Here is a 71,843-nt window from a genome sequence, read left to right as displayed (position 1 = left end):
ACAGCTCAGCAAGACCCTGTCTCAAAATAAAAAAGGTTGGGGGTGTGACTCAGTGGTAGTGACCATCAACAACAAAAAAATTTCCTTGCATAAGAAGGAAATACTTTTAGCCAGGTTTGGTGGCATACCCCTGTAGTCTCATCTACTCAGGAGGCTGAAGCAGGATGATTACTTGAACCCACAAGTTCAAGACCAGCCTGGGCAACAGAGACTCAATCTCAAAAAGAAAAAAAAAATGTAATAACCATTTTAAAATGTGCAGTATTTACAATATAGAGGATCCCCCCCCCTCCACCATTGGCAAATGTAATGTTGAAATGCATGTGATAAGGCAAAGAGTCTTATGATGGGGTAAGCACGTGTGTTTCCTCTTCAGGGATGGCCCTCCAATCCAGTTAATAACCCCTCCAGCCAAGGATCATGACCATGAACAAAGGAATCTGATAAAAAAATGTTCAACAAGAGTCTCTGGGAAGAGCCAAACCAAAGACATACAGGTGCGCTCAGGTGGTCTCTTTGGGAAGAGCAATGCTCCATTAGTACCTGGGAATATGGGTGGAATGCCTACAACCTTGTCTTTCCAAATTCCTGGGTGAACTCTTAGTATTTCGGAATGTGACCTTGTTTGGAAACAAGGTCTTTGCAGATATAATCAGGGTGAGAGTGACTGGATTAAGTTGGTTCCTAATCTGATGACTGCATCTGTTTTTGTCTTTTCTTTTCCCAGTTCTGGAGATTAAATTCAGGGAAATGCTACTTTCTACTGAGCTTCCTGGCCAGGCCTTTCTTTTTTGAGATATTGTCGTGCTAAATTGCTGAGGCTGGCCTCGAATTTGTAATCCTCTTGCTTTAGCCTCCTGAGTTGCTAGGATTATAGTTGTGTGCCACCATACCTGGCTGACTTGGTTCTTATAAGAAATTTGAGGGTTGGAGTGCAGCTCAGAGGTAGAGCACTTGCCCAGCATGCGTGAGGCCCTCAGTTCGATCCAGGAGGTATGTTAGAGTAATATCCAAGCAGAGGCATAAAGCTTCAGTCCCAGGAGAGAAATGAAAATGAGGAACCAAGCCAAGCCCTAGAGAATTTCAGGCAAATTCAGTGAAGTTAAAACCATAGCTTAGGGGCTTCCCCAGAACTAACTTCCTTGGGAAGTAGCCCAGTGACTGGGTCAGATTGATACATGCGTTAAAAAAAAAGTCCCCAAGAACCTATGACCCAGGGGATGTATGTGAAGTAGTTTTATGGAATAATGTTTGGAATTTGGGCTCAAAATGAAGGGAACATTCATTTTTTCTTTATAAAATGCCATAGGAAATTTTGGAAAACAGGAAAAGGAAGGAAAAACTCCCCACAATCCTCTAATTTGCATATTGACTTTGAAAGAAAGAACGTAGGGTACAAACGCTTTCCCATTTTGCTATGTGATTTCTCATAAGTAAGTTTTTCTTTCTTTTTCTTTTTTTCTTTGTGGTGCTGGGGACCTAACCCAGGGCCTTGTGTAGGGTGGGCAAGTGCTCCACCCCCGAACTATGCTCTAGTCCAAACCTAATGTCTAGTGGTCCAGTCCACAGAGGGTGACCTGTAATGAGCTGTTCTACTGCTGGAGGGTCCCATTATGCCTGGGTTCTTCCTATCAAAATTCTCTTTAATATATCTTCCCAGCGTAAGATTTTATGATTTTTTCTTTGGCAGAAAGCATTGCAAACCATTTCGCAAATTATCTTCTTTCTCTGTCTAAATCCTCTTAAGAAGGACCTTGTGCTATTTTTAGTCAGATGTCTGTTTATTTCCTCCATTAAAACCACCAATATGATTTTAAGAAAGTTCTAGCTGGCCTGGTGTGGTGGTGCACACCTGTAATCCCAGCAGCCCTGGAGGCTGAGGCAGGATGGTCGGGAGTTCAAGACCAGCCTCAGCAACTTAGTGAGGTCCTCAGCAACCCAGTGAGACCCCCGTCTCTAAATAAAAAATAAAAAGGGCTGAGGATGTGGCACAGTGATCAAGTTCCTCTGGGTTCAATCCCTGGTAGAAAAAATTTAAAAATAAATAAATAAAATAAAGTTCTATCTAGTTGTCTGTCTTTGGTAGGTTTTCTTTTCAGTTGTACAAAAAAAAAAAAATAGCAAAATCAGTATGAATAATTCCTATGTACCCTTCACTCAGATTCCCCCCAAAGCTAACAGAGTAATGATCTCAGTGCAATGATCTCAGCATAATGATCAAAACTGGGAAATTAAGCTTGATACAGTACTCTTATCAGATTATAGACCTGATTTGGATTTCTCCGATTGTTCATTTTCCCGGTTCTTTTTAGATATACATGACAGCAGAGTATATTTTGACATATTTGTACAAACATGGAGTGTATCTTATTCTAATTAGGACCTAGCCTCGTGGTTGTACATGATGCTCTAGAATTTAATGAAGGAATCACAGTCAGATTCTCTGTCCTTATTCTCCTTTAATCTAGTACAGGTACTCAATCTGTCTTTGTTTCTTACAACCTCGACACTTTGGAAACGTATAGGTCAATTATTTTATAAAGTGGCCTTCAACTTGGGTTGTCTCCTATTTTCTCATGGATTTTTTTTTATGCCCTCACAGTGAGGTTGGATCTCTCCCAGAGCATCTGTATCAGGCAGTATGTGATATAAGATACATCTCATTACAAGTAATGTTTATTTTTATTTATTATTTTATTTTATTATTTATTTACTTATTTTTGGTACAGTATTGAACCCAGGGGCACTTAACTACTGAGCCACATCCCTAGCCCTTTTTATATCTTTATTTTGTGATAGGGTCTCACTTAGTTGCTTAGGGCCTTACTATGTTGCTGAGGCTGGCTTTGAATTTGCTGTCCTCATGTCTCAGCCTCCCAAGCTTCTGGGATTACAGGAGTGCACCACTGTGCCCAGTTTAATGTTAATTTTTAATCATCTGGTTAAGTCCTTATCTTTCAGGTTTCTGGACTGTAAAGCTACTATTGTTTCCTTAGTAAGTATTATAGGACCCTTTTTTGTAACTATGTGCAAATCTTGTTTTTTATCATTATTTCTCTCTCTTCTTCTCCCCACACCTGCTGTTAGGGGATCTTGTGGTTTCCTAGGCTGGTCTTAAACTTTTGAGCAACTGAACCTTGTGCCTCAGCTGCCCAAGAAGCTAAAACTACAGGTACATGCCATTGGGCCCCACTGACTTCTCATCACATTTGCACTAATTTTTGCTTTCATCAGTGAATCTTCCCTGGATCAATTATTACAGTGATTTCTGGGTGGTGGTTTTCTAATTTCACTGTTCTATGTTTAGTAGGGGTACTATATCTTGAAAAGAAAAGAATATTAGTCTACTGTTCATTCTGTGTTGTTCCTGTTATCAAAACACATAGGGACCCTCAAAAGTGAGATGTCCAGACACAATGCATCCAGGGAGTCTGGATTAACTTCCAGATGAAGTTAATGAAGGAGTCTCTGATTAACTTCTCTTGCAGTGCTGGACATCAAATCTAGGGCCTTATACATACTAGACAAGACTCCGCCACTGAGTTATACCCCCAGCTCTTTGCCTTACTTTTCTTTTGCAGTACTGGGAGTGAATCCAGGTTTTCACATGGTGGGTAGCATTCTACCACTAAGCTACCTCACTAGCCCTTTTTATTTTCTAAATTTTGAGATAGGGTCTCACTTAAGCTGGTCTTAAACTTCTGATCCTCCTGCCTTAGCCTCCTAAATAGCTGAGATTGCAGGCCTGTGCCACTTCATCTGGGTCTCTGTATTAACTCTTAATGTTCTGAGTCTTCCTGAGCAATTATAGATAGTTCTGCCAAAGAATCAGAGGTTCTTCTTAAATATATCATTTATCCTTAATCATCACTGTAAAGCAATATGGAGGGTTAGGGTGTAGTGTACTTGCTTATAGCTTGTGCAAGGCCCTGGATTATATCCCCAGCCTGGAAAAAAAAATGATATGGAAATAGTCATGCCACTTCCTCTCTACAGATGAATATACACTGTCCCAGGTCAGAACAGGCACAGCTGGGGCTAATTTTCAATGCCCAAAGATTTTAGTTCCTATCTGGGACTTCTCTAAAAATTACATTACATTAACATGATATGTAAAAAGATGTTTTTATTGATTGATTGATCGATCGATCGATCGTGGTGCTGGGGATCTGGCCACACAAGGATTCTTCCATTGAGCTATATCCTCAGCCCCAAACGAAGCTTCTTGCAGATTTAAATTATGAAAAGCATTTCTATCTCAGGTTAAGCCAGGCACAGGGGAACATGCCTGTAATCCTAGTGACTCAGGAGGCTGAGATAGGAGGATCACCAGTTCAAAATCAGCCCTTGCAACTTAGTGAGACCCTCTCTCAAAATAAAAAATAAAAAGGGCTGGGGACATGTAGCTCAGTGGTTAAGTGTCTCATGGGTTCAATTCCTGGTACAAAAATAAAAAAAAAAAACAAATCTCAGGCTAAAGTTTTCTTTTGAATGGGGATTGAACCCAGGGGTCACTTAACCACTGAGCCACATCCCTAGCCCTTTTTTTGTATTTTATTTAGAGATAGGATCTCACTGATTTGCTTAGAGCCTTGCTAAATTGCTGAGGCTGGCTTGAAACTTCTGATCTTCCTGCCTCAGCCTCCTGAGCCATTGGGATTTCAGCGTGTGCCACCACATCTTGGCTTGACAAATCTTATTTTTTTTTTTTAAAGAGAGAGTGAGAGAGGAGAGAGAGAGAGAGAGAGAGAGAGAGAGAGAGAGAGAGAGAGAGAGAATTTTATTTATTTTTTAGTTCTCGGCGGACACAACATCTTTGTTGGTATGTGGTGCTGAGGATCGAACCCGGGTCGCACGCATGCCAGGCGAGCGCGCTACCGCTTGAGCCACATCCCCAGCCCGACAAATCTTAAATATGAAATCTTGCATTCCTCTGGAATGGTTATGAGCTTCTGGTTAATTGAAGGTTGTCATATATAATAGGATCACAACTCTTCACAGAATCTAAACACAAAACTGAAGGAGAAGCATTTACTTCATTAAAATTGGACAGTATCTTACATCAGTATGAACAGCAACTATCATTGCACAGTCCCATTAAAAGAGATGCAAATTAGCTGAGCTTTGTAAATTCATCTTTTATGTTTCTTCGTTTTCTTGTCATTTATCCCCTTCTCCCTAAAATAGCATGGAGGAGAAAAAAATTTGGAATCTTGGATTTTAAAAAGCTACTATTAGACCCATTGTTAAATGAGCTCCTTTTCCTTAGCATAACAGCCCAATGGGGACAGCAGGCTTTCACACCCAGGCACACAATTCAGACTCATTTTGAACTCTGTTCTCTGTGCAACACCCCTTCCTGGTTGTTGTTGTTTTGCTTTTAAGTCTTTTGCTCCCAGTATGTGTCCCAGGCCTGGCACCAAGTAGGCGCGGGATAAATATTTGCCGACTGATCCACAGACCCACTGATAGCCAGACTGACTTCACACCCAAAATGAGGACCCAGCCTGGGCTGTCCTCAATTCCTGGAAGTGTTTTTCTCATTTCAAAAAATAGTATCTGCTTGTAAAACAAACTCTGGCTGGGGATGTGGCTCAGTGGTAGAGGGCCTGCCTAGCATGCATGATGCCCTGGCTTTGATACCCATCAATGAAAACAACAAACCTCAAACAAAAACAAAAACAAACCAGAAAATCGGTAGGAATGATGGTAGAATGAAGTGGACATTATTACCCTAGGCACGTATATGAGTTCATGACCTGTGTAACTCTCATCATATACAACAGACGAATAAGAAGTTATACTCCATTTATGTATGATGCGTCAAAATGCATTTTACTGTTGTGTGTAACTAATTAAAACAATTTTTTTTAAAAAACCAGAAAAATCACATATAAAAAAACAAAACACAAGACAAGCATTTCCCTGTTCACTAAATATTCTTCAAAACTATGCTTTTAATATCAATAGAATGATGTTCTATGAATTTGCTATATATAACCATTCCCATGTTGTGGAATATGTAAATTCTTTCTGATTTGTTATCACTAAAATCAGATTGTAACATTACACAAAAACACTCTGTTAAAGCTGATTATCAAGTTACTTTGCAAAAAGGTGATATCCATTCAAGTACACTTTCTAGTGGCCCATGGATTGCACATGTTGACAGTTGAGAAATGAGGCTTTAGAAACACTCCCTTCTATTTAAGCAGCCTCTAGTATGATAAGAGTGAACTAACCTTTTCCTCCAGACTTAACTCTGGGTGCTTGTGCAGGGAAGGGTAAATCACAGGTGAGTAGATCATTCAGAAAGATTACCTTGAAACCTCAACCTAAATTTAGACCAGAGCATTAGCCAAGAAAGCATTCACAATGAAACCTACCATTCTGTATGAATAATGTGCACCAATTAAAAAAAAATTGGACTTTAGCTTCAAGTCACCTAGAGCAATCTTTCAGTTATCAATGAAATAACAAATTTGAAATATAAAAAGCTCATGAGATAAAGCCAAGAACCTTTGCCAAACTAGACCTCTAGAACTTCATAGACCTAAGAACAGATTCCCCAAATTGAACTATTAATAACACAAACAAGTAATATCATTATAAGCAGGTTGGTGTCACTTAGTGTATGACTCCACATTAAAACCTATTTTCTCATAAAACAAAACAAAAAACCTATTTTTTTCTTCCAGTGCCATGGTGCACACCTGTAATCCTGGCAATTCAGGAGGCTGAGGCAGGAGGTTCACAAAGTTGAGGCCAGCCTGGGCAATTTAGCAAGATCCTGTCTCAAAATGACTCAAAATGAAAATAAATTTAAAGGGCTGGGGATGTACTTTGTGGTAAAATGCCCCTAGGTTCAATCCTCAGTGAGAGAGACAGAGAGGGTGGGGGGAGGAAGGAAAATTCTAGTCTGGTACTTGTCTTTTCCTGCCAATATATATTCTGCTACAGAGCCTGACAAACTATAGATGTCAGAACGGAAGCTTCATTAGATTCTATTGCAGGTGCTCTGCTTCACCTGAGCCCTAAACACAGCAGATACACATCTCCTTATTTAGTCAGCATTTAAAATGACTGCAAGCCTTTACAAATTTCTGAAGTGGTATTATTGCAGTAGACTAGCTTAACTATTTGAAATTTAACTATTAATAGGACAATTTTTTTCTAGGCTTTTAGTTGAGCAAAGAGCTAGCTGTATTACTTGGCACCCTGGGGAAAGATAGAACCCTGGGCTCTGAGCCAGTCCCTCAGTGGGAAACCACATTAGAAAGTGGGACTTGGGGAGGATGGGATGAGTGAGATGGAAAGCTGCCTTCACAGGGGACAATTTTGCTGAGAAGCCTGAGTAATTGGCCCTTTCTTTATTTTACTTTTGTGTTGTCATTGATTGTCAGGCATCCAACTCCAGCATATTTTCTAATCACAAGGCCATTTATTATGTCTTACAGATTAATGGCTGGTGAGTGAACACTGTAACCACCATAAGTTAAAAAGAGAAGGAAGGGCTGGGGGTGTAGCTCAGTGGGCAAACTTTTGCCTAGCATATGTGATGACATGAGTTTGAACCTTAGTGCAGAGAGAGAGAGAGAGAGAGAGAGAGAGAGAGAGAGAGAGAGAGAGAGAGAAGAAAACACTCTAGAGAGTTAGGCAAACTTACTTTTATTAATGTGAGAGTAGTCATAGTCAGGAAAGCAATGTTGATTTCACTTTCTTTATACATTTCTTTGATAGTTTTATGGTTAACTTTGCTAAAAAAATTTTAAAAAGTAAAAAGTTTGTGTATGGTACTGGGGATTGAACTCAGAGTTACTTTTTTCCTGCTCTTTTTATTTGGTTTTGGGACAGGGTCTCAGTAAATTGCTGAGGCTGGCCTTGAACTTGTGATCCTCTTGCTTCATCCTCCCCAGTCACTGGGATTACATGTGTGTGCCACTATACCTGACTAACCTGGCAAGTTCTTGATGAAAATTAACTGAAAAGACATCATTAACAAGTGGGTTCAAAAGCCACCATGGTTTCCTCCCAAAGCATGCTGGGAAGTCAATGGGCACCAAAGCTCCTTTCACAGGGAACAAAGAATAAGTCATGCTTCCCGTGCTCTTCTACAAGGAAGTGGAGCTGAGAAGAAGGTAGAAGACTTCTAAATGACCCAGGAAAAGAGACATGCTTCTATTGACATTTTCCTTTTAGTGGCAGATCCTGAAATTCTCAGCTGTACTGCAAATTTATGTGGTTGGGATTTGAGACAAGGAGTGGGGTGTTTATGGTCGGGGACTCCTAGGGGATAAGGATAGAGTGTACTCTTGGGTTGGGTGAGCAGAAGTAGAATCTTTCCATTTCTTCTTCTCCTCTCCAATACTGTGTGCTGCTCCTGCTAATCTAGTTTTCTTAACTTTGCCAAACAATACCTTTTTGCATGGTCAAGGCTGGAGACAACCAGGAAAGCTGGTTTGGTGGACCTTGTTGGTTATCTATTGTTCCCCTTCAGCCATCTTGATGAACCAACATTTTAATTTTAGTTTACTTCATTGCCCATGTATTTTTCTGAAGGAGATCTCAACCTGACCTCAAACCAGTCAGCCCATTCCATTTCTGAGTTAAGGTCATTGGCTCAAGGGTGGACATACAACTTACAAGGTCTAGTCAAGGTGAATCTCAGAATTCCTCCTTGGGGTCCTAGGACCAAGGTTTTTCCCTCTTCTCCTCTGGATACCAGGATGTGCGGGAATAATCATGATCCTTTTGCTACCGAGGAAAAGCAACCTGAAGAGGAAGTCAGAATATGGGAGAAGCACATGTTTAGATGGGGCAGAGATGGGAACAGGTGCTCTTAGAGAAGCTGACGTAAGGCTATGCCATTCTGAACTGCCAGTCACAAGAATGTCCACATGAATGTCCTTATTGTTTAACCTAACTAGAGAGAATTTTCTCTGTCTTGGAACCAAAAAAATATCCTGACCTTTAACAGAAGATTGGAAGTGTCTTCCCACATCCGTCCCTGGGGGCTATGTCTTCCTTCAGACACCATGTTATGAATGGGAGTCAAGGGTGCACATTCATCTAGAATGCAGATTAAACAGGACAGACACACTTGCGGTGGATGATAGTAGGAAACAATACTGTTCAGGCATAGAAGACTGTAGAGGGAGGGCAGGAAGGACAGTATTTGGGGATCTAACCATCATTTATCCCTTTCTGTCTTTGGGAAAATCTGTTTCACATAAGCAACTTACTGGTGCTGGGGATTGAACTCAGAGTTGCTTTTTTCCTGCTCATAAGCAACTTAGAATGAACTTTTGGGGATTCTCTGGAAAGAAGTGAGAGACTATTCTTGACATTGTGGAACAGAAGTACAGGTGAGCTCAGGTGGGTCTGGGCCCATGCTAGGTCCCTATCTGGAGTGCATCTTGGTAGGTTGAATATTTTGTTCTGACAATTGAAGAAAAAGAACTCTGTAGTTAAGAAATTTTGCCCACACCATTCTTACAGTGTTGTACATTTCACCTTGTAGAAGAGTGTGTTTGTCTGGCCCTCTTTGCCCTGTATTTGGGTGTGGATGATTTTCCTCATATAGGTCACCTGTTCTCAGACTGCACACTTCCCCTACAAATGAGGAGAAATCTGGATTGCCTTGAACAAAACAATGGAAAATGTGATAGGTTTGTTTGTTTTTTTTTGGCTGCAATGCTGTGGAGAGACCCAGTGTTGGGCATGCTAAGCTAGTACTTTTCACTGAGCTATAATACCCTCAGTCCTTCTTTTATTTATTTTTAGCTTTAGTTTTTTGGTACTTGGGATTGAACTCTGGGGCACTAGACCTCTGAGCCACATCCCCAGCCCTATTTTGTATTCTATTTAGAGACAGGGTCTCAGTGATTTGCTTAGCGCTTTGCTTTTGCTGAGGCTGGCTTTGAATTGGAGATCCTCCTGCCTCAGCCTCCCCAGCTGCTGGGATTATAGGAGTGTGCCACTGCATAGGCTCTTTTATTTTGACACAAGGTCTCATTAAGTTGCCCAGGCTGGTCTCAAACTCCAGAATCTCCTTCCGGTCTCAGCCTCCTGACTTGTTGAGATTACAGATGTGTGCCACTGCTCCCAGACTTAGTGACCATATTCTATTTATTTAATTTTTTATTCGTACTAGGAATTGAATCCATGGGTGCTCTTCCATTGAGCTGTATCTCCAGCCCTTTTTATTTTTATTTTTATTTTGAGACAGTCACTAAGTTGCTGACCTCATACTTATGCTCCTGCCTCAGCCTCCTGAGTTGCTGGGATTACAGGCATGCCCCACTGCACCCAGCTGAGTGATGGCATTCTTAAACTGAGTTCAGCAGAAACGAAAGAAGTTTGACTTTTCACTTGAATGAGCCCTTCAGAGCAACCCTTGATTTTCTTGTACTTTTCCTTCTTTTGGTGTCACCTCATCCTTTTTCATTTTTTGGTAGGTACCAGCAATAATCCGATTTTTTATGCTATAACTAATGGTCAAAAGGAAGTCACTCTTTTTTTTTTTTTAAAGAGAGAGTGAGAGAGGAGAGAGAGAATTTTTTTAATATCTATTTTTTAGTTCTCAGCGGACACAACATCTTTGTTGGTATGTGGTGCTGAGGATCGAACCCGGGCCGCACGCATGCCAGGCGAGCAAGCTACCGCTTGAGCCACATCCCCAGCCCCAGGAAGTCACTCTTGAGACTGAAAATTGCTCCTTAATATTAGGATAAGAGCAAATGAGGAGTGTGTGGAGCACTGAAAACAGATGTTATCTCTGTGCTGCATGTACATGGTGCTGGCGATATTTTTGATGATTAAATTCTTACTCCTTGGTCCTATTCGTCCTTAATTCTTCTTTTAAAGTGCTCATTCTAATAGGCTTACTAAATGATTGAGTAACACAAAATGCTCAATACAGACAATGTAATATTAAAAAATGGCTGAATTAAGGAGAGAAATATGTGCAGCATATATTCTTTTTTAAAAATTTTATTCTGATTTGTTATACATGATGGCAGAATTCAATTCCTTTTTTTATAAAGAGAGAGTGAGAGAGGAGAGAGAGAGAGAGAGAGAATTTTAATATTTATTTTTTAGTTCTCGGCGGACACAACATCTTTGTTGTTATGTGGTGCTGAGGATCGAACCCGGGCTGCACGCATGCCAGGCAAGCGCGCTACCGCTTGAGCCACATCCCCAGCCCCAATTCCTTTTATATTACACATATAGAGCACAATTTTTCAAGACACTGATTGTACACAAACTATTTTCACACCATTCGTGTTTTCATACATGTACTTAGGGTAATGATGTCTAACTCATTCCACCATCATTCCTACCCCTTTTCCCCCCCCCTTCCCCTCCCTCCCCTCTGCCCTATTTAGACTTTGTCTAATCCTCCCATGCTCCCCCTTCCAACCTCACTGTGAAATAGCCTCCTTATATCAGAAATATTCGGCATTTGGTTTTTTGGGATTGGCTAACTTCACTTAATATGATTTCTCCAACTCCATTTACCTGCAAATGCCATGATTTTATTCTCTTTTATTGCTGAGAATATTCCATTGTATATATATGCCACATATCCCTTATCCATTCATCTACTGAAGGGCATCTAGGTTGGTTCCACAGTTTAGCTATTGTGAATTGTGCTGCTATAAACATTGATTTGGCTGTGTCCCCGTAGTATGCTGGTTTTAAATCCTCTGGGTATAAACTGAGGAGTGGGATAGCTGGGTCAAAGGATGGTTCCATTCCCAGTTTTCCAAGGAATCTCCATACTGCTTTCCATATTGGCTGTACCAATTTGCAGTCCTTCTAGCAATGTTTGAGTGTGTCTTTTCCCCCACATCTTCACCAACACTTGTTGTTTGTATTCTTAATAGCTGTCATTCTGACTGGAGTGAGATAATATCTTTTTGAGTAGTTTTGATTTGCATTTCTCTAAATGTTAGAGATATTGAAAATTTTTTCATATGTTTGTTTTTTATTGTATATCCTCTCTGAGAAGTGTCTGTTCAGTTCTTTGGCCCGTTTATTGATTGGGTTATTTGTTTTCTTGCTGCTAAGGTTTTTGAGTTCTTTATATATCCTAGAGATCAATGCTCTATCTGATGTGCTTGTGTAGGCTCTCTATTCACTTCACTGATTGTTTCTTTTGCTGAGAAGAAACTTTTTAGTTTGAATCCATCCCATTTATTGATTCTTGGTTTTAATTCTTGCACTACAGGTGTTTTATTAAGAAAGTTGGGGCCTAATCTGACATGATGGAGATTTGGGCCTACTTTTTCTTCCATTAGGTGCAAGGTCTCTGGTTTAATTCGTAAGTCCTTAATCCACTTTGAGTTGAGTTTTGTGCATGGTGACAGATAGAGGTTTAATTTCATTTTGTTACACATGGATTTCCAGTTTTCCCAGCACCATTTGTTGAAGAAGCTATCTTTTCTCCAATATATGTTTTTGGCGCCTTTGTCTAATATAAGATAACTGAAGTTATGTGGGTTAGAATCTGTGTCCTCTATTCTGTACCATTGGTCTACAGGTCTATTTTGGTGCCAATACCATGCTGTTTTAGTTACTATTGCTCTGTAGTATAGTTCTAGGTCTGGAATAGTAATGCCACCAGTTTCATTCTTCTTGCTAAGGATTGCTTTAGCTATTCTGGGTCTCTTATTTCTCCAGATGAATTTCATGATTGCTTTTTCTATTTCTATGTGGAATGTCATTGGGATCTTGATTGAGATTGCAATGAATCTGTATAATGCTTTTGGTAGTATGGTCATTTTGACAATGTTAATTCTGCCCATCCAAGAACAAGGTAGATCTTTCCACCTTCTAAGGTCTTCTTTGATTTCTTTCTTTAGCATGTTGTAGCTTTCATTATGGAGGTCTTTTTTTTTTTGATGTTTATTTTTCAGTTTTTGGCGGATACAACATCTTTGTTTGTATGTGGTGCTGAGGATCGAACCTGGGCCGCACGCATGCCAGGTGAGCGCGCTACTGCTTGAGCCACATTCCCAGCCCATTGTGGTCTTTGACCTCTTTTGTTAAATATATTCCCAGGTATTTTATTTTATTTTTTGAGGATATTATAAATGGGATGGTTTTCCTAGTTTCACTTTCAGCAGCTTTGTCACTGATGTACAGAAATGCCTTTGATTTATGGGTGTTGATTTTATATCCAACTACTTTGTGAATTCATTTAGCTTGTCTTGCATGCACAAGGCCATGGGTATGATCCCTAGCACACACACACACACACACAAAAAAAAGTGGAAGCCTGAGGAATAAAGGAAAATCCCTTCTGCAATAATAGCTCCTTTAAAGATCCATCATACAGTGCCTGAAATTTCCACAGATAATTTTGTCTGCACTAGTATTATTAAATCTGAAAACGACATGTAAGAGAGCGTTTGATAATAAGCTCTACTCACTATGAATTCCTTCCAAGAGCCGATGTCCAAACTTTCCACTTTAGGATTTTATTTGGGAGGATGAGGAAGAAGGAAGTTGAAACTTAAAGAGATCATTGTCAGTTGGGTGCTGTGGCCTACGCCTGTAATCCCAGTGACTTCAGGAAGTTGAGGCAAGAGGATCACAAGTTCAAGGCTAGCCACACAACTTAGGTCCTCAGCACCTTAGTGAGATCCTGTCTCAAAAACTAAAAAACAAGCTGGGGATGTAGCTAAATGGTAGAGCACCCTTGGGTTCAACACCTAAATGCAGCACTAGGAAGAGAGAGAGAGGAGAGAGAGAGAGAGAGAGAAAGAGAGAGAGAGAGAGAGAGATATCATTGACTTTAGTATGGAATGGTACATTATGGATAACTCCAGAATTTAGGCTTTGGACTTGAAGCATTATCTGAAACTGTTAACATTAAGATGGTCAACAATTTATTCCATTGGCATTTAGTGAATTCCATGTGCAAACACTGTGTCAGTGGGAATGCAAAGATGAATGAGATTTGCTGGGCGCCCCTCAGATCTCACACACTTGGGTAGCAAATGGACATATTTGCCCATGTTTATTATTGGTTTTAGGCAGTTGGTAGTTTCCTACTTCTGCATCCTCGTCCCTGAGATGGAGACGGAGGTGTGGTGGTGCAGGTTTGTAATCCTAGCTGCTCAGGAGGTTATAGTCAAGAGGCTTACAAGTTTGAGGCCAGTGACACCTTGTCTGAAACTAAAGGTTTGGAGATGTACCTTAGTGATAGAGTGCTTGCCTAGCATATGTGAGGCCCTGAGTCGGGGGGAGCATACCTTCTTCTACTCCCACTCTCTGCTCTGTTACTGCTTATTGTATGGTCATTGACAAGTAAGGTTTTTTTTTTTTTTTTTTTTTTTTTTTTTTTTGCCAGGCAAGGGGGGACTGAGTATTGAACCCAGAGGAACTTTACCACTAAGTTATATCCCCAGTCTTTTTTGAGACAGGATCTTGCTAAAATGCTGAGGCTGGCCTTGAACTTGCAATCTTCCTGCTTCCCTAGTTGCTGGGAATGCAGGCATGACCGATCATGCCCAGCAACAAGTACCCAGTACTGCAATGAAGAAAGATGTAAATGGCTGGGTGTGGTGGTGGACGCCTCTAATTCGAGCAATGCCAAGCAATGCCGGAGGCTGAGGCAGGAGGATCACAAGTTGAAGGCCAGCCTCAGCACACACCAAAAAAAGTAAATAAAAGAAAGTAGAGAGAGAAAATGGCAAAGGGATTAACCTCAGGCTAGTCAGGAAGAGACCTGAGTTAGATGACTGAGGTGACTTGCTCTCTGGCCAAGCTGATGACTTCTTCAGGCTTCGATTTCTTCCTTGGACCCTCAGGATAACAGTAGTACCTACCTTAGATTACATTAGGAGAATGACATTGAAATAATCCATGTGAAGAGCCTGGCTCATAGAAAACACCTGGGAAATTTTAGCTGCTGTCACTACTACTATTAGTATTACTATCTCTTAAGTATTCAGAAAAAAAAATCCCACATTTGAAATAATTGGCACACTTGCCATTGTGAGGACAGCACATTGGAAGGAAGATAAAATGTTTTCATTTTCGAATCAGGTCAGGCATCATGGAGTTATTGTCTAATGCAGATCCAGCTCTGCAGTGAGCATCCATTATTTAAAGATGGCAAAGAGACTCTCTCTATATATATTTGTGATCCTCATTCTTTGAGTTCTATATTTGCAAATTCTCCTACGTGCCAAAATTTATCAGTAATCTGCAATCAAAACTTAGGTGCTTTCATGGTCATTCTTAGATGTGCACAGAGCAGTAAAAATTTGAGTTGACCAAGAAGCTTGTTGCCGCCAGGACTCTCTCTGCCTTCTCCTTTCATCTCTCCTACTGTGAACAGGTGTGGTTTTTCAAAGTCTCTGTAGTGCCATACTCCTTGCATTTTTTTTTGTTCTTTTTTGTTGTGATTTTGCTGTTTGAAATGGCCCCTGAGTATAGTATGGAAGTGCTGTCTAGCTTTCCAAAATGCAAGAAACCTGGGATATGCCTTATGGAGAAAATTCAAGCATTCGTGAAGCTTCATGCAGGAATGATTTCAGGGCTGGGGGTGTGGCTCAGTGGTAGAGCACTTGACTAGCATGCACAGCAGGCATGAGGCCTGGCTTGAATCCCCAGCACCTAAAAAAAAAAAAAAAAAAAAAAGGAATACATTACAGGGTTTTTTGTTTGTTTGTTTTTTTGGCTATGTGTCCAAAACGAAGCAAGGTTGATGAAAATGTAGTGACAGAGGCTTGAAGAATTAACTCTGTACTTTCCTTAGACACAATGTCTCAGTATTGACTGAGTCAGTGGGGTGCAGGGAACCAGGGATTCTATGTAGGAGTGGCAAGAGTACTACTCTCTGGCGTGTCTGGGAGGGAGGTGTTGAGTTCTGGATGGATGGACAGAGAGAGACCCCCAAAGACCACAGTAATGTCATCCCCATTATCAAAAACACATTAAATGCTCACATGTACAGGATGTACAGGACCTTGTGCTAGCTGCTGCCCACCAGACCCCCTGAGCTGCCTATCTGGGAGAAAACAAAGAAATCAACGTATCGATTACTGCTGGCTGTTGGGTTAGCAAGAGGGAAATGATCAGAGACATGCACATATAGAGGCTTCAAAAATATTGATAATGTTTTATTTCTTAAATTGGATAATGGTTACACTTTGTTTCAGTATTATAGACCACACATCATAGTCAGATAGACTCATATATATTCATATTTATTAATATAGTTTCAGGCTGTTACATGAGACAGAAATGACTTCCAACTTGTTTTGGTGACAATTATTTTGATCTGAGACCAAGTGATCCTCTTCTAAAGCTCCATGGTCTCTGAGACCGAAACTCTCTATTCTGCTGTCATTTGATGCAACATGTGGCTGCTGTCCCCTCGTAGTACATGACTGCTTCAGTACCTGCCATCGCATCTAAATTCTATCCCACAGTTTGAGAAACAAGAGTCAGGCATGGTGGTGCACGCCTGTAATCTCAGCAGCTCAGGAGGCTTAGGTAGGAGGATTGTAAGTTGGAGGCCAGCTTCAGCAACTCCACTCAGTGAGAATCTGTCTCAAAATAAAATAAGGAAAAAAAAAAAAAAAGAAAGAAAGAAAGAAAGAAAAGAAGGGCCCAGAAGGTAGCTCAGTGGTTGAGCATTTGCTTAACATGTGCTGGGTCCTGGGTTGAAATCTCAGCACCCTCACCCCCTACATGAAAAAAAAAAAAAAAGAATGAACAAATTAATGAGCAGGTGGGACAGTGAGGAGGATTGGGGTGAGACTCAGGCCTCAGGAGACAGAGAAAAGGACTTCCAAAGTAGAGGTGACGACTCATCAGTCATGTCTGAAATGCCAGGTAGATTTACTTGCTGCTCCAACATCAGGGTCCTGCACTCAACTCTCTGCTTTCTGGGAGGCCTGCATAGTCCAGGGAAGAGATGGCCAGGGACTGGAGAGAAGGTGCTACAGGTAAACAAAAGTAAGCCACAGTGGCTTGGGATTGATTTGGCAACGGGCTGGGCGTGCAGAGCAGGGCTGTTGGTGAGAATTACTATTAACCACAGTTTTCTGTGGCTGTAACTGAATGCTGGAGATGGAATAGTTTTTAATGAATACAAGTGTGTCTGGCTCAGGGTTCTGGAGACTGGGAGGTCTAAGAACTCAGGCTTGCATCTGCTAAGGGACCCTGCAGATGACATCTGACACAAGGTCGTCACATGCCCAGACAGAGCCAGCCACTAGCTCTGGTCTCTTCTGCGTGAGCTCACGGAATCCTAATCACCTCTCAAAGCCCCACCTCTGAAACCCATCAACATATTCAAGTTTCCATCCCGTAAATTTAGAGACACACCCAAACCATAGCTGCTGGCACATCCAGGAGGCTAGGGATGGTACATTTCTAGGTCAGAGAAGTGAGGGGCAAATTTATGGAGAATGTTCCATGAGCTCTCATGGGTCATGCATGATGGGTCTTCACATACCTGAATGTGGCCCTAAAAAACTCAGTACCAAAAAGAAGAGAAAAATTCCAGCTTTGTAGAGCTTACACTCTAGTATTCTGTACTAGTTTTATTAGTTTTGGGTCCACTTGAATGACTAAAATCTCACTTTAATTTGCTTTGAGAGATTCAGTCATTACTTGGCCCTCTTACTACCCAACAGTGACCTCTTTGTTGGAAAAGGTTTTCATCCTTGAGGCCCATCTTCTAGTGAATATACTCAGGGATAATTTCCTTCCTCATTGGCAATTCTCAGGATCACCTTCCTACCTCACAGTTTTGAACCCTCGATGCCTTCCCTATTCTCCTTACTTCCCTCTCCTTAACGAATGGCCTGAAATAGAAGTTCATGTTTTTGCTGGGTGTGGTGTCACATGCCTATAATCCCAGTGGTTTGGGAGGCTGAGGCAGGAGGATCTCAAGTTCAAACACAGCCTCAGCAATTTAGAGAGACCCTAAGCAACTAAGTGAGGCCTGGTCTCAAAATTCAAAAAATGAAAAGGGCTAGGAATGTGGCTCGGTGGTTAGGTGCCTCTGGGTTCAATCCCAGGTACAACGCCCCCCCCCCAAAAAAAAAAAACACCCCAAACCAAAAACAAGAAAAAGAAGAAAAGAAATTTACGTTTTTACTTATCAAATATTTCAAATGGCCTGCCAATCCTATGAATCAGCTACTGTTACTACCACCCTCTTTTTTTACAGATGAGGAAAATGAGAAGTAGGGAGATTAAGGATTTGCATAAGGTTGCATAAACTAAAGAGGGACAGGGAGATGCATGGCTGAGATTTGAACTCATGCTTGCAGGCTGCCTATTTCATTGATGCCAGAGAATGTTGAGGGTTTTTTTTGTTTGTTTGTTTGTTTTGTTTTTTGTGGTGCTGGGGATGGAACCCAGCACCACTGAGCCACGCCCCCCATCAGAATGTTGAGCTCTGACAGAAAGATGCCTTTGAAATGGAAAGGTGGACAGCTTTATTAGTGCATCCACACTGTGGTTTTTGGCTGGACTTTGCTGAGCCCAAGCTCCAAGGTGGTCAGTCTTTTAAAAGGATGTAATATTCACACTGTTTTTGTTGGATAATTGCATGCCTTTAATTTGTGGTAGTATAAACAGAGTAGTAATAATATTCTTTGCTTAGGTAGAAATGAATAATATTATGATCAGGAAAAGGTAACTTTGTAATATATTCTAATGAGCACCTCCTGACCAGACAGGTTAAAAAAAAATGCCTTGTGGAGCAGGTGACAACTGCTTCCTTCCCTGATTAATACATTTGTTCCCTTAGATATTATGACAGTTAACATCTTAAGGGGAGCTCATAATTTTTTTTTTTAGTTTACAGACTTGAAACAGTGATCTCTCTCTCTCTCTCTCTCTCTCTCTCTCTCACACACACACACACACACACACACACACACACACACACGTGTCTACCTTAATCAGAAAATTCTTCTCCTTCTTTTGGTGGTTCTGGGGATTGAACTCAGGGCCTTTCATGTGCTAAGCATGCATTCTACCACTCAGCTACAGTCCCAGACTAGAAAATTCTAATACTTCAAGATAAATGCAAATGTCAACTCATGCAAAAGAATGACTTACTTAGTAAATATGAAGTTCTCATATAGGATCCATATTGAGAATAAAGTTGTCCATCCTTGGTGGTGGCTTTTGGTCAGTGTAATGTGATTTAGTGTATTTCTATATGTACAAGCACAGGATAAATTATTTAGAAAGCATTTTTTTTCCATCAGGAGATATTTCAGTGGCTTGAAAACGTGAGCCTAAGTTAACTGTTTGGCCTTTGGAGATGAATCATTCCATTTGTTTGGCCCACTGGTGGAGTATTTAGATTAATGACTAAGTTTGTATTTAACCTGACAAAAACCAAAGAGCCAGATCAGACAGATGCACAGAGTCTTCCTGAAACCCTGACAGAGGACAGAGTATGGGAAGGAGCACCCGAGTCATTAGTTTGTGATGAATGTTTGCAGAAAGTAATATTTCTGCCATTTTATGGATGGAGCAACTGAGGCAAAAGAGGTTAAGTGCCTTGCCCTAGATCACAAAGCTGTTTGGTAGATCCAGCAAAATCCAGCACTCACGCAGGCCCTGATTTTGCACTTGATTTTAAACATTTGCAAATGTTGCAAGTTACAGTTCTTGTATGTGCCCACAGGTAGGTTATAAACTAGATGCTGACAATCTGCCTAGGGGAAGGAAGCTACCAAGGTTTGCTGTGGAGAACAGCAAATAGGAGCTCAGGCTTCCTGTCCCATGAGCATGACCCTCCTGGACCGGCTGGCTCTTTGCTGATCCCCAGTGGCTTCTGTCCATGAGGATTCAATCAGCCTCAGGGGCCTGCTGGCCAGGGTGGGGGGCAGGAGGACTGTGACTCTGGGAGAGCTGCAAGTATTCAAGGTCTTGAACTTTATCAGGTTTGAATGTGTGATTGTGAAAGTAAAGAGCAGAGAAATGACAGCACTCCGTAAATCAAACGTAGAGAAGATCAAGACTGTCAAAGAGAGAAAAACAGGCTCTGTGCACAAACCCGGCTGGAAATCTACAGGGAGGAGAAGACTTTTATGTTCCCTCCAGATTTTGCTTTCTGGAAAACAAATCTCTTTCTCTGTCGTTTTATCTAGAGAAACAGTATTCTTTGTTATGTTTCACAGATTTCTCTTTTAAAGTATTCATTGTTGAGGTTTAGATCTTGTTTTAGAAGACAAAGTAGGAGGAGGAAGAAACCAGAAAGAAAAATAAGATGGAAAATATCTGAAGTGGTCTAGATTTTTCCTTATCAATAATGTGTTCTGGTTCAGAGGGTGTAGCTTCGTGGTAGAACATTTGCCTAGTATGGAAAAGGCCTTGGGTTCAATCACCAGCACCAAACAATAAATTAAATAAATAAATTAGGATCAGATGAATTTACTTAGTTCTTCCCCCCCTAATGTCAAATGCTAGTCGTCAAGGCTGCCCTCCTTAATGACTTTCAGTTAATTCCCTCCTATCTACTCCCAGTGAAGGTACTGCAGAGGGCTGGGATTCTTCTGTTGGAGCAAGAAGAAGCCTCAAGATTACTATCTTTGTCCCTGTGGAAGACACTGGAGTCTGCTGCTGGCATCTGCCAGAGTAACAGCAAGGAATGTTTCCTTGTTTCCTCTTCAAAGGAAGCAAAAACAAGTAAAGGACTTATGCCACCACCCCTGTGCTTTCCTACCAGAATGTAATAAATGAAACCTTCACTACTGCTACTCAGAGGAGGCTTAAAGTCTCCTGGATGGCGGGTCCCCAAATTAAATAGGCACTCAAAGAAGTTCTTTCTCAGGAACTAATTTAACTCGGGGAATAGTTAGGTTATACATGACATTGCATTGGGCATAGCATGCAAGTCTATTAGTCATAACAGATCCCACTAATACAGTGTTTACTATGTGCCAGGTACTGTGAGCACCTTCCATTGAAGACATTTTTTTTTTTTTAAATCTTGTCCAAAATCCTGTGAAGGAGGTACTTTATTTATCCCCATTTTACCGAGGAGGAAACTGTGGTACAAAGAAGTTAGGCAACTTGAATTGATCACGTAGCAAGTGGGTTACCAGACCCAGGTAGACTGGCCCAGAGTCCTGTGCTGATCCAGTGGCACCTAGAAATTTCGTCAATACATGAGCCAGAGTGAATGCCATCTTTTCAAAACCACCATGAAGCCTAGAAAAAAAATCAGTACTCGAGTGCTTTTCTAGCCTTCCATCTTGGAAGCTGTCTGTGGAACTTTGCCTAATAGGCTTTATAGAGGTGCCAACCTTCTAGACTGTAAACACTTCAAAACTAGGACCTACCTCTTATTTTTTTTTTCTTCATGCAGTGCATACTCAGTGAATGTCAGGCAAGTGGCAGGAAGCTGGGGGACTTTATAATGGTAGACAAGTCTTCCGTCCTAATTCTCTGCATATTTGCAACATAGCTGAAAAGAGAGGTCATATTTCTGAGTGTCCAATGTAGCAACTTTTAAAAATTTCTTGGGTACTTTTTCCTTTTAAGATCAACTCAAAGAGGGGTATTTGCAATGTAACAAATCTCCAAAAGCTCATTTCCTCCACTTTTCTGCTTCCCTTTAGCAATTACTGCTGCTTCTTTGAAAACAAAAATGAAAACAAAAACACTACCAAATGGCAAGGAAGATCTCTGAGCCAAGAGCTCTGGGGCAGTGGTAGCTGGACCCTGACCTTAGACTTGGCATGACTGTAGCAAATTCCAGGAAGGGCCCAGTTCCTACCTACCTAGGGTGTTGGGAATTTCTGTGTTTCTTTCACCTTCTTAGGAATAGAAATGGTACTTTTTCTTCTGATGCCCTGATCGTTACCATCCCTAGAAGTTGTATTAGGGGTACAGATTAGATAAAGGGGATGATTGTGGAGTTCACTTTATTTGGAGGGGACCAGGAGAGAAGATGGGCATCTTTAACTTTCTGTCTCAGCATGAGGTGACAGACATCCTGGATTGCCTTTTGGAATTAAGAGTCCTATCTCCAACATTTTCCAGAGAACAGTTTGGGAGAGCAGAGGAATGGGAGGGAGTCACAGGCAGGGACCCCAGGGGGTCTCAGCTGCACCTCCATGCTCCCCTAACTTCTCAGTCTGTCCTATTTCAAGGAGGCAGAAAAGGCTTCTGCTTTAGTGGCCTGGAGTATGGGGGAATTCTCCATCTACAGAAAGGGAGGAGAAAAATATCAAAAATACTGGAATCTGACTCCCCAAGCCCACTTTCAGAGTCCTGAATCAGGAAACTTAACTGGATATTCCCTTCCTTTGATGAGGAAAGCCATTGCTCCGGGAGCAGGGCCTCCACCCAGCTGGCAGCCCCAGGCTTCATGTAGCCATGCCAGTGGTAATTAATAATGATAATAAATACCACACTTCATAACCAAACCCAACCTGAGCATGACTGAATGATTGGACCTCTGCCTCCCACCTGCACGCTGTTAGCCTGCGAGTCCACACCCTTAGTTAGTCTCAGTCGAATCCAACTGCCCAGTTCCACCCACAAGGTCCTGCGTGGGGTTCAAAGGACAATCTGTTCACCACCACTACCGCCAGATGCAGGGCACCATAGTGCTCCTACGCAGAACCCTAGGGAGTGGGATGGGGACTTAGGGGGTGCACTGGCTTTGTCTTTACTTAATTTGGGAACATAATCAAAATAGGGCAGTAATTTAGGGCCGGATAACCTCGCTTTAGTTTTTCAGCCAAATGCAGGAGGGGAGGACGTTTGTATCAACACCCCGGGGACCTGGATCCGCAGCTCCCAGGGGACCCCAATGTCCGTCTCGCCCCCAAGTCCTGGCATTCCTGATCGAGGTGGCCCGGGCGTCTCCACTCCCCCTCCTCCAGCGGCTACCAGTCCCCCTGGGCCTACCCGAGCTCTGCTGTCGCCGAAGTCGGGATCGCAGGGTCTCTGGACTCCAGCAGGCCGCGGGGAGGGAGGCCGGCGCCGGTGTGGAATTTCTTTATCGGGCTTTGAGAGCTGCAAGCTTCTCCTTCGCTTCTTTAAGCGATCACAGAAAGACACCTTTCGATCTTTTGTCAGACATCTTGGCCCTTAATAGCTAAATTTATTTGGTTTAAAGCGGCCACGGGAGAAGCAGGGAGGGAAGATCTTTCGTCGGTCATTGGGTGGCCTAGATAACAAGCTTTAAGGGAGAGGGGAAGAAGAAAGTAAAAAGGTTAATGGATGCGGGGTGGGCGAGCGGCGCCCAGCGTGGGGCTTTTATAGCGACCCTCCCCCGGTCGCCCCCTTATCGCGGCCCTAACTTACCCGCGGCGTATTAAGTACATTAAGTCACGTAAACAGCGAGCGGAGAGGAATGCCACCGCGGTGACCTTTCGTGCGCCGCTGCAGTGAGCCCACCTCCGCGCCGTGCTGGCGGCCGCCGGCGGCGCGCGGGGTCGGCCCGGGGCAGCGCCGGGAGAGGGGCCGCCGGGTCCCGCGCACCCTGGGACGTGATTCCCACCGCCTTGGGGACCTCGGCGTTGGGTCTGCGTGGTCTTTACCCCAAGCCACACGCGGCGAAGGGGGGGGGGGCGGGGAGCCGGGACAGGGAGTTGGGGCGACCTTCGCGCTTCCGCCACCACCTGACATTTCTAGAATATGTTGGATTTTTTTTTTTTGAGAATTAAAAATAAAAGGAGGGAAGGAAAAGAGGAAAGAAACAAAAGGAAGGAAGAGAGGGAGAGAGAAGAATAAGATCAGAAGGAAGGAAGGGAGGTAAGAAGGGAGCAAAGAAGGAAAAGAGAACTCTTTGCCTGTGGGGACTCTGGCCTGCGCTAGAGTGAAGGTCGCTGAGAGTAGGGGGACAAGCCGTCCGGACCCGGCGACTGGCGCCGGACGCTGGGGGTTGGGGGCGCGCCAAGGTGACCTTGTGTCTTTGGACGAAAAGCGTCCCAGGGACAAAACGGATTATGGTATAAGCGAAAGGCCCCATAAAACCGGTTTTTAAAAAATCTTTAGTTAGAACCCTGTTTTCTTTTTCTTTTTTCTCTTTTTCTTTCTGAAAAGGCGGTGGAACGACAATGAAACGACAATCTAATGCGCTGGATTTTGCGGGGGTAAAGGTGACGCAAGTCTTTGCCTGGGTCTCGCCGCTCCTCCGGAAGCCGCGCACCACAAAGTCCCCAAACACCCCTTCCGTTTTGGCAGCAGAGCCCCCGCCCCCTGCCCAATTGGCTGTTGTGTTCTGGTTGGATTCGAATCGCGTCTAGTGGCGTGGCGCGGCCCAAATAAATCAGCCCTCGGGGACAGGCCGCGCCCCAGGGCCAGCCCTCTCCAAGGGTGAGGATTACAGCTCGTTTTTGGAATGGTCGCTTCTGGGGTCTAAATAGTCTTGAGATAAAAGGTTTCGTTCAATATTAGCAGGTTCCTAAAGAGGAGACAGGAGAAGCGAAAAGAAAAATATTTTTTTTAAAAGAAAAAGAAAATAGGGGAAAAAACAAGAAAAAAAGGAGAAATTATTAAGAGAATTATCTGTGTATGTGGGCACTATTGGGTTTTATACAGTTCTTGGGTTCCTCCTTAGTTTGGGGTGTGCCTCTTTCCTCTGCACCCCGGATTCTGCTGACATTTCAGACCGGATTAGAGGAATCTCAGTGCCTGGGGCCTGGAGCCCATGGGGGCTGGCTTGGAAAACCCGCCTCTGTCGGTGGGTGTTTGTCCCCAGCGCCAAAGTCTTTGCGTCCGAAAAAGGCAAATTGGGGCGACCAGACAACCTGGGTTTTTTTTGTCTTAATCGACTGTTCAGGTTTAATAGTTTTGTTTTATTTTAAAATTAACTTATATGGAAAGCATTTCTTTACCCATTCCCTCGTTTGATTGCAAAGCCAATCTTTATTATAAAGAGGTATAACCTGTGGCCTGAAAAGGAACAATTACTTATCTTTCCCTTTGGTTTGGGCACTCTTAAGAGATTGGGAATATTAAGGTAAAAATGCTGGGTTCTCTCTTCAACCCTTACAGCAGCCCGAACATTGTTGAATTGGTCAATATCCGCCCAGCAGCTCACCTCTGTCGCATCGGCGGGAGCCGAGGTCAGTGCGCCCTCCTAATGCTGCGGGGGAGCTGCAAGAAAGGCAGGACAGTGGGGGTTAGCTATCTCCCAGGAAATCCACACCGATATCATCATATTTGCAAATATGAAGAATCATAGAGGATAGGTAGGAATCAAGCTCGTGCCAGGGCTTGATCTCCTCCGGGGCTCAGGCTTGGAGGCCATTCACAGCCTGGATGCAAACCTAACCAAAGCATTTATTTTTTAGCAAGCATGGACTTTAAAAAATCACTTTTAATAGTAAATCTGAGAAACACTTCAAAAACAATTGGACTCAAAGGAAAATAAATGTCCAGAACATTAAAATAACCGCTCACAAAATAACTCTGCAAAACCCAGTCCATTTGGTCGGAACTCAGCAAAGAACCGAGTGCAAGACATCTGAAGCCATGGTGGGAATTGAGCGGCCGGCCAACGTTACTCCAGTAGTTGCATTCGATGGAACTCAGGTTAAACTTTAAAGGCCCTGGATCCTGCTCCAGTCACCAATCTCTCCATTCCAGAGTTTTCTACCTTCAGCGTTTCCGAAATGCGGCCACGCTGAAACTGGGAGCCGAAGTAGTGATTGGGGGAGGCAAATAGGAATGTAATAAAAGTGACTAAATTGAACGAGAACGGTTTATGGACCTTCTCTGTAGCAATTTAAAATTCAGAAGTGTTTAGCAACAATTTACAACGAAGAATTTAAAAAATGGAGAATTTTACCCAACTTCCTAGAGTCCGCGCCCCCCCCTCCGGGTCAACGCGAAACTCTTTTCCCCTCCCCCGTCCCCAAGGGATCCACAGGTTCACCACTCACTGTTATATTGCCAGGAAACCTACCCTTCGCAACCAGATCTCACAATCAATCGAAACCATATTTTACAATGCACCTATCTATCCCTGTTCAACTCTGATTAGGTTCCTCTTCCTTCCCCAGTGAAAAACCAAACCAAACCAAACCAAAACAAAAAAAACACAGCCCAAACGCTTTCAGGGAGACTGACCTTTGGAAAATCATTTATTTTGATTTACCTCGGGGGTGTGTGTGTAAAAATCCAATCCCACAAGACAACTCCTTCTGCTTAGTTAAATGCTCTCTCCGCAGCCTTCTGGGGTCACGCCTGTCGGAAGAAATCCGTTTTGTGAGCGAAAGGGAGCGAGACATATATCACGGCTCCAGCCGCGGACGAGCCTGCGGCCGCGCGACTCGCTGCTGACAGATCGGCACTGATAACCCCGCGATGTTCATTTCCAGTCCCTTGGCTGAGGACCGTATCAGTTTGTACACAGTTGTGATAATCTTTTGGAGGGAGAGAAGAAGGTGTGTGTGTGCGCGCGCGCGTGTGTGAGGATGGGGGTGGGGAACCAATATTTTGCGCTGTGTCCAGGGAAGGTACCACCCCACCCCCTTTCCAACTACATATTTGCAACCTACCTGAAGCCCAGGAAAAGCTCTGAGTAAACACGTCAACAAAACTGAGCGTGCGCCCTAGGACAGGACTGGAAGGGAACCCCTCTTCCATCCTGCGCATCGCACAGCCTAACCTTTCCGTACTTGACAACTCCAGAGTTAAAAGTTCTCTAAGGTTGGCTAGAGAGTATCGTCGAAAACTTCCTGAAACTTCTCAGGAATTTAGTATATATTTTAAGAACTGGGGAGAGGTAGGGAGTTGGACACCCAGGCCCCTTCTTTCCCAAGTCCTAGGAGCCCGGACCCCCAACGGCCACTACGACCTGAGCCCTAGCATCCCGAAATAGGGTCGGGGAAAGTTTAAGGTCAGTTACACACAACTGCGGAGCAAAAACTTATTTAATGTTGAGGGAGGAGGGAGGAGTGCCAGAGAAGCAAAGCACTTTCCCTGCTCATTTTGGGGGCGCGCTGACCCAGGAGCTGGCGCGCCCCTCCCTCAGCGGTGGCGGCGCGAGACAGGTTCTCTGTGCCAAGGTTCCCTCCCCTACTCCGGGGTGTGTGTGTGTATGTGTGTGTGTGTGTGTGTAACTGGGGGCGCAAGAGGGTGCTCTGTGGCAGGATGGGTGTGGGTCGCCAGCCAGGTCAGGCGTTCTGTCGCCTCCGCCCCTCCCCCGGCTCCCTAGGCTCGGCGCCCCCTGGGTGGAATCTCCCCAGCTACGCGGACTGTGCTAGCCACTCTGCCCACGCCCGTAGGCTGCGCGGCGCTCATTGTCTGCCGGGGCGGCGCGCTCCCCTCCCCCTCCCCTCCCCACCCTCTTTTCTCTCCTCCCCTCGATCCCTCCTCCTCCTCCTCCTCCTCCTCCTCTTCACCTCCGCGCCCAGCTGCTCCCAGAGCGCAGTTCCGACCCACAGCCTGGCACCCTTCGGCGAGCGCTGTTTGTTTAGGGCTCGGTGAGTCCAATCAGGAGCGCAGGCTGCAGTTTTCCGGCACAGCAGTAAGAGGCGCCTCCTCTCTCCTTTTTATTCACCAGCAGCGCCGCGCAGACCCCGGACTCGTGCTCTCTCACCGGCGCCCTCGGCCTCTCTCCGAGCCCAGGAGCACCCTCCGCCGCGGCCGTTCTCCATGCTCAGCGCTCGCCCGAGGTTCGGCTGCTTTCTCCTTTGCTTGTTGTCTCTCTACTTTCCTCCCTTCTACCCCTACCAGTCGCGGGCCTCTCGGCCTCCGGCCCTCTCCCGCCCGCGGTCGGCTCCGAGGGTGTCTCCCTCCTCCTCTCTGGGAGCGCTGCAGCGGCTCCCAGGTTCCCGGGACACCACGGACCAACTTCTGGTGTCTTTTCCTCTCCCCGAAGTGCTTATCTGCGCGCAGCCTTATCTCCGAGTTATCTCAGTGCAAAGGGGCGGGAGCCGGTAGTCAGGCTGGTAGAGAAACTTCTTTCTGGCTATCTTGCCCGGGTCTGTGTGTGGGCATTATAATTTTTAGTGTGGTTATCTCTGATGAGCCGAAGCGATTTGGAAAAGCAGCCTCGAGGAGGCCCGCCTGGCAGCTTTTTGCTTCCTTCCCCACCCCCTCTAAGTCTCCCTGTCATTCTTCCTGCTCTCCCCTTTGGGGTGGCCTCGACTGCGGGGCGGTCTCCCGCCCCCTCCCTTGCGTTTCCCCCTCCTTTTCTCGGCTCTCTGCTCCACCCCGCTACGTCCTATTCCGGAACGGTCTGGCCTTTCCCTGGCTGGGGATAACCGCGGGGTGGGCCCGGGTGGCCCGGCCGGCGTGAGATCGCGATCTGGTGGCTGCAGACGCGGGCTGTGGCTAAGGTGTGCGGCCCCGCAGGGACGCCCGTGGGGCGTGAGGCTCCTGCCCCACAGTTTTTCCTTACTATTCCTGCCAGGAAGATCTTGAACTACCATCTCAGCCCTGGCACCCCAGTTTCCCTAGGCTGAGTGCATTTCTCCCGGGTTTGTGTTGGGTCTGGTCGGCACGGTTCGGAAAGCTCTGGGGACAAGCGGCGGTTTCGTTTTCAGGAGCAGGTTGCCTTCCTTGTGCTAGCGATTTCCACTTGGAGAACAGGGAGGCATTCCCGGAGAAGGGCACCTTGAGTGAGGCGGGATGAGACCACGCCGCCGACACGCAAAGCTACTATTCTTTTGTGTGTCATCAGCCCGGAGGGAGCCACTCTGGGGCGGAAGGAAAACCTCGGCCAGTTTGGCCGTCACTCCTAGCATCTGGCGCGCGTGCGGAGGAAGGATGCTGCCGAGAGGGTGGGCAGAGAGGGCTAGGGGGACCAAAGCCTCCTTCTTTCACTTGGTGAAGGAGGGTATCCTTGGAGGACCCTGTGGCTGCTGGCAGGCTCCATTCTCCTTCCTCCTCGACGCCGGGGCCCAAGGTAGAAAGGGACCTTTGAGGGATCTCTTGAGCTAGAAGAGGGAGTGGAGGTGAGGTGGTGCACTGCCTAAACCTTTAGTAAGGCCTCTTTATCTCTTTTACCGTCCCTGCCCTCCCAACCCCGCCTCAGGAGCTAAAAGCTAGCTAGAAGCAGCGCCGGACCGTGGATGGCCTTGACTGACGGCGGCTGGTGTCTGCCGAAGCGCTTTGGAGCCGCGACTGCAGACGCGGGCGACTCCGGGGCCTTTCCATCGCGGGACCTCTCCACGCCGCCTTCCCCCATCTCTTCCTCGTCCTCGTCCTCCTGCTCCCGGGGCGGGGATCGTGGCCCCGGCGGCGCCAGCAACTGCAGGACGCCACAACTCGACACACAGGCGGTGGCGGGACCTGCGGCCCGCTCGTTGCTGCTCAGCCCCTACGCCTCGCACCCTTTCGGGGCTCCCCACGGACCTTCGGCTCCCGGGGTCGCTGGCCCCGGGAGTGCTTTGTCGAGCTGGGAGGACCTGTTGCTCTTCACTGACCTCGACCAGGCCGCGACCGCCAGCAAGTTGCTGTGGTCCAGCCGTGGCGCCAAGCTGAGCCCCTTTACACCCGAGCAGCCCGAGGAGATGTACCAGACCCTCGCCGCCCTCTCCAGCCAGGGACCGGCCGCTTACGATGGCGCGCCCGGGGGCTTCGTACATTCTGCAGCAGCTGCAGCTGCAGCCGCGGCGGCAGCCAGTTCCCCAGTCTACGTGCCCACCACCCGCGTGGGTTCCATGCTGCCAGGCCTGCCGTACCTGCAAGGGGCGGGCAGCGGGCCCTCCAACCATGCGGGTAGCGCGGGGGCGCACCCTGGCTGGCCCCAGGCATCAGCCGACAGTCCCCCATACGGCAGCGGAGGCGGTGCGGCCGGCGGTGGGGCCGGGGGCCCTGGCAGCGCCGGCTCCGCCTCGGCGCATGCCTCTGCGCGCTTCCCCTACTCGCCGAGCCCTCCCATGGCCAACGGCGCAGCGCGGGAGCCTGGGGGCTACACTGCAGCGGGCAGCGGGGGCGCGGGCAGCGTGAGCGGCGGCGGCGGGGGCAGCCTGGCGGCCATGGGAGGCCGGGAGCACCAGTACAGCTCGCTGACGGCGGCGCGGCCGCTGAACGGGACGTACCACCATCACCACCACCACCATCCGAGTCCTTACTCGCCCTACATGGGAGCGCCATTGACGCCTGCCTGGCCGGCTGGACCCTTTGAGACTCCGGTGCTGCACAGCCTGCAGAGCCGCGCCGGAGCTCCGCTCCCAGTGCCTCGGGGCCCCAGTACAGGTAAGGGTCGCGCCGAAGTGTGAGGGTGCGTGACCGAGATGCTGGAACACAAGGGGGTCTGGAGCAGCTACTTGACTGGTGTCCCGGAATGGATTTGCAGGACTGTGGCAGAATGACCAGAGACTAGTGTTTTTATTGTGCGAACTATCTCAGTTTCTTTCTAGGAAAAAGACTAACTTGCACTTCTGTATCTCTGAGCCTTGCAGAAGTTGGGGGGTCTTTGATGAATATTGAGTGGGCAATTGGGAAAAATTGAAGTTGGGAGGGAACTGCCAGAGCCTTGCCTTGAGTTTTACCGCATACCCCAGTTTGGACAAACGGAATAGTGAGATTCTGCTCTGGGGTAAGTTTGGAGGAAATGTGAGGTGTTTGATTTACTCTCTCCTCCCCAAATACACACGTATTTATGTACAAGCACCCGTGTGGTGTATTTTCCTCTTGGAAATGGGGATTGAATCCAGGGGCGCTTTACCACTAAGCTACACTCCCAGACCGCTTAAAAATATTATTTAAAAATAACATTGCTTAGTTGCTGAGGCTGGCCTCAAACTTGGCTACCCTCCTGCCTAAGCCTCCCAAGTGGCTGGGATTACAGGCCTACACTATGAGACTAGGGAAGAAGGTATTTAAACAAGTTCCAGGAGAGTAAAGGAACCGGGGATCCAGTGGACATTCCTGCCCCCTCAAGTGAGAGGAAAAAGATGAGAGGACACCTAGATTAGACAGCCTTGTGACTTTATACTGATGGTCCGCTGGTGGATATGTGTTAGGGTGGGTGGGGGTCTGGGGCTGCTGCTTCCACGTGGCCAGGCTGGGATCCAGGGATCCAGGAGCAGGGCCACCTATTTTATTCTTCCTCCAGAGTTTAGCCCACCATTTTTGCAGTTGTTCCATTCATATTCTCATTCCTGTGTCTGGGGACCATTTTAGGATAAAATGGGAAAACAAAATTGTCAAATCAAGGGGGAAATACCTTATTTTGGAAAGTGTTTGGTTCTGCCCTAGCAGGAGAAGGTCTGAGTCAGATTGTTTGCTTTTCTCAGTCCCAGCATTCTGAGTCCTTGGTGCATTCACAGGTCTTTTTGGTTTCACCTGTTGTTTCTTAAAAAAAGCAGAACTTTTACTGTTGGAGGTGAGTTGTGGGGAGAACTTGGCAACAGAAGTGGCAAGAAAGGAGGCATATCAGTCCAAAGTGTCCTATCTTGGTGTCTTTTGTGCCCCAAGTCTGGGCTTCTCCTAGAAGCTTCCATTTAGGGATACGGAGGACTCTTAGGGATTCTAATTAGGTTAAAGGGGTCTGAAAGTGAAAGAAGAGATTTGAACAGCTCCCCCTGGTAACATTAGGGACTGGGCAAGACTTCTTGGTAACAAGTGCGTTCTCTTTCCCTTGAGGTGCTGGAGATTGAACCCGTAGCCTCAAACATGCCAGGCAAGCACTGCTCTCCTCTAAACCGCATCCCCAGCCTTTTTTTTTTTTTTTTTTAACATATAGGCTTTTCATTTTAATTTAATTAATTTGCCAGGTACTGGGATTGAACCCAGAGCCTGGTGTGTGCTAGGCTAGTGCTGTACCACTGCGCATCCCCAGCCACTCTTTTCACTTCTTTCAAAGACTGACCTAACTTCTCCAGTCCTGCAATGATGGCCCTAGAGACCATCTGTACCAACAGTATTTGGAGCAGAGGCAGAGGACTCTGCTGAGATTTGCCCTGTTGGGTTAGGACTTGAGAGATCCAAAGATTGTCACCCTTCCTTCCAAATAGGAACCCATGTTTGGCTCCCAGAAACAGAGAGCCTGCATGTAAGGGACTCATCAAAGAATGGGAAGCGGGTGGTGGTTAGGATGTGAAGCTTCGTTTTTTCAGTCTGCGGTCCTGTAGGGAATCTGACAGTGGTATGTTGAGAAAGGGGTAGCTGCAGTTTGAGCAGGATCCTGCAACTCTGCCTGTTGATTGACATACCCTAACTTGATCTCCAGATTCCTTTCCTCCAGGCTTCTAACAGGTCACGTCAAGGTGGGGTGGGGGGAGGAGAGAGAGAGAGAGAGAGAGAGAGAGAGAGAGAGAGAGAGAGAGAACACACAAACACTCTAGTCTTCAGATGTTGACAATAACTTGATTCTGTTTGAAAAATCATTTTTAGAGTATAATGTGGTCGCAGGCAAGTTAGAGGTTTCTTTTGGTTTTAAACTTAGCCTATTCTTTTTCCTAATTTTTACACCTTCTGGGCTTGACACTATAAACAAATCTGCAGACAGAATGTTTAAAAAAAATCAGGGTTGGGGGTGAAGGGATTTGAAACACCCAGATTTTGCAGTCTTCTAAGAAAGTAGGAAGCGGCAGGGACCAAGTCAGTATTTGAGGTGAGAGGGTGAGTGGCCCTAACTTTGCTTGTCCTCACAGGTGTTCTAATGCCAGCTTCTATCTAGATTTCCTGTTTCTTCTCTTGATTTTTTTTTTTTAAACAAACCATTTTTGGAGGCAGGCTCTTTTTAATTGACTTGAGCAAACATCAGGGCTAAAACCTGAGTGCTATCAAGCTGTACATTTTAGAGGCTTTTGGAAACCCACTCCCCCTACACCTTTCCCTGATTGGTGGTGGATGGGTAGGGCTCATTCTGGGATGAGCTCTGAGTACTCATAGCCCCTCATTCCCTGGTTCTCAATTCCCCAGAACTGTGCTCCGTTTGCTGGGTGATGGAATCTGTCACTTCCCAAGAGCATCTCAAACAGCCATCTCAGGAGAGCAGACGCAAGCTTCCAGCACAATTAGATTTTTGCAAAATTTAGGCAGTGTCCCGCCTCCCATTTAGAGTTAGAAAAGTCTAGCTGCCTGGGTGTGAGTAAGAGGTAGAAAGGGAAGGAAAGAGAGAAATTTTATTTAATTTTTTAAAAAGCAAATTTCCTAGATTTTATTTTTACAAAAAGGACTTTAAATTTTTGTTTTTGGATTTTCAGGTAACTAAAGAGGTCTACCTGGGGAGTTCACACTCTTCTTTTTTTCAGGGAATCTGTTTTTATTGTTCCCAGGAGAGGGGAAGAGGCCAGGCACCTAGCAAGTCGGGTTTTCCAGGGAATGCCCCACTCTTCTATGGAGAGGGGCTCTGATAGGTAACATTTTAAAGTCAACAACAAAGACAAATACCTTGTTTAACTTCAGCGTCCTTGAAGTCCTGAGCATTTTACTGATTACCGCAGTCAATAGTGGCTTTTAGGGCGGAGAAGAATAAATCTTTGTGATGTGTTGTAAGTTGCAGTATCCCAACGACAACTTTGAACTCGGCTGGTGTAGGATGCTAGTTTAAACCTAAGAAATAACTTGAAATGAGGAAGGCCACTTGTTTTGTAGGGTAAATATTACTAATGGATTAAAGCATTTTAATGCTAAAGTCATGCTCAAATGTCTTTACTGCACAATCGCTGGTAGAAGCAAACTATCAGCTGCAGGAGAATGAGAAGGAATAGAAAGGTTTGCTAGCACACTTCATCTTCAAATAAAACCTCAAGTGTAATGTTTATTTACTTTAAACAGTAATTCAGAAATATGCTTCAAGAATGCAAAATTAGAACATTTGAACCCTCTATAATATAAAGAGCCCTAAACAGTAGGAAACATTTGTTTTTCAAGAGTTTATTTAGTAATACGAATCTAATTTTAGAGGATATTTATTATTTCATATTTAACCTTCTCAAAGGGAAGTAATAAATGTACAACCCATTTACCCTTAATTCAGATTTGTTTTTAATTAGCAGATCTAGGGTACTGCAAATTCCAAAATCCAATCAAATGATTAATTAATGTGAAATAATCACATTTAGAATAGATGGCATAAATTAAAATCTTAGTGTAGGAAAAAAGGTGGTTTTATTTATCGCTGAGAAGTTCTTAGTAGTTTCTCAACCAGTAAAGTATTGACCTTTTGTAAAAAAAATTTCAGAATGGAATAAAAATATTTTAGCGTTTGATCTTTGTGGCACGTAAATAAAACTTCCATCTCAGCGCCTTTTCCCCTTGAGAAGACCTGAGTAACTTTCTCATTGACGTTAAGTGTCTTCAGAACGGTACTTGTGCTTTCACTCAACTATTTTTTATTGGGGAAAAGCCGTATAAGAAGGAAAGGTTGTAGATTTAGAAAATACTTTAAAAATTACTTGATAAGTATAAATAAGGCAGCGTGTCCTGGGGCATTTGTGGGTTGCAGCAGGGGTGAGTAATCATGGTTAACACGGTGCGGCTTGCTCGGTTTGGCAAGCGGGAAATTGTAATTATGATGAATTTTAGTTTTAAAAACCGAGGGGACAGCCCGAGAGTTAGGGGTCAGGCTGACCTTCCCGTAGTTCATCTCAGACTCTAGCACTGCCCACGACTTTCCCGGGAATTTCTACCCGGAGCACCGCGATGGTTCAGAAGTCTGGGACTAATGGTCAGCAAACCCATGGCGACACCATCAAGTTCCCGGCTTGGCCGCAAGGGGAAAAGCGCGATCCCCAAGGGCGCGGGAGGGGATCGCGGCAGCGCACCTCCCGCGCTGGATGTGGGGTCCTGGGGGGCGATCGGGTGTTTGGGGAGGCGAGGGCCCCGCGCGGCCTCACGATGCTTCTTGTCCCCGCTCTCGCCGCAGACCTGCTGGAGGACCTGCCCGATAGCCGCGAGTGCGTGAACTGCGGCTCCATCCAGACGCCGCTGTGGCGGCGGGACGGCACCGGCCACTACCTGTGCAACGCCTGCGGCCTCTACAGCAAGATGAACGGCCTCAGCCGGCCCCTCATCAAGCCGCAGAAGCGCGTGGTGAGTGTGAGCGCCGGGCGCGCCCCGCGGGGACAGGTGCGGACGCCGCGGCGGGAGCCTGGCGCAGGGTCCCAGCCGCACCAGTCACTCCCCGGCCTCCAACCCTCGCCCTCCGGCGCCCCCGCGGAGGTTACCCCGAAGCCGAGCTAGGGAAGCCAAGACATCCTGTCCCCCTTTGCCTATTGAAAATGACATTCCTAAATGGCAAGAAAGGAAGGTGCTGCTAGTTTTTTTTTTTTTTAAATGCACTATGTATTTACATATCTCTAGACGTACTTGCCAAAGCAGCGAATTAATTTTCGAGGGATACACAAGACATTGGGAATGGCGAACATAGGGAGTGGAAAACGGAGTAGACCTACCCAGGCTAGGAGAAGGAAGCTTGGATCTGGTTTGGATTTTATTCTGGGGAGACCATGCTCTCTTCCAACACCCCCTCCGCCAGTACCCGCCTCCCTCTGCTCCTTACCGAGTGCTCTGGGTCCCTTTTACTTTGTTCTTTCTACCTCTTTACCCTTCCGTCGCTCATCCTGGGAGAAAGGTTTATCCCTCTAGGTTCCTGATGTCTTTGGATTGCTGTGTACTCCAGTGAAAATTGATTTACCCAATCCTTAGTAATTTTTTTTTAAAACACCCATACATAGTACTTGAGAATATGTATGTTCTCAAATTAGGGATTTTCACCAAATGTGATCACGTTTTAATCATCTTTTAAAGTATGGCGATGCTTGATTTTCTTCAGGCATTAATCTCACATTGTCATTGTTATACGTGCGTAGTAAGAGAGGGTATGCATTATTATAGTGATCAGAGAAAATAAATTAAATCTTCCAGGAACCCCACTTTAAGGCTAACATTTGTTTAGCCCAAATGCTCAATAGTATAAATGCCTTTAAAATATTTTACAGTTAGATGTCAGTCATCTTAAGTATCCAAGTAATTTATTTAATTGTTATACTCTAATTAGCAGAACAAATGCTACACATGTTGTTTGTGTTAAATAGATTAGAGCGAAATTACATCACAATGTAAGTCTGACACCTTAAAGAGAAGTAATTAGCTTTATGGTTGGTTTGTTTTTAATGCATTTAAAATAAAGTGGCTGGCATTAATTTAATGAGTGTATGTGCCTTTAACTTGTTAAAGCCTCCCACAGCTTAGAATTTTAAGGGGTCCCTTTCAGTGTGTGACTCTCTAAGGTTATTTTTCTTATATGCATCCTATTTAAAATGTAGTCACTGGAAAATATTCCAAGGAAGTTCCTTGTTTTCACATTAGACAACACATGAACAATGAAACTATTATTAATTCTGTAAAGCTACATTGAGCTAAGCACTAGTTGAGCTCTGAAGGGTAACATTTTGTCAAGATTGAGAAAAAAAACTTGTTAAGAGTAGCCAATTTGGGTTCTAGTTGAAGTATGAATTTGATCTAGTGACATTCCTATGTAGATAGTGCCATTTATTTTTGCACATGTAGCAGTAAAAATAACTGTTACTAGCAAGAAACCGTTTTTAACATTTCTGAATCAGTTTTCTTGCTTTGTGGCAGGTGTCTTGATGGTAACCAAGGTCAGCCTGTATGCTTTGTAAATGAGTTATAAATGATACCAATTGTAGGGTGTGTCATTATCAATTAGTTCTCCTTATGGGCTTCTTGTATATGGTTTTGATGGATCTTACTTCATTCTCAGAAACAGAATGTTGAACCCAAGTTTGTTTAGCCAGCAATACAGAACCAATCACTGTGAATTTGAACTTGCAATACATTGCAAAATAAGAGATTTATGGTGTAACTTGAATTCCTTGTCAGTGAGGAATATAACTGAGATCACTTGTTACAAGGAACTTTTATAACCCATTCACCTTCATTTCACATGTTTATGAGGACTGGCTTCACTTATGATCTGCAGTTGACAGTCATAAAGTTCTTTGTTATAATGGCAAATTCTGATAACAAGTTTGCTTCACATTGGCTCCAAATTCCACTGGAAACTGTCATAAATGGCCTGTTTGTAAAATGAATCTTGCCATCCTTCGTTTACTGATTCACATTTATGGAGAAAAAAATAGTGCTTGCCTAGAAAATGGTTTTCTTTTAACCATAAAGCAGCTCCAATGTGTAAGGTTTTGTAATGTTCTCAACGTTCAAACAAAGCAATTCCCCTATAGTTTTCCTATCCGACAAACATGATCATTTCAACCATATTCTAAGGAGTCAGTGCTATCAGTGCTAATTTTTGTAGTGCTAAAAGGCCCACTAGTGTCTGTTTTTACAAAATGACTGTAAAGAATGTTACTAAAGTAATACAACAGGATGCAAAATGTAAATGCTAAATTAAGTGTCATTGTTTAAATTTTCCAGCAGAGAGTTAGACATCTCTGTTTTCTAATCTGGGAATATTTGATACAAGCTCAATTAATATTTTTGTTGTCCATTGTTTAAAAGAAGACTAAAAAAAGAAATTACCCAGTATTGCTAGCTCCCCAAACCTTGTTAAGCTTTAAGAGTAATTTAAAACAAGTTTTAAAGGCATTTTAAATTTGATAATTGAAAAACAAATGTTATGTTTTGTCATTCTGGGGAGGAGATTATACTAAGTTTAAATTCTCCTTTATAATTCATTTGCAGTAATTTAGAGGAAATGGAGCATATTTCTTTCCAAACGTTTTAGACTTTTTTTGCTAAGATCTGCTTCTGTTCATCTATGCAGGCCTTTTTAAAGTTTCTGGTTGATTTCCCTACACCTGAATGAAAAATTGACTTGTTTAATCTCAGTTTTTCAGGTGGACACTACCCAAAGCTATTTAGTACGTGTAGCTGCTTTGTGATTGTATTTCATGACTGATGTCAACCTATGATAGTAGAGCATGACTCTCCATGGTGGGGGGGACTCGCACCTTAATGTCCAGTTGTATTGATACTTTTGGCACATTTCAGAATATAACTCTTACTTGGCAACTTTTAGAAAGTCTTCTAGTTTCCCTTTAAAAAACAGCAGTAAGTGGAAAACTAAATTCTTGGAGAGGCAACTACTGTTGAAACTCTCTGTGTGTGATGCTGGGGAGAGAGCTTTGCATGTAGTAATTGTGTGACTGCTTCCCAGTTATTCTGTAGTTTACAAGGACAGGCTAGAAGAGCAAATTGAAGGTATGGCATCTAGCACCCTGTGTAAACCTAGTTTCTTGGTTCAGTGAACTCAACCTAATTATATTTCAAAATTTTTTCTCAAGTGATATTTCATTTATAAATATCATTATAAATATTCATTAATAAATTAGGAACATGCATAGCAAAGATGGGCATGATACACAGGTGTATATATGGGACACACATTACAGTGAAAATTCCTCAGTGTCATGTATATATTTCCATATTTCCACTTTCTTTTGTTCTTTTATAGCCTTCATCACGGCGGTTGGGGCTGTCCTGTGCCAACTGTCACACCACAACCACCACCTTATGGCGCAGAAATGCCGAGGGTGAACCTGTGTGCAACGCTTGTGGACTCTACATGAAACTCCATGGGGTACGCCCTCTATTCTGTATATACCTTTTAGTCTGGTTTCCATTACAAAACATAATCAGCAAATGAAAGGTACCAAAGTGAGAAATTTGAAAGTGTAGATAGATGTACCTCATTGAATCTAAGAGGATTTCAATTACAATATGTACCAGTAAAAAACAAATTGCTGCCCTGTTAATCACGAACACTCATCGTGAGACACATTCCAATTTTAGAAATATGAAAATGTGAAATGTGCGTTTTAAGAGTTGATGACGTGTTAGTAATTGTTTAAGCTTGTGAGCGAGAAAGCCAATGAGAAATGTACAATAACTAGTTTATATCTTAAATTTTTTGAATGCAACCAGAGACATTTGTACAAAGGAGGAGTACACTTGATATTTTAGTTACAATGACTCTATCCTTCACTTTCAAAGACTACACAAAATATTACCTCAATCACACAAAGAAAAATCACTTACCTTATATGAGGAAGAGTACATGCTCTCTTTTTAAAATAAAAAACCCAATAAATTTTTATTGTATAATTAACAACGTCATTTCAAACAATAATCATTAAGTTAAAACAATTAAATTCTCCTTGGTATCCGCCCCCCCCCCCCCATTCCAGCATTTTTCGAAGCTGGGGATCAAACCCTTGTGCCAGGATGTAGGCAGGCACTCTATCACTGAGCTGTCTACCAGTGGGCTTCATCCCTTAGCCCAGTCACCCCCTTTTCTCTAAGGCATCTTTACATTTGATGGGGAAAGTGTAGTCTTGTGTACTTGGATCTATGGAGTATATATAAAAAATGGTTGATGCCAAGTTCTTTTGCATGAAGGCTTGTAGTACCGATGTTGGGTGTTTAGTTTGATTTTCTTTCCATATAATACTTATTAAAGCCTATGTGGACATTTTTTAGGTGCCTCGACCACTTGCTATGAAAAAAGAGGGGATTCAAACCAGGAAACGAAAACCTAAAAACATAAATAAGTCAAAGACTTGCTCTGGTAAATATAATAAAAATGCCCTTTGATTGTAAAGTATTTGCCTACTGTCACAGTAGGTATGTGTAAGTTTATAAAGTTCATTTTGACTCTTGCAGGTAATAGTAATAATTCTGTTCCCATGACTCCAACTTCCACCTCTTCTAACTCAGATGATTGCAGCAAAAATACTTCCCCTCCAACACAACCAACAGCCTCAGGGGTAAGTGTTAAAACAGAATAGACTCCTTCAACTTCGTGGGTTGCTCTCTAGTAAATTATCTCAAACTTTATCTTATCTGGCAGTACAATAACTTAAACCAACAGTTTAGTTAGTTGATACCTAAGAATAGTTTTTAGAGGAAGTTACATTTAAATGTCAACAAAATGACAAACTTAAGTACTTTACAAACCTCTTAATTAAGATCTCTATCATTTTTTTATGGTTAAATTAACCCAAAGAAAAGCAAGAACTTTTGAAGAGCTTTAAACTGTTTTATTTCTAGGTTTTTTTTTTTTCTAATCAGAGTTGCTTCGCTCGGTATGTGTATTTCTAATATAGATCAGGAAAATTGCCTGTGGTTCCACAGGTCTTGGGCCCTTGACGTTGAAGTTGCTTTTGCTTATGTCAACTCTGGCTGTCTTTCTTTTTGTTTCTACCCAAAGTGAAACTCTTCTTAATGTGTTCTGGGCTTCTGCATTCAGGGATCTTACTTCCCCCAACCTTCTTGCCGGGAGACCTTTCTGCCTTCATTGTACACAGGCCTAATTAAGTCACTGGCTGCCGAAGCAGCAGCAGCAGCAGCAGCTGTGAGGGCTGCCTGGGGCAGGAGATGGAGGGGTCTTTGTGAATATCACAGAGTTAGTTTCTGTGGAGCTATGATCAAAATTGCCATCCATAAGTAAAGAGCATTGTCGTACCTTAATGTTTCCCAGATTCACCTGGGAAAACCACCTGGCTTTACCTGAGACCTCAGTGAGGTCAAGGGCAAGAACTCAGACAAGCAGAACTTTTTTTTCTTTTACTTTCTGTGATCTCAGGAATGAACCCAGGGCCTCTTGCATGCTAGGGAAGTGCTCTTCCACTAAGCTATATTCCCAGTTCTCCCACAGGACTTTAAAATGTGCCCTAGTCATGATCTTAGGTTTACTCTAAGATTAGTTTAATCGTTTCCTACTTTTAGTTTTCTTCTAAAATTGTTGGGGGCACTTAAAAATACTACAGATTCCTTGGCCCTGCCCTGGATTTTTGAATCTTAAGTCTCTAGGGGTGGGGCTTGGAAATTTGTGTCTTTGAACAAGCGCCCCAGGTGAAATTGAAACTGCTACCCTGGAGTCCTTGGGGAACCACGAATCTAAGGACCTCTCGGCCTCCCCCACTCTCCCCTCCCCTGTCATATTTTTAGCTGACTTTAACAAACAAAAATGATGCTTAAAATTATATTTGCTATTTCTTTTTGTTCACCAATACAAATTCTCTTGAGCTTATTTTTTTTTTAATGAAATAAGATATCTAATTAATTTCACAAGGGAAAAAACTTTTCATTTGTCACAGACACATGTTAAAGAACCTTTATAGACTTGATAAAGTGTATTTTTTTTTTTTTAGCAGGAGGATTAGATGTCACTTTGAGGATCTAAGGGGTAAATAGAATTAGTTACTTGTGGGAAACTAAAAGGTTAAAATTATTTAATCCTTGGAAGCAATTGCACAACTGAATGAGGCAAAATGGTGTTTCAGAAACCAAGGTATTGAGGGAGGCTAGGTTGTTGGCCTCAGTGTCTGTGTCCTGTCTCCTAGAAGACATGAGCATGCTGCCATCTCCAAATCTCTGAGAGTGTAGAAAGAGGCTAATTTAAATGATAAATGGCAAGGAAACATATTTGACCAAGAATGGGCTTTGGGTAATGGATGACTTGGTAGGTGGAGTCTGGTTTGTTCTTGTGGTTTTGTGATGCAGAATTTCAAAATTGGCTTTCAGCAAGTTCAATCAGTTGCCCTCCAGGGAAAGGAGGGTGAAAGGCACCCAAAGGAGCCCTAGTCCCTTTGGTGTCCAGGACTCTAACCTGGGACTGAATTCCTAGAGGTAGCTTGCAGGTCAGTGCCCTCCCGGATGAAAGATTAACTCCTCACTAGAGACCAGGAGGCAAAGCAATTGGATTTTTCAGGTTGGGGGAGTTTTGAGAGTAGTTTCACACAAGGTCTTTTACTGTAATCTTCATTCCTCCCACAGCCCAGGCAGCCTCCACGGGACCCTGGAAGCTAGCGGTGGCTGGTGTAGGCTGCAGGCTGGGGGGCAGTGCCTGAAGATGAAGCTGGGCTGTAGAATTTCCTGGCAGCATTTCCCAGGGCAGGGATGGGGTTGCCCTCCCACCTGCCCATGCCCCTGGACTTCTCTTCTCCTCATTCAGAGGGCACAGGGCTGACACCCGGGCTTGCAGGTTTTCCTCTGATGGTGTTGTCTTATCGTGGATGTCTCCAGGTTATTACCTGACTTGGCTGTTGGGGGGCAGGGGGCAGGACCAGGCCTATTTGGCAGATGCTCATCTACTGGCTTCATTTGGAAACTCTGTCCCCCTCTACAAAGAATTGCAGCGGGTGGAGTGGTTTTGCCAGAATGCCTGAGTGCGCCTGTATCTGATGTCAAAGGGCAGCTGGGTTTGACTGGTCACCTATAATTGTGTAAAACACTATAGAACCCTATAGCAAGATTGAATCTGGGGTTTAGAAAGTGAGTGCATCATACAGCGCCTTCATTGGCTTAGGGTTTAAACCCTGGATCCATCCCACTGACTTTCCGTGCTCTGTGTGATGGATGTGGTAGAAATAGTAGTGCCAATGCCCCAGTTTAATGGGTCTACAAGGCTGCCAACAAAGGACAGTCTCAGGCACACGGTCAGTAGAAGATGGGGACCAGGGACCACGCACCTTACCACTGAAGGATGTACACGGCAATACAACTGCCTTTCCTAGGTGACTGTGAGTTACTGTAAGGCAGTTGAAGAAAATGGTTCCAGAGGCCCATGTCAAACCCCGTGTTCACGTAAATCCCCACTTTGAGAAACAAGTTGCAGGAGATCCCTGGTTGGCCTTCTCAGTAGACTTCTTGCTTGTGGGCCATTTAAAGGAGACATTCCTTCTGATAAGTCACCTGGTTGATGACCTGGTCACATTGACTCAGTTTCTCATTGTTGCTGTGAGTGTATGGTGTGTATGCATTCGAGGTAGAGAGAGAACAATTTATTTTCTGCTTGGGATCAGGAAGACTCACCGACAGGTAGCCTGTTATTAAAATATTGCTGTTTTTGTTCCTTAAATATGTTAAACTTAATTTTTGATAGATGGCTGGTTAATTTTGTGAAAAAAAAATCTAGTCTTTCTTTCTGGCTAAAATTTTCATATTGATATGGATTTACTGAAAAACAATTTATTGACATAAATAGACATCAGATTTCCTATAGCATTTATTCACTATGGCATATAAAGATATTAAAGTATTTTGAATTCCCTTTTTTTTTTTTGATTACTGTTATTTAGGAGAAAAACTTGATAATGTATTCTATGTTAGCCATTCTCAACATGAGATTTAATAAGCATGTCATAAGTTTTCTCATCCATCTATGGCTTAAAACTCTAAAACTGTAGGATATTTTATGTAAACTTTATACTGTGCGTGTGAGGTGTTTTCTTACCATCCCGTTTTCTTGAGGTACTGAGTAATGAATCCTGAGGCATTTTACAATATCCCCAGCCCTCTTTATTTTTTTTTATTTTGAGACAGGATGTCTCTAAGTTACTAAGCCTGGCCTCAAACTTGTGATCCTTCTGCCTCAGCCTCCTAAATAGTTAGGACTTAAAGAAAGGAGTATACTACAGCACCCGGCACTCCCCAGATTTTATAGATTAAAAATGTCTTTCTTCATTTCCTTTGGGATAAGAGAGATTAATTTAGGGATAAGATTATACCTAAGACTTAATAGCAGAATAGGTAATCACTGAACATACTTTGTCTGCCTAAAAATAGTTTATATAAATAATTACTTAAAAAAATAAAACCTACTTAGGTTGGTTGATGTTAAAACTGCAAATATAATTGAAGTCATCATAATGTGTAATACTAAAATAAATTTGGAGATGAAAAATATGTGACTAGCCTTTGCTTGTAGTTGTTAAGCATTACTCTATGGAAAGCAGTTTTTTGGGGGGAGAGGGATACCAGGAATTGGACCCAGGGGCACTCAGCCACTGAGCCATATCCCTAATCCTCTTTTTAATATTTTATTTTGAGATAGGATCTCACTAACTTGTTCAGGGTTTTGGCAAATTGTTGAGACTGGCTTTGTGACCCTCCTGCCTCAGCCTCTGGAGTGGCTAGGATTATAGGTGTGCCCCTGGCTGGGAGGCACTGTCTACAAATGAGGAAACAGGTCCCATACCTGGGATTGGTCATAGGTGGGGGCAGGTGTAGACAGATCTCACTGCTTGTCCAGATTTGGATATGCTGAAATATGGAGGAGGCAGTGAATTCTGGTTGTGGAGTGTTCTCCGACCAGTGCTGGGATTGAACCTAGGGCTTCATGTATGTTAGGCAAGTGCTCTACCTCTGAGCCACATCTCTGGCCCTTGACTACAGAGGTGGAAATGCCTTAACAGGAGTAGAAGGTATCTGAACTAGTTGGGTGGGACTTGTTCAGGGAAAAGTGGGAATAGAGTGTGCAGCACAGTAGGTGTAGGAATCCATGGTACTAAAGGGTGTAGGTTCAGGGTGGCTGGAATGCAGGGTGTAAGAAGCCAAAGGCAGGACATGAGTCTGCTCAGTGAAACAGGTGGAAAGAAGATATATGGCAATATTTCAATTCCATTCATGTCTCCTGAAAGCAGGACCCAGACTCTGCTCATATCAAGTTGATGGGCTTTATCTAACCCCAACTTTGGTGATAAATGCTTTTTCTGTCTGTTGGAATTCAACAATGAAAACATCCTTAATTGTACCCAGGGGCTCTCTACCACTGAGCTATATCCCTTTTTATTTTTTTGAGACAGGGTTTCACTAAATTGCTGGGGCTAGCCTTGAATTTGCAATCGTCCTGCCTCAGCCTCCTGAGTTACTGGGATTACAGGTGTGTGCCACTGTGCCTGGCTTAATTGAGAGTATTTTAGTAATTGATGTAAACAGTGCTAGTAAGCTCCTGCTTGTCCCTTTCACAAAGAAGTTTTTCTTTTCAAGTCAGTGGAGAAAAATGTTTCCCCAGTGCTGATTATATGCACTGACCTCACGCAGAAATTTTTCTCTCCATGGGCAGAATGGCTTGGGTGGCTGCCTGGCTCACTTCTTCTACTGGAAACATAAGGCCTGGTATGTTGGTGAGAAGAAATAGGTTTCCTCACTTTTGTGTTTTTTGTTGTTAACAGTTGGGATTACAGGTGCTTTATAAGGTCTTATGAAGAAAGCTTAGACACTTTGTAGGATAATTAGGAAAATTGCTTTTTAGATTTTATTTTCTGTATGAACATTTGCATCCCAAGGAGGAAATTAGAAATATCCACTTTGGTCCTATAGCTTACTATTCATTTCTTCCTGAAAAAATGCATTCAGTTTGGGCTGGGATTGTGGCTCAGTGGTAGAGCACTTGCCTAGCACGTGTGAGGCCCTGAGTTCAATCTTCAGCACCATATAAAAATAAAATAAGGTATTGTGTCCAACTATAACTAAAAAAATAAATTTAAAAAATGCATTCAATTAGTAATCAAAATTAGGAAGGTTTTTTTTTTTTTCTTAGCAAATTTTTATTTCACTTTGTTTCTTAAGCTTTGGGATCATCCTAGATTTACCATGGCATTACGGTTGGTCACAAGATAAAGACCATTAAAGAGCTGAAAGGTAAATTCAGAAAGGACTTAGGTTTCACTGATAGTGTGAGTTGCTTTTCCCGGGCTGGGGCGGAAAATTACTGCTTTACTCTTTGTTCTTTTGCAGTGCTGGGTACTGAATCCAGGGCCTCACACATGCTAGGCAAGGGCTTTAACACGGAACTACCCTCCCAGCCCTGCTTTACTCTTTTTTTGTTGTTATTTAATTGATACTGGGAATTGAAATCAGGGGTGCTTAACCACTGAGCCACATCCCTAACCCTTTTTTTATATTTAGAGACAGGGTCTTGCCAAGTTGCCTAGGGCTTTGCTAAATTGCTGAGGGGGCTTTGAATTTCCTGCCTCAGTCTCCGGAATCCTGGGATTACAGGTGTGTGCCACTAAGATGGTTCTGTTTCACTCTTCATTTAAATATTCTGCAAAACTCTTTGGAGGAGCCAACCACTCCTGGATTAGTCCTTTATCATTGACTCACTTATAAGATAGTAGGGAGGTGGGAAATTAGTTTCTATCAAGTACCTTTTATGTGCCAAGTGCTTTAGGTGCATTTTTCTCTTTTAACCTTTCTTCTGAGTAAGGTACTGATCAGACCCAAGATCTGTGTCAAATTAAGAGACAAGGCTTCCATTTGGACCCAGATCAGACTAATGCAGAGTTAGCATTGTTCCCACTAGAACATAGAGATTACTGTGATCTTAGTGCATCTCTTTGAAATCTTTAGAGGCAAGAAATAATGTTTTCCTAAAAAAGTTTGACTAATTTTGATTACTAACTTCAGGATCAAATATCCTCCCAGTAAAGCAGATGGGAAAACAGTGACCAAGTATGTAAAGCCCTTAATACAAATTTTCTTATCAATATTATACTTAGAAATAAAATGTAGTGTAGGACTAAGAATATGGCAGGTAGATGATAGGTGGAAAAATGCTGTTTATTATTAGTAAAATTAGTAAAATTATTAGTATTATTAAATAGTAAAAATTCTGTTGACGATGTACCTGATATGGTTATAACAAGGTTCTTTTAAAATACAAGACTGCAATAATAACATCCTCCTAGTGGTGTGATTTAAATTCAGACATAGTGAGGGCTAGGTTTTGTAACTTTTCAGAATGTTTTGAATTGCCTTCATTTAGTTTTTGTGGACTCATTAAACAAGTATTCCTTAATAGGCAAGTTCCCCCAACCCCCGCCACCCTTTCCAGAATTTTATGGTCCAAACCACTCTTTTCTAAGTGAATAATAAAAAAAAAAAAGAGTTAAAAAATCATTAATCTCTGACCAGGGTCTGAGAAAGAGTTGCGGTTAGGTATTATTATTGCCTCATTTATAAACCAGGATCCCGAGTGACTCCATAAGGTCACAAAACAAGCCCGTGTTGAAGCCGGGACTGGAACCGACGTCTCCTGCCTCCCAGTCCCCGTCCAGGGCTATTACCCTTCCCAGGGAGTTGACCAGTCATCACAGTTATTAATATCCCACTTGCCACATGCTACAAGCCATGAACATAAATATTTTTTTGGCATTTTATCTTCATGCTCCTTTTGTGCCAGGCTCCCTTTCTCTCTCCATTCACAGCACCTTCTAAAAACTCACATTCCTGTTTGTTGAACACTTTGGCCTTCACGTGAAAGTCACACGTCACCCTAGCAAGGAACGTTTCAGCATGCAGACTTTGTATACTTTCATTTTTCATTTTGATCTCAAGGCTTTTTTGGACGTTTGTGTGTGTGTGTGTGTGTGTGTGTGTATACGCACATGTACTAAGGAGAATGATAAGAAGTAGTAATACATTGTACCATATTAATAGCTAATGGCTTGGTCTATATGTTAGGAAACAGTAAAACTATATTGCTCTTTAGCTTGTAATATAATATATATGCTCCCCAGATGTAACACAGAACTATGGTTTATTTAATAAGTGACTCATTATTACAATTTGGAAGTCAGAGTACTAGGTAAGGAGTAAGTGTAAGCAGAAGTTATTTGCCTTTTCATTTGGCTTCATCTCTGATATTCTTTTCTTTGCAAATTACAGATTTTTATTTTTATTATTTTTTTTGCAGTTTGCCCCTGCCTCTGTAAAAATATACAAAATTGTCACAAAACATGAAATAATGTTACGGGAAAACATGACCAAATTTAAGAAATCTGGCTTAGGATGCTCTGAAATGTTATTGCTAAATGAATCTTCGAAGAAAATGAATTCCCTTACTGGAACCAAAGTAATTTATTATGCATTTCATGGGTGTCTGCCAAAAGAGTTACTAGCAATATGAAGATCTAATGGATATGAATTAAGTACAAACTGGTAACTCTCTTTACGTTTGGAGCTACCTGTTAATTTTCTCTGAAACGTCAATAATTTAGAAAGGCACCTCCAAAGACAGGTGTTGTCAATAGACAACACGTAGTTCAGCTGCTTACCATATGGGGCTTTATCAAGGCCCAGTTCTCAGAATTTTCGAGAACGAGCACCAAAAGGTTATTTTGACCTCAGAATTTTAAGAACCATTTGAGCAAATAAACAACGAGGCCTTGATATCCATGTCGTGGTGGGGGTAAACGGAACCACAGGTGAGTAACTGCTGAGGTTTCACTGATCACCCGTGGCTTGGTGGCTTGCAGTCTGCTTGGGTTGCCGGCATCACAGGGTTTTACCAGAGCCGGGCCACACGCTCCAGAATCTTATTTTTCTTTTATTGAACACAAAGACTTTACATTTAAAACACTCAATAAACTTAGTTGTTCGATTTGTAGTGAGGCCTGTCTGTGGCCTGAAGTTCAATCTGGGGTTCGTGGATTAGCTGCTGAAAGGAAACAGATTCAGGCAGCCAGGATAGCTCCGGCTCGGTCCGTGCCATGATATACCATGATAGCGAACTGCCAAGGTTTTTTGAAGCCTCTGTTTTCCTTCTATGGCAGTGGGGGTGAGGAGGGGGTGGGGGGTGAGTAATTCCTGTTCTCTGGCCCTTAGGAGTATTGTGTGGTATAATCAGGAGGTGCCTGCAGACCTCTTTGAAGAGCAAAAAGAATAGCACTACTTTAAATTTGATCATGAATTAATAGTGAATTAATCATGAATTAATAGTGATGCGTTTTATTTGTATGGCTTTTTTTTTTTTGTCATCCCAAGACATTAGAAATAAATCCTTACCTTCCTAAAGGAGAAATTTAGAGATGTAGAGTTACTGTGTTAAGAAGGAACCATATTTTAAAGCTATTTATTTCTCTCATGCTTGGTCTTCTCCCAATGCTTTCTGTGGTGAGAGAGTGCTTTGTGAGTGCTACTTGGTCCTTTGACCATCCATGGTTGTGTTTTCTGTCATTGTAATGGGAAAGATGAAAATACTCAGCCAATCTTCTGAAAAGCCAGCTTTGTTACAAAACTTAAGATTGTAATTCACCAGGTTGCCTCAGGATTCTTGACCACTTCATTTGAGGACTGAAATAAGAGTACTCCATTCTGGTCATTTCAGAAGATAAGCCTTTTCTTTAGTGCACCCATTGACTTGAGTCACGGGACAGACCCTTCCCCTGGCCATCTATCTATATTTGAACATCAGCATTTTGCTGATAATTGCAGTGGACTGGTAAATTTGAACATCAGCATTTTGCTGATAATTGCAGTGGACTGGTAAATTTGGAGTGCCTACTGCACCCCTAATGCTCGCTATTTTTTTTTTTTTTTTGGTACTGGGTATTGAACCTAGGGGTGCTTAACCACTGGACCTATTTCCCCTCTATCCAAACTGAAATGAGCCTCATTTTTGAAGTGGAAGTGAAGATTTCCAAGAAAGCCTTGTCCCCGTGCTGGAATTCAGAGGCAGCTATGAAGCACTGCAGGAGCCTAACATCCCTAGCCCTTTTAAAAACATTTTATTTACTGTATTTTATTTAATGTCAGGGTCAGACCAAGTTGCTTGGGGCCTCCCTAAGTTGCTGTGGCTGGCTTGTAACTTGCAATCCTCCTGTCTCAGCCTCCCAAGCCACTGGGATTACAGGCGTGCAACACAGTGCCTGGTCATCCTTGCTGTCTGAGTGTGCACACGTGCATAAAACACTGTTGCTTTGCCCAGAACGACTTGTGGGTAAAGCATCGAGCCCCACTCCTTGAAAAGGGGCACCATCCTGTGGCCAAGAGATAACTTGGCCCCGGGGGTGAAGGGCAGCCAGAGAAATCCCCAGTGAGGAATCTGCTAAACTACAAAAACATCATGAAACTGTTCTGCTGAAAACTGAGTCAAATCATCAGCTAAAGGTGACAGATTCTTTGGCGAGAGAAGGTGCTCGAGTTCTCTTCCTTTATTCAACTGTAATGGGAGAATCCGAGGATTTTGTTGTGATTGACTATTTTTACAAGTCCTTGTTCCTGTATCTTTCCTGTCACGTCTGTGTCTGGACCTGTTTTCCCCCAATCCATCCAAACTGAGGTGAGCCTCATTTTTGTAGTGGAAGTGAAGATTTCCACGGAAGTGTTCCCCTCTGCTGGAATTCATACGCAGCTTTTATTTTGAGGAAGGCAGCTATAAAGCGCCGCAGGAGTCCAACCTAGAGGTTACAAAAGCAGAGGAGATTTGTCTGGCAGTCAGGGATGACTGGCTTCCCCTCCTCACAAAAAAACCTGCTGGCTAGGGGTGTAGCTCAGTGGACGGATGCTTTGCCCAGCACGCACAAGGCCCAGGGCTTGATTCCCAGCACAAGGAAAGAGCTAGAACCTCAAACTCACTTAGATCCCTGTAAGAAGAGCCATTTAGTGGCCATAGCCTGCTGGGAGCTCTGGGGGCAGTGTGATCTCCATCAGGGTCTTAGCCCTGAGAATGACACACACTTACCTGTACACAAGCCGGAGAACCCACTTTATCCTCCTGGAAAGGATATGCCTGTTAAAAAAGAAAAGAAGGCCTACGGTTTCCCTTTTCTTGGATGTATTTCCCTTCCATTGCTGTCTCTATGAATCCCCACAGAGGCCGAACTTCAGTCCATCTTTCAGGGAGATGTGAAGTCAAGGAAAAGAGGAATAATATTGTTGAGTAGCCTGTTAGAAACATTTTTTTTTTTTTTTTTGGGTACTAGGGATTGAACTCAGGGGTACTCAACCACTGAGCCACATCCCCAGCTCTATTTTGTATTTAGAGACTGAGGCTGGCTTTGAACTCACAATCCTCCTTGCCTCAGCCTCTGGAGCTGCTTGGATTACAGGCAGGAACCAGAAACTTTTTAAATATTTATAGGTGGACACAATATCTTTATTTTATATTTATGTGGTGCTGAGGACCGAACCCACAGCCTCATGTATGCTAGGCAAGCACTCTACCTCTGAGCCACATCCCCAGCCCAGCCAGAAACTTCTGTTGGACTTTTAACTGCATGTGTATCAAATCAGAAGTCTGCTTTTTAGAGAAGTGTCCAAAGTCAGTGAAGGCTTATTCTCATAGGAGACAATCTGGGTGATCTACAGATAGCTGTGCCTGCTTCACAGGCTGGGGCATATTTTCCCAATCTATAGCAGCTCAGCTTCTCCCTGGAGTCATTCCTTCCTTTGGGAGGGAGTTTTCCAGCTGCTTTTCCAGCCCAGTGGCGCTGCCTGTCTCCCACCTACCCTGGCCTGCATGCAGTGCTAAGCCCAGGCTGGGTCTGGTGCTGATAACACATTCTTTCAACAGGAAGTGCCTCCATTTTCAGTTGTCTGTGGGAGGGTGGAGGGCAGATAAGCTGTGAATGGAAACACAGAACAGATTTCTGCTCCACCCTCATATTGCACTTTGATCGGGAGGGAGCAAGGACCTCTGCCTGGCCCGAGCTGCCTGCCCAGCCTCGGGAGGAAGGATGGGTCAGCTGCTGGGCATTCCGAAGAGCTCTTCTCTACTTTTGTTCAGGAACATTTGTTTAGGTTTGATTAGGTTTGTGGCGTGTCTGCTTTTGCTATGTTGAGATGTCCTCCATCTGAAGTCCTTTGAAGGGTTTAATTAGATGTGGGAAAACACTGACCAACTGAAATTCTTACTTTGTTTTTTTTTTACTGTGTGTGTGTGTGTGTGTGTGTGTGTGCGCGTGTGCGCGCACGCGTGCGTGTGCGGGCATGCATTTGTGTGTACGCATATTGGCTGCAGAGCATAATGAGCCAGGTTTCTTCAGGAGAGTTGCTGCAGTAACATAGACCAGTTCTGATCCCATTTTCCTCTGATGCATGGATGTAGTGTTTTCCGTGTTTTGACTTGGCTGCAGTGTGTTTCACATGTGCATACTTAACCAGTTCCCACATGGAGAGATTTCAGGGGTTCCTGGGGCAGCTTCTGGCACTCCATTCCTTCCATGAGTCCCCTCACTCTGATTCCTCCCTAGTTTTTCAAATTAGTTTATGACCCTGCCCTGGCTGGGTTGACCCTTAAGTGTTTATGCATATTTCTGGTATGAATATCATTTAATCTTCCCTGAAGTTAGATTGTCTTAGCTGCATGTGGTGGTACATGCCTAAATCCCAGCAAGTCAGAAGGCTGAGGCAGGAGGATTGCAAGTTTGAGGCCAGCCTCAGCAATTTAGCAAAGCCTGAAGCAATTTAGTGAGACTCCTGTCTCAGAATAAAGAAAATAAAAAGTACTAGGGATGTAGCTCAGTGCCTTGGTTAAAAAAAAAAAAAACCCAAACAAACAAACAAGCAAAACAAAAACAAAAACAACAAAAAAACCCTCCAAGATAAGGTAAACTGTAGATTTGGCCCCCTAGTTGTTGTGCCTCCTGCTGCTCAGCCTCTGGAGCCGCGGGGATTACAGGCTCATAGCACTGCTGCTCATGGATTCCCTTGTACTTAACAGCTTGTGCATGGGACAAAGAATTCATATCCTGCTGTTTTTCATTTAACATTCTATGATTGGATTTTTCCATCTTATTACATGATCTTATTATTTTTAATAATTGCATAATCGTTCATTGAGAGTGTACCCTGCTTTTCCAAATCATTTCCATGTTATTAGACATTAGCTTGTGTCCATAGTTTCCACTACCGGGAGAAGCCTGGCAGTGGCTGGCTTCCTTTGTGGAGATTTTCCTTTCTCTTAAATGATTTCCTTATAAAGGATTTTCATAAGTGAAGTTACAGGGTTAAGCCGTGTTTAACTTCTTGATGGCCCTGGGCACTATTGCTAACTGCCACACTCTGTAAGGTTTGTACCAGACTCTATAGCCCCACTAGCTATGGAGAAGGGGACTGGGGTACTCACCTTACAGTAATATTTCACATTTCATATTATATTTAAATATTTAAATGTGAAATATTACAAATAATATTATTATATCATCATTTTAAGGTTATCAAGCTATGGACACAAGTTCTCGTTCCATTTTTTTCCTCCCCAATTCTGGGCATCCAACCCAAGGCCTTGAGCATGCTAGAAAAACTCTCTACCACTGAGCTATAGCCCCAGAGATCACTCACATAATTTGTGGTTTGTTGGCCCATTGACCATATGTCTGATTATGGTCCTGCCATAGAGCTTAACTTTTAATCTGAAGAAAGAAAACAGTAGTTATTTCAACAGGTAGCTTTTGGGATAGTTGCTTAGGTGAAAAAATAATGTCCCATGTTAATAAGGGCTTTACGTCAGGTATTTAGCTCATTCTTATAACGACCTTATAATGTAGGGCCTCTTATTTCCATTTTGTGAGGGCACTGAGGCACAGAAAGAATGCTTGATGCCGGTCCTGCTCAGTTACCTCTCCCACCTGATCACTTTCCATGCCCTTGAACCCTTCTGTTCCAGCGGGCTTCTCTGCTGAACAGGCCAGGTGCCCACTGCCCCACATCCTGCATGTCCTCTTATTAGAAAACTACTGTTTTCTTTCTTCAGATTAAAAGTTAAGCTCTATGGCAGGACCATAATCTTATTTCTCACCAGTCACATTAACCTCCTCTTTGGCTTGTTCAGCACGATAGGGCATCCTGCTGAGGATGTCACAAACATGAGCTCAGTTAATTGCTGCAGTCATACCTATGGCAGGTAACGCGAGGACCTACATGTAGAGGAGGCTGCTGCAGGAGGTGACTGCACTCAGCAGGTGACCTATCCAGGGCATGACTTTGGACCTCAAGTTCATTGCCTTCACCCATCACGGAGGAAGCCTCTGCAGTTCCTTTTCTGACTCTTGTGCTACTGCTTTCTTGTCTTGGTGACTCACTGGCCACAATAGGCCACTGAGTGGTCTTGCTCTGTCTAGTGTGGAAGTGTCCTGGCTCTCCACGAAGCCAGGAGCTCCTAGTTCAAGTGCAGGGCTCTCAGTGAGGGCTTTGCTAACAGTGTTCCTGGTTGCTGGCTGTGTGGTGAAGTCAGCCCTCTACTGTCTTAGTACCTCTGGCTGTTTCAGGTGGGCTACTTCCAAAATAGCACTTGTAGTCATTTTGTCAGAGACCTGCAGATGTGCTTTTATAGAAGAGGTAGATCTATGCAAAGCTGGGTCTGACATCAATCATAATAAGGGAATTTGCTTTCTTTTAATCTATAGTTCCTTTTTTTTTTAATAGTACTAGTACCAACCCAGGAAAAGTGCTCTCCAGCTACATCCCCAGCCCCTTTCTTTTCTTTTTCTTTTCATTTTTTTTTTCTATTTTGAGACAGGGTCTCTCTAAATTGCCCAGGATGACCTCAAACTTGCTATTCTCCTGCATCACTCTCCCATGTTGCTGGGATTACAGGCATGCACGACGGTGCCTGGCTTGATAGTTCCTTTTTAAAACAAACCATTCCTTTGTAATTGAATATCATCCTTTGGTTTATTTCTTTGGGGGTTAAATCTGGTCCTGCACTGGATTTGCTCATAGTGGGAGATTCTGGAATTAAGAGCTAACATTAATCATGTTTATAAGTATAACCAAATACTGTGTGTTCTGTTTGTTTGATAGGATTTTGCAGTTATTTCAAAGTTTTTGCAAGAATCTATTTTAAATTTCAGACATCTCAATAACTTGGTGAAAATCGCCTTTTTTCATGAATCCAAAGCCCTTGCTCAGTTTTTGTTTCTACATTTGTGTTATTTAAACAAAAGTTTGGGTATGGGGTACCATTGTTCTTAATTTTCATAAACCCTAGTTTTGCTAGGAAAGGGGAGGATCAATTGGTACCTGTGGAGGACGTTTGGGTGGGCATAGAGCGAGTTGGGGGACTAGAACTGCCAGGTTTCTCTCTTACGCTGTGCCTCTGCTTCATGGAGGTGTTGTGAGAAGCATAAAGCCAACCAGATCTTGCTTGGAAAAAGGAGTCCAGTAGGACTACATTTGCTTCTTAGGCACGAAGGCTCATCCCAAGTGCATTATTCAGCTCTCATGTCTGGTGTTTTGGGTTTCTCTGAAGTGGTAACAATCAGGTAGCAGAGAAATCTGTTTGCAGGATTTAATTGGATTATGTATGCAAAAATGTAAAAAAAGTTTGAAAAGTGAATGAAACATTCTATTCAATAAGGTATGAAATGGAACCCTAAAGACCTGGAAGCAATTAGGAGCTTCTGAGCACTTAGATGGAAAAATATGTGATTAAAAAGTACATAGTTATAGCTAGATTTTTGAGAAACACCTTCAAATGCAACTGTTCCTCAAACAGTCTAAACCAATTCTAGTTATTTTGGTTTGATTCTACTCAATTATGGAATGTTTAATATTTGGCTCTTCTCTATTGGATGGGAGGAATGAATGAAATGAGAAAGGTGAACTTTTGCCTCAAGAAATAATGGCCATACTCAAGACAGATAGAGGATGTTAGCATTTTCTTTTACGACATGGTCTGCTGCAAACATGGCCTGTTCTTGTAAAGACTTAAGGTAAATGAGGTCGATATTAAAAATCTGTCTATGCATGGGTTTATTTCCATGAAGTCAGTGCACAAAAATTTCATGTATCAGGGAATGTTGAGCTGTGTAGCTTTCCTTTTTAGACTTTGACATAATCTGTGTGTGTGTGTGTGTGTGTGTGTGTGTGTGTCTGCAGTGCTCTGCATTTTGTCTTTCAAAGTGATTAGATTGTGTGAGCATCATTTAGGCCATGCAGTGTTTACCTGTGTGGTTTGGTTTGTTTTACTGTCAGAGATCTTTGAGTTTGGCACGTTTATAAATAGGATTCCTTCAGTCCCCCTTTTCCTTGCTGAGTGGTTAGTTACTGAGCGCTCTGAAGTGAACAGGATCAGAGCTTAGGTTGCCAGGGTCAGGTCAATGGCACTGTGAAGCATCTTGTGACATGGTGACAAGCTCCTGCTTGTACCGTGTAGGGATGATCGAGGCAGACTTTCTTTCTTTGTCCTGGGATGCTCCTGAGAGCAGCCCTCATCCTGGCTGCAATGACCTCTCATTTTTTTGGGGGGGCGGGTATAAATTGAACCCAGCGTGCTTAACCACTGAGCCACATCCCTACCCCTTTTAATTTTTTATTTTTGAGACAGGGCCTTGGCAAGTTGCTGAGGCTGGCCTGAATCCTCCTGCCTCAGCCTCCCTGGAATTACCCTGCTCATTGGATTTCTCGTGTTGAACTAGCAGGATTGGGTCAGCTGGCAAAGTGATGCATAATAACCATTTCTCCTTCTCTCTGTCCTCCTGTTTTGCCAGGCGGGTGCCCCAGTGATGTCTGGTGCAGGAGAGGGCACCAACCCTGAGAACAGCGAGCTCAAGTATTCAGGTCAAGACGGGCTCTACATAGGCGTCAGTCTGGCCTCGCCGGCCGAAGTCACATCCTCAGTGCGACAGGATTCCTGGTGTGCTCTGGCCCTGGCCTGAGCCCCTCCTGCCAAGAGGCAGGGAGGGCTCCACCCAAGTCCTTGCATCTCTTATGTCTGATTTTTGTCCAGCAGCCCAGATGGTGGCAACGATGCAGACAGAACATTCCTCCAATGTGTGATTTCTGTGCCTTTGTTTTGAAAGAGATATATTTCCCCATGAAGCTTGTTAAAAGAATAGAAGATGCGACTCTTCCAGGGAAGGGCTGGTGCAGCAGGAATGTGGCCTGCTTCATCTAGCCAGGGCCACCTCCAGCCAGCCTTTCTTTGGGTCAGCTCCTGCATAGCTTGCAAAAACTGGGACTTGGGCCAGGGCCTTGCCTGCTAAGGAAGATGGACAGAGAATCTTGAAAACAAGGTTTTACCTGCATTGTCCCCCATGTGTTTCTTCTAATCAATTTTGGTTATTCCAGAATTTATTCATACCCGTTCCACATGCAGATTTCACAAATGTTCACGGAGAAGATCATTGGAGGCCATTTGGTACACATCCTGGAGGCTGAGTGGGTTCCTGGAACTCTTTTGTCAAAATTCCTCAATTTGCAAGACTGCATAGTAAACTCTAATGTACACTGTGACTGACATTTCTCGAAGTTCATCTTGTGTGACTGATCTGAGGTCAGTCGGAATTTGTAAACAGGGTAGCAAACAAGATATTTTTCTTCCATGTATACAATAATTTTTTTAAAAAGTGCAATTTGCGTTGCAGCAATCAGTGTTAAATCATTTGCATAAGATTTAACAGCATTTTTATAATGAATGTAAACATTTTAACTTAATGGTACTTAAAATAATTTAAAAGAAAAAAATGTTAACTTAGACATTCTTATGCTTCTTGTACATCCACATCCCATTTCTATATTCCCAATAGAAAAACTATTTCAAGAACAAATCTTCTCTCAGGAAAATTTGCCTTTCTCCATTTGTTAAGAATTTTTATACAAGAACACCCACATACACCCTTTCTTTTACTGTGGAATACGTGCTGGAAAAAATTGCAACAAAACTTTACTACCTAACAAATAGCATTTGTAAATATTCTAGGCATCTGTAAACACTCTGATGAAGTCTGTATAGTGTGACTAACCCACAGGTTGGTTTACATTAATTTTTTTAAAAAATGGGATGTCATATTGAAAACTATTTCACCAGAGTTTTAAAAAAAATAAAAGGGTATTGTTTTTGTCCTGTACAGCGAGTACTTTCCCTTTTACTTCATTTGGATGCTGCATATGGTTATAGAACTTCATATAAGACAAAGGCACGTGGTGTCTGCAAGCTGCCTTCTTTTTTTTCAAAAATTTTCCTTTGGAAACTATTGTGTACTTTGGTTTACTTGAAGTTGGCGCATGGAGTTAGTTGTCACTTTCCAGTTGCACTGGAGACAATTTTATAGGTGAAGAGGACCCACTATTGAATGACATTGTCTGAGATATCAGCATTTTGTTTAGGATCAATGCTTGGAAAACATTTTCCCACATCCGGAGTGTTTTTTCCTTGTGAATGAAATAGGCTTCCATGGCCCAAGAACAGAATGGGTTCCTTTATGGTTCCGCTGTTTTGCAGAGAGCCATGAAGTCTCAAAGCTCATCTAAGCTCACAAATGGTCTGAACGGCCTGTTTGTTTTTTTCATTGTTGGGTGGATTTCAGGAAATCAGAAGTCAGTTCCATAATATGAAATGGTGGTATTTAACTTGGGCTCTTTTGAATGTGACGCATTTTGAACTTTTTTTTCATGTATTTCATTCTGTGGGGTTCAGTCTGAATCTTTAAGGGAATCTTCCTTAGTGGGAGATGCCTCTCTCTGTTAGGAAATGGTAGGGGATGCTGGTGGCCAGACTTGGGCTGGTGTATGTGCTTGTGTGTGTGGATCTGGGGATTTCACGGAAATCCACAGACACCCTGCTCTAACCCCAAGGACTAGAACAGTGGTTCATAGTGCTGAGAATGGAATTAGACCTTCAAATCTCTTCAGGGCAATGAACCAGCTCTGTGAACTTGGGCCAGTTGTCCAACTTTCATTTTTCTAATGTTGTAGAATAAGGCAAATAGAGTATAACTCACGGGCTAACCTGAGATAATCCATATAAAGTACACAATGCCTGGTACATAGTAAGCATGAAGTGTTAACTTGACTTTGGAAGGCAGTGGCAAGAGCTCTCGCAATGCGGGTGCTTTGAATAATATCTTAGTCTCATAAGTTTATGGTCTAATGTCCCTTAGGTCACCCACACTTCTTGAATAAGGCTGAGGAGAGAGAAATGAAGGATTCTCTCAACCCAGGGCGTTGGCAGAGTTGGAGGGAGGATGCCTGAGAGATTCCAGTCTGCCTGGGGCTGATAGTTTTATAGAACAGGGTTGCTCTGACAGCAAAAGAAAATTATTACCCTCATGAACTGATTTTTTTTTTTCTTTTCTCTTACGGTTCTTATTACTTTGAGTGCTTTCGGGTGGGGTGGGAGTTGTTAAAGTTAATGTGCTTTGATAAAATTAATATGCTTTGACTGAAAAATGAATTTTTCTGATTGTGGCTTCCAAATAATCCTTTTCTGGGGGGGGCTGGGGGGTGGTCTTAAATATTGCTCTTTTCCAATCCTAAGATGTCATTCAATTGCTAAGTCCCCTTCCTTTCTTTTAGAATACAAATCAAGAAAAATTCTAGTTGTCATGAAATAAATTACAAGAGGCAGAAGAAAGGGAAGGGGCTCTTTTTGTTGTCTGTCCTAATACAACAAACTCTCCTAATCTGGGCGTTTTAAATGACGATTTTCTTACCTGTGGTTGCATAAAGCCAAAGTTCCATAATTGGTTCCAAATACACAGTGTCCACACGCCTCCCTTAAAGTATGTCATACAGAAATAAAAACCAATGATCTCTCATGGGTGCTCCTTAGCTTAAGAGATCCTTAGACCCATTAGCGTGGGTTACAGAATTTATGTCCTCTGTCACCCTTGGGCTGATGTTAGGCCATCTTACATAAGTGAAGGCTCTGTCTGGAGTCTCTCTCTTCAGGGCCACTTAATGTTGCTTCCTGGTTCCTATGGGAGGGTCAGGAAAGCAAAAGGAGCCATTCATTTCCCCCTGCAAATAAATTAACTTCTTGCTCATGGGAAATGTTTTCCGAGGCCTTGGAAATTTGATGTAATTTCAGATCATAGATAAATTAGCTGCTGGGAGGGCAACTCAGTGGTGGCTCTGCTAGATTCCAGTTTGGGGCCTTGTGGTGGCTTTGGAGTATTAAGTTTTACGGGCCCACATTGTGTTCGGGTTCTTGCATCCCAGTGACTCAGAAGAAAATATGAGGGGCTGAGTGTGAGGGAAAGAGGAGGCTGAGAGCAGACTATCATTCACAATCAGGCAGCTCTGGCTAATTTTTGTTTCTGGATTGAAATAATAAATCAGTCTGGCAATACTAGTTATCTCTTGTTGCTTGGAGGCCCTAATTAGCAGTCAGGGATTTGATTATTTTATTTTTTTGATACCAATGATTGAAACCAGGGGCCCTTTACCCCTGAGCTAATCCCAGGTTCCTTTTTTTTATTTTTTATTTTGAGACAGAGTCTCAATAAGTTGTTGAGGCTGTCCTCAAACTTTTGATCCTCCTGTCTCAGCTTCCTGAATCGCTAAGATCACAGGGGTGCACCACTATGCCCAGCAGAGTTTGATTATTTAAGTGGGAAACAAATATAGAATAATTTGTTAGACAAAATTTTTTGAAATAGGATCTGTGGGTCAACATCTGGTACCTCTGGCTGTGGCTACCTGAGGCCTTGCCCTGGATCCTGTGTGGCTGAGCATTCAGCAGCTGGGCTCTGAGCAGGCCGCCTTTGACTGTGACCTGCAAGAAGATGATAGACATTGTAAGACATGGAAGAGAGGAAATAGGATGTTTTCGTTGGTTCAGCTACAAGATATAGGTAGGCTGAAGGCCTACGTAAGTGCATAGGGACCTGGTATATATCATTTCTAGTCTTCTCAAACAGATCCTAAAGGACAGTTGTTAGCATATTGCAGATGCATGTTGAACCTCTGAAACTCACATCTGAGTGAGCATCCATATTCCCCCAAGTATCCTACAGCATCTCCCACATCTGCAGGAGCCAGATGACAGCTGGTACTATACTGTTCTCAGCAGCTGTCATAGGGAAGTTACATAGGTGACATTGCTATTTTAGTTAAAGAGAGATGTATTTGGCTTGGTGGCTTGCTTTGTTTTTTTGGTACTGGAGAATGAAACCAGGGTCCCTTTACCACTGAGCTGCCACATCCATAGTCCTTTTTATTTTGAGACAGGGTTTTGCTAAGTTGCCCAGACTGGCCTCAAACTTTCGATCTTCCTGCCTCATCCTCGCAGGTTGCTAGGATTACAGGTGTGTACCTCCATGCCTGGTACTTGTTTTTTTTTTTTTTTTTCTTTTTAAAGAATGAACATTTTAAAAATGGTTAAATTATAACAATTACAAATGAAATAATGTTTGCTTAGTAGGAGTGTTTGCATTTCAGTTATCAGTGGTCCCCTCTGTTAAGATAATTATCTAGCTATCTAGTGACTTTTGGACAAAGTGTTTCCTCTCTCTGGACCTCCAGACATCCAGCAGTGTTGTCTCAGAAGTTCCCTCTACCTTCCTTTGCATCCCATGGTCCCAAGGCAAATTCTGTGTTTAGGGATGGTGCGTCTGTGATGTGGTCTGAGTTTGAGGTGCCTCATGAGTAGGGGGGAACTGAAGTCTCCTATCTCTCTTCTTGCTGCCTCACCTCCTCAAGGGATGGTCTGTGGAGACCAAGGCCACAGAGGATGAGAGTCCTGGTCATATTCATGAACACAGGGATGGTAAGAAGTGCCATTGCCCCAACACCCAGCCTGTTGGATCTGAGGCTCCTGATATAAAACGTACAGTGATACAAACCCAGACCGGAAAATGGAAAAGTCTAGTAGCACCACAGTCCGTAGAACAAGGAAAAAACAGTTTTGCTTTGCTTGGCCCATTGCTTCAATATCTTGTGGTGGGTTTTTTTTATTTCTTGGAAACACCAACTTTTCGTTGTTTGCTTTCTGTGCCTTCTCTTTAGCTATTCCAAATTTTTCCTCTCTCTTTCCTCCCACTTCCGCAGACTTTACTCCTATATTTTTGTGAATTCTTGTCCTTTAACACTCCAAGACTGAGACAATAATGGTAAATATTTAGATAGCACTTCCGATGAGCCAGTTTCTATACAGGGTACTCCACCTGCTTCCATGGGTTTTAACCAATATATTTTTTTGTGGATTCTATTCCTTTAATGCTCCAAAGACTGGTCTGAGATAATAGTAGCAAATATTGATATAGTACTTCCCATGGGCTGGTTTCCATACAAAATGTTTCACATATACCAACTGGTCTAATTTTTACACTGAGTAAACAAGGCAGCACTCTCCCCATTTTACAGATGTATCTACTGAGCACAGAGAAGTAAAGTAACTTGTCCAAGGTTCTACAGTGGCAGAGCTGCAATTGGAACCTTGAAGTCTGGCTCCTGAGCTACTCTTAATCACTACAGAATATTGTCTTTTCATTTTTATTGAAAGATGATGAAATGGAAGAAAGAACACAGAGAGAAAGCTAGCCCTGCTTGGGATTTGAGGCTACGGTTCTCTCTTCTAACATCTCAGAAATGCACAGTGGTGATTTGCTGACACAGGTATGCCTAGATTGAAGAAAATTAGGACACATGTATTATTTCCTCCAGTTAGCTATAATGTTTAACCCCTGTTTTATTTTTGTTTGTTTGTTTGTTTGTATTCGAGACAGGGTGTTGCTATATTGCCCAAGCTGGCCTCAAATTCCTGGGCCCAGGTAATCTTCCTGCTTCTCCTGAGTAGCTGGGACTACAGATGTGTGTTTCCATCTCTGGCCTAGGTATTTGCTTTCTGAGTGCGTGGTTGTTAACTGGATAATGAGTCTGGAGGTTTTCTCTATCTCTGGAGCAATTCCCTTCTCTTTTTCATGTAACTTCAAGTAAGGCTTGTAATCTTATCTAGCTTAAAAAATTAGGGGAGAGCATTTTGCAAAATATAGAAAGATGGAGGAATTATTAATAGTGGCTAAAACAGAGCATCAGAGAGCACGAGGAATACCTCATGCTGGTGTAAAATCTTTCTGTGCTCAGCTGTGCCAAAGAATTTTTTTTTTTTTTCAGGAAAACTTGCGTAAGATTTTGGCAGTGGTGTCTTTGGCTTTATCTTCTTTGGTGAGTGTTCATTACTGCTTACATCATTGTTGCTATTATTACTTTGATAAGTGTGCATTACCAGTGATGCTCTGCGCCAGGGGTTCACCAACTCCTGTGTGCACGAGAATCACACACAGTGCTTATTTAAAATTGCACGGTCCTTCAGTCCTTCCCCAGAGAATCTGGTTTTCTAGGCTCTGTGTCATGGTGATGATGCACATTTTGGTTTTCGCATTCATCAAATTTCTTGGCTAGTACAAAATTCAAAAGTAAAAAATTGGAATGCAGTGGAAAATAATTGTCTTTTCCACCCTGGTTCTCCAGCCATTCAGTTCCTCTCTCAGATGGAACTTTGACTTCTTGCATAGGTTATAGTTGTTAACTGGCAGTGCACACATAAGTGTATACAATTATCCATATTTCACTCTATTTTTACATGTGTGGTAGCATGTTGTAAACATTGCTTTGCAGTTTGCTTTTCTTTCTCTCAGTACACCTGTGTTCCTTATTTAGATCAGCGCCTGTGCTAATCTGTTCAAGTGATGCTGCAATTAATATGCCGTGTCTGTGTCATTTTGCACATATGTAACATATCTAAAAGGTGAATTTTTAGAAGTGGCATTCATTACTGGGTAAAGGGGATCTCCTTTCCATTTAGATAGTTATTGCTAAATAGCTCTTCAGAGATTGTCTCCTTTGTACTCCCCCTGGCAATGTGACACTGTCTGTTTTCTCTTAGTCAAATGAATTTGTTATCAAACAGATCTTTGTCAATCTTGTATCTCTGATTTTTGTTTTGCACTTATCTTATTGTGAGTGAGAGTGAACAACTTTTCCTGTGACTAAGAGCCAGGGGTAGTTCCTGTTCCTTTTGGTGAACTCTTTGCCCATTTCTGTTTATATCTTCTGCCTCTTTTTTTTTTTTTTTTTTTTGATTGGGTTATTGGCCTTATTGACTTGTGAAGTTTTTTGCATGTTAAGGAAAGTAGACTTTTGTTTCAAATGTATTTTAAAAATATGTTTTTTCATGATTTTCCATATGATTTTATACTTAAAAAAATATGTTCTTTTGTTTTTTTAAGGAAATTCAATTTGTCAGTCTTTATGGCTTCAAACTTCTGTGAAATATTTATGAAGGCCTTTCCCACTCTTCAGATTACTTTTAAAGATCTGTTTTCTTTTAGTATTTTTATGGTTTTATTTTGGAGGTTTTTTTTTTCCATATGGAATTTTTGTTGTTGGTTGTTATGATGTGTAAACTATATATTCAATCTTATATTTTTGCAAATGGCCACCTAATTATCTCAGCATTATTTCCTGAATAATGCATTTTCCTTCTATTAATTAAAAAAAGGGAATAAAAATATGAAAAATCTCATGAATATGTATTCTTATGTAACTTCTTATGTGAATATATATATATATATATATTTTTTTTTTTAAGAGAGAGAAATTTTTTTTTAATATTTATTTTTTAGTTCTCGGTGGACACAACATCTTTGTTGGTATGTGGTGCTGAGGATCGAACCTGGGCCACACGCATGCCAGGGGAGCGCGCTACCTCTTAAGCCACATCCCCAGCCCATGTGAATATATATTTACTACAACTATATTCACTATTTTTGGATAGTTTATTCTGTACCAATGATCCATTTATTTAATGCTTCAATACCATGTTTCTTTATTATATTTTATAATGAATCTTAATATTTAGAGGGTTTGTCATTTCTCATTAATCTCACTTACAAATTTTTGGTCATTATTCTTATTTATTTTTTAATACAAATTTTCTTTTCTTTTCAGTGCTGGGGATTGAACCAGGGACCTTATTCACGACAGACAAGGGCTCTACCACTGAGCTACGCCCCCAGCCCTCCACATGAACTTCAGAATCATCTTGTTCAGCTTTAAAAAGTCCTGTTGGTATTTTCATTGGAATAATATTAAAGTTTTAGATTAGCTCATGGAGGATTAGTATCTTTATTTTGTTAAATCTTCCTGTCCAAGATAAAGTATGTCTTTTCATTTGTTTAAATCTTTTCCTGTGTCCACTAATATTTTAAATATTTTTTTCATACATGTCTTCTGCATGTTTCTGGTTTTATAAAGTTTTTATAAAGTTTTTTTCTAGGTGTTTGATGTCAGTATAACTTCTAACTCATTGTTGTGTCCATTAAGACAATTATTAAGCTTCTTCCTCAGAAACATTCTGAATTCCCATATCTTTCTTCAGCCAATTCTCTTGTGTTTTCTGAGGGAATTGGCAGTTTATTTGTATGGCTGGTGGTTCAGGTGTTGGTGGAAACTGTGCTCTTGATGTTTGATTAAGGAAATAAATACACACCGTATACTGTAATTACTCAATTAAATTATGGATTTATATAACTTTAGAGATTGACCCTTTCATACTTTCTGAGGTCCAGATGAGAAAATTGAACCTCAGAGAGTTAAGTCCCAGATGATCAGTGTAGAACCTGGGTTTCTAGACTTTGTGGCTCAATAGCTTGGGCTCTGGGCTAGGCTAAGAGGTCAGTGTATAAAACTCAAGAACCAAACACCATGAGCAAAAGCTTTGACTTTGGCAAAGATTGGTAGCTTCTCACTACTCTGAGCTATGCTTCTTTATTAATCAGTTTAGGAATTAACACAATCCTGAAACTTGGGCTAGAGTCGATTTTCAGAGATTGCAATGTCTCCAAACACTAGCTCCAAGTTTCCTCAAGGGAGTAGCGCAAATGACCATTGGTCTCCAATGAATCATCAGGCTGCATTTGCTGGAATGAATGAACCCACTGTGAGAGCAGGAAATCAGGACAAACACCTACACTTGCTAAATCAAACAGCTTCCCTTTCTGAGTCCCTGGAGGTCATTTGTCACCAAATGGACAGATCTGCTCTGCAAAGTTCTTACAGGCTTCACAGCTTGTAAATAAGAGGGTACATTCCTCATGCTCCCCTTTTGTTTGAAGCTGGCAGAGGGAGGACCCCTGGCTCCAATCAGCGGGGATGACCAGTAGCTGGGCCACCTGGGAGAGAGTGGTGACTTCATTTGAATAAGCTTGGTCAGTCCGCTATACTTTATTCAGAGGACCCTAGATGTTGAAAACACAAGGCATCTTATTCATGGAAAACCATGTTGGAAGCACCTTCATGTTACCTGTGTTGTATTGGTATAGATTGCTATGTATTTAACACTTCTCATAATTCATTATTTATATGTGCTTTTTTTGGTACTCTTTTTTTTTTTTCTTTTTTAATTTGGTGGTGCTAAGATTGAACCTAGGATCTCATCTGTAGTTCTTTCTTGTACTCTTTGTTTTTATACCAGGACTTCCTTTTTGTGGCTTTGTTTGATCTATTCTTCCATTTAAGTTTTGTTGGTTGTTTGAATCTCCAACAAAAATTTCTTACTTTTTGATATTACTCAATTCAGTGGTATAATTTCCATTTGGGTCCTTCCAGGAAATACCTCCCTTCCTTTATAAATGGGTTAAAGATAATTTTATTTTAGAAGTGACCATGAGAAGTCTTTGGCCAGTGTTTATATCTTGAATGAGGGCATCTGATGGATCTGCTGCCCCCCAGTTCAAATTTGTTTTTCCTTGATCGCTTTGTGGGACGTTTGACACTGTGGCCCACTCTGTCTTTCCTTAAACCCTTTCTCCATTTGACTTTCAGGATGCTATAGATATATCAGGAGTATGGGGAGGTGGGAAGACCATGAATTTGCAGTCATGAAAATGTGGGTTTGGATCTTGATTCTATACACCAACCCTGAGGCTTGAACGAGTTACTCAATCTTCCCAGGGTACAGGGTTCCCTCCTTCCCTTTTTTCATCCCTCCTTTCCTTTATGCAATCCTCCTGCCTCAGCCTTCCCAGTCTCTGGGATTGCGGGTGTGCACCACTGCACCCAGCTCACAAGGTTCTCGCCTCAAAAAGAGGGCAACATTGCCCATCTCACATCCTGGTCATCAGCCTTGATGCGCTATCCAGCTTCAGCTTTGTGAATGTTGGAGCAGGGGTTGAAATCCTGGGCATGATGCTAGGATAGACATTCACTGAATAAATGATGTCATGTGCACCTGCCATGACATCATTTATTCATGTACAAAGTATGAGTGTTCTCTAGGGAGACAAAACCAAGGGGAAACACACACACACACACACACACACACACATATGTTTACAAATGTGTAGATAGACATATATATTTTGAGGAATTGGCTTATGTAATTGTGGAGGTTGGTAAGTCTGAAATCTGTCATTCAGGCCAGCACAAATCTGGTGACTCAGCTAAGAGCTGATGTTGGAGTCTTAAGTCCAAATTCTTCAGGGCAATAGTTTGGGGGATCAGGGAGAATTTCCATCTTGCGGTCTGGAGAATTTCTTCTTTGGGAAACCGGTCTTTGCTCTTATGACCTTCCACTGACTGATGAGGCTCACCATCACTATGGAGGGTAATCTTTGCTCTAAGTCTATAATAGAAATATTAATCTCTTCTAAAAAATACCTTCACTGAAGCTTTTAGATTGGTGGTGTTGGACTAAACAACTGGGCACCATAGCCTCGCCAAATTGCTACCTAAAATTAACTATCACACTCCATAAGCTGGGTCACTGATCCTTAGCAACTGGGCTCCAGTTCAAACTTAAAGGACACGGAGGTGATACAACATGGGGGTGGGGCTTAGGAATCTCTGTTAGAATTCTCTCGGGATCAGAGTTCTGTGATATTTCTTGAAGCCTCCCTTGGGGTGCTTACTTAAGGGAAGTTAGGTAGAGGGGTGCCATCCTGAAGCCCAGGAGCTTCCTTTGGCTTAGGTCTGGGTTTAGTTCTGCCTTGTGTGACCCTGGGCAAGTCACTGGGTTCTTCTGGACCTCAGCTAATCCATCTATAAAGGGGAACATTTAGGACTTGGTGCATTTTCTCTTTTCCCCTTTTAACACTGCTTTTCTCTGATCCTCTTTTAATACCGGGTTTGCAGAGACTTGTTAGGAATTTCTGGCTTGTGATTGCTTCACTTTTTTGGAAATAGCTCCATATTTTTAAGCAACATTAAGAATTGACATCACATGTTTATTGAGAGGAAAAGTGATACCTTTTTATCAGTGATGTGATGCTATCATTCATCTAGTAGTGCTTGATACATGTTTTTTGGATTAAAATTTTTTTAATGTATATCTCACTATTTATATTCATAGCAGAAGCTCCTGGACAATGGTAGATTGACCCTTTCTCTGCATCAGCTGTCTTGTGGTTTAGGGAACCCCTGAGTATATTGGTGTGTTAACTTTGAGTCCTTATTACGAAATGCTTGAGATAATCAAATTAATAGTAGAAAAGGCTTATTTTGGCTCATGGTTCAGAGATTTCAATTCCTGGTCATTTGGTCCTGTTGGTTTGGGCCTGTGGCAGCCCAGTACATTATGGTAGGAGCATGTGATAGAGGAGGCCTGTTCACCTCACAGTGGCAAGGAAGCAAATCCAGGGACAGGAAGGGGTTTGTGTCAATGTACTTCCAGGGCATGCTCCAAATGACCTAATTTCCTCCCACTAGCTGTTACCTCCTAAAGAGTCCACCACCTCTCAGTAGTGCCCCAGGTTGGAGAGTAAGCCTTTAACACAGCAACCTTTGGGCAACATTGAAGATCCAAACTATAGCATTTGGAAAGAACCAAAGCTCTTCAATGAGATAGATCTGGACTTCCATTGTGGCTCTTCTACTTATCAGCTCTGTGAACTTGGCCAGAATTTTTAATTCCTCTGAGTTTCAATTTACTCATCTGCAAATGGAAGTAATAGGATGTCTCACAGAGTGGCTGTGAAGTTAAATGAAATGCTATCTGTCAACTGCCAAGCATAATCCTTGACACAGAGTTAACTCAAAATAAAAATGAGTTCCTTTCTCTCCTCTTGGGTAGTTTCTGGAGTCCTAGAGCACTGTGGTGCCAGTAGGAAGTTCAAGAAAAGGGGCTTGGGTTGGGGGTGTGGCTCAGTGGTGGAGCACTTGCCTAGCATGTGGGAGGCACTGGGTTTGATCCTCAGCATCACATAAAAATAAATGCTATATTTTCAATTCCCAGCACCACAATAAAATAAAATAAATAAGTGAAGAATAAACTATGCCATTTCATCAACTAAATAAATAAATTAAAGATATTGTGTCTGTCTACAACTAAAAAGAATAAATAAATAAATAAAAGAGACTCACTTTCCCAGGTGCCCAAGTGTCAAGGAACTTATCTGACTCTTTTTTTTTTTTTTTAAAACCACATCAGGGTGTGGTCACCAGTGGAGCATGTCATATCTGAAAGGGAGGGTCAAGCCCTAAAGTGCTTTACTTAACTTTTAAAACAGACAGTCTGTACTCTAGGAAATCAGCAGTTCTTCCTTTCTAGGAAGAAATGATGAATCATTACAGGAAATATTGTTTTTTTCCTCAAGTATGTTACCAATGCAAGTCATTAAAAATAGAACCTTCCGTTGAGAACAATTTTGGGAGGAGCCAGAGTAGAGGTGGGTTTACTAGGGTTGAAGTCACCAGTTTTGAAAGTGTCAATTCCAGGCTTTAATCCCTGTCAGAGTCTCTCCAAGACCTCAAAAGACTTGCATAGTATATTGAAAAACATTAATTAAAATGCAAGTTTATAGCATGTACCAGGCCCTGGGTTAATTCCAACACTACAAAACAAAATATTAATCCAAACAAAACAAAATATCTGCCCCTCCCCTGCATAATACTTTTAGACTTGAAATACTATCAATAATGTATTCGGATCATGGTGAATAATTTTCTCTCCAAAACTAACTAAAAACATAAAAGAAAAATCCTTTCAATTTCCAAAGACAGAATGGTAGAGATGATAATGGACGTGTTGATTTATTTGTAGTAATCATTACATGGTGCATAGATATATCAAATCATCATGTTATACACCTTGAATATGTTCAATCTTTGTCAATTGCATATTAAAAAAAAGTGACGGTGCAAGAATTGGCTGGGCTGCTTGGGAGGCTGAGGCTGGTCCATACTGCTCTCTATAGGACTGAGCCTGAGAATTTTTTCCTCCTTTTTCTAGAGAATCATTTGGGTTGGGCCAGAATGTATTCACCCCTTCTCTTCATTGGTTTCTTTCAGACCCCAAATGGCTGTTAGTAACCATTAACCAATTTTCCCAAGTGGCTGTAAATTACCATTCATTAGTTTCTTTCAATTATTTCATTCTTTAAAGAGCTAGGCTCTCTCTTTTTCCTTCCTTTGAAACTGTTGGAGGACACTTCAATATAGTCTTCATGCTGTTTATTTATTTATTGCAGTGTTGGGGTTCAAACTCAGAGCCTCATGCATGCTACACTAGCACTGTACCACTGGGCCACACCTCTAGCTCTCTGAGTGTTATTTTTTTAATTTTTGGGGTACCAGGGATTGAACCCAGAGACATTTACCCATTGAGCCACATTCCTAGCCTGTTTTTTAATTTGTTTAATTTTTGAGACAAGTTCTTGCTAAGTTGCTGAGGCTGTCTTTGAATTTGCTCTCCTCTTGTCTCAGCCTCCAGAGCCATGGGGATTATACATGTGTTCCACCACACTCAGTCTCTGCGTGTTATTTAACTGGCACTCTCCAAATGCCTGAAGTTGGGAGTCAAGATGCCCTTGGTTCCTCTTTCCTGAGTTGGTTACTGCTGCAGATCAGCCAAGCTAACATGGCCACTGGGTTCAACTCCCCTTTTGTGTGGAGTAAGCAAAGCTGTTTCAACAGGGCTGATTTCATCCAAGGGCCTGTGGACTTGGGCTCCGTACTCTTTGTTTTCTAGAGTGGGAAGGCCAGCTTCCTCCTCCCTCTGGTTCTCTCCCTGTACTGAATGCTTTCCCACTCTGGGGGCCTAAGCAACTTCTTTAAGAAGGACATTTATGTGACGAGGGAAGGAGGTGAGAGAGGGAGAGAAAAAAAAAACACAAAAGAGAACTCAATCTGTTCCCTGGGTGACTCTTTAGTGAGGGATGGGACTAAAAGGGACTGTCACTTGCAAAGCCACTTCTTGTCTCTGGCCTCTAAGGTGGACCCAAGGGAGGGATTGCTCTATTCTTCTCATCTGATCTCTCTCTCCTTGGGGCAGTTCAGGGAAAGGGTCTCTGAACACACAAAGGTTCAGCGTCACTCCTGAACACACCAAGGTTGAGCCCTTTGGCAGACATGAGCTGTTCACAAATTCTGTTCTTGGAGGTTTGTGCTCACATTCCAGCAGGGTCAGGAAACAGGAAGCCAAACAAAGGACAGAAGCACAGAGGAAAAGACCAAGAGACAGCGGGACAAGGAAAGAGCGAGGTACTTTCAAATCAGATCCAACAGGCTCATCCTGCTGACTGCATGTAGAGGAGGCCATGGGAATGGAGGAGTTTTCTTAATTGAATATTTTCATTTTAATGAGATACACAAACGAAACGATACATATCGTCCGTAGGCACAGCTTAAAGATAATAACAATACAAATACCCAGGTCCCACCATGCAGCTTCAGAGTAGAGTAGCATCAGAGTCCTTGAACTCTTCTTCCTGGGGCTGGGGTCAGTTTTCAGGTGCCCATGTCTATTTAATGTACTGCCAAATGTCTGAATCCACCACACCTTTACATTTAAACATGTCCAACTATCACCTCTTTGGCATCCTCCAGATAACAACGGGTCTTGGTGATTTGAAGGATTTTCTTCCCTCCCCAAAACCTTCCCAGTAGCTTCCCCACAATCCTGGCCACCGCTGAGGACTTTCCCCAGTTTTGACTACAAAAAAGGATTGAAAGTGCACACAGGGAGACTTCTTCCTGTTAATAACATGTTTAGCTCCCCCATTCTTAATTTCTGTGGAGACTAGGGCCAGGAATCTTTATAGGCTTAAGGCAGAGCAACTCCCCCTACCCTCAACCCCCAACAGTGCAGATAAGATGTATCTAGTTTAGGGGTTGGGGTGGGAGGGGATAGGTAGGTTGCCAAAAATGATTTTTCTTTCCCTTCTCCTTCTCCTCCTCCTCTTCCTCCTTCTTCTATATAACCTTTTTGTATTTCGTTATTATTGATAGACAGTGTCTGGGAAGAAGAGAAGCTGCTTCTAACTGTTTCTCTTTATAGAAATGCCAGTTGCTTTAGGGCTATGGGTCCTGACAACTAGTCTAGGGCCCGAGCAGAGGACCTGGTCCTGAGTCCCCTATAGCTGGTAGAAAATCTCAGAGCTATTAACAAGGCCCAGAGGATGAAGTCACTGATCAGTCTGGTGGAAGTGAAATCATCAGGTAGCAGCAGGTGACCTTGACCTGGGGCCTGCAATTGTTTGGACTTATTGGTGGAATTTTGTCTGTGTACGGGTCTATGCATTTTTCTGGGGAAAACTCCATTGATTTCATTAGATTCTCAAAGCCACTTGTAACCCAAAGTAGGTAAGAACCAGTAAATCACTTCTGATTGCTAGTTTGTAATAAAATGAGAAAATAAGGATATACTTTTTTTTTTTAAATAAGTCTAAAATTATAAGAATGCCCTTAATTTTGGGATTGTCTCTTATTTTGGTATT

At 42.9% G+C, this 71,843-nt stretch overlaps 1 protein-coding gene across 1 annotated transcript; it reads left to right on the top strand.

Moving 5' to 3' along the window:
• The first annotated feature begins 27,402 nt into the window (after positions 1 to 27,402).
• Gata6 (GATA binding protein 6) lies at positions 27,403 to 57,216 on the top strand. The gene is made up of 7 exons (XM_026388064.2): positions 27,403 to 27,632; positions 28,997 to 30,162; positions 34,784 to 34,950; positions 38,354 to 38,479; positions 39,379 to 39,466; positions 39,562 to 39,665; positions 55,899 to 57,216. Exons 2-7 carry the CDS (start codon positions 29,034 to 29,036, stop codon positions 56,064 to 56,066), a joined length of 1,782 nt encoding a protein of 593 aa, XP_026243849.2. The 5' UTR covers positions 27,403 to 27,632; positions 28,997 to 29,033; the 3' UTR covers positions 56,067 to 57,216.
• The last annotated feature ends 14,627 nt before the right edge of the window (positions 57,217 to 71,843 follow it).

This window comes from Urocitellus parryii, chromosome 13, assembly GCF_045843805.1.
Source record: "Urocitellus parryii isolate mUroPar1 chromosome 13, mUroPar1.hap1, whole genome shotgun sequence".
In the NCBI taxonomy this organism is placed as follows: Eukaryota; Metazoa; Chordata; class Mammalia; order Rodentia; family Sciuridae; genus Urocitellus; species Urocitellus parryii.
This window is presented reverse-complemented; position numbering and strand designations above follow the sequence as displayed.

Bases quoted from the DNA above. Each gene is read 5' to 3' on its own strand.
- Gata6 (XM_026388064.2), top strand. From the start codon at position 29,034: ATGGCCTTGACTGACGGCGGCTGGTGTCTGCCGAAGCGCTTTGGAGCC. The intron at 30,163-34,783 runs GTAAGGGTCGCG...CTCTCGCCGCAG, and splicing joins GCCTCGGGGCCCCAGTACAG to ACCTGCTGGAGGACCTGCCC. The intron at 34,951-38,353 runs GTGAGTGTGAGC...GTTCTTTTATAG, and splicing joins TCAAGCCGCAGAAGCGCGTG to CCTTCATCACGGCGGTTGGG.